The following is a 72,089-nucleotide window of genomic DNA, read 5'->3' on the forward strand; positions in this document are numbered from 1 at the left end:
CACTCCTCTGCACCACGGATGTGCAGAGGGCCACAAAATGTCTTCACACAGAATTGTCAACTCGTTATACTTAATTTCCATCTTCAGTCTGACATTGACTCCACTGTGACCGATTTCCGAAGGGGGATTCAATTTTCCGTAACCAATCACTAGAGACTAATGCATCCACCTAAAAGTAAAGTCGACACTAATACGTAGCCATGCCATTGCAAAAATATCTCCCCTTTGAATAAAGGCCATCAAAGCATAATGTTGTTCAGATTTCAAAGTAACGTAATGAGCACTGCACATTGGTAATTTTCCAGCTGAGAAATGCTGTTTCATGTCATGATGCCAGACCAGAATCTGTTGACTCGGATACACAGGTTTGGACCTAGGCAAATAAATACAGTATTTTGGGATGTTGTATCAGGTGGTTTATTACGTTTGGTATTAAATGATTGTGTCTTTCTCCCTCCTCGCATGACTGAAGCTGAGCAGTCATTGCAAATTACAGTAGTTTTCACTTTCAGAGATTTGAAATAATTCAACACACTCGAGACATTGTTTCCCTGTGTAGGTAGGTCAAAGCAAGCCATTTCTCCAACAACGCATCAATGTGGTTGGCACATAGTTAATGCTCATCATATCAGGATACCTTTTGATATTCGTCCAATGACGACATGATGACTAATTAATCAATTAAGAGACTGATTTTTATCCGACGATTTTGTAACTCATTTCTCACCCAGTGGCAGTGCCAAGTGCCTAAAGCTGTAATCTTGGGCTCGGCTCTCCCTCTGACAACCTGGTGAGGCCCCCGAAATGAGCTCATGCTTCCTTCAGTGCATGAGGAGTGAGCAAGAGATGAGAGGGCTTGAGATGCGGACTGGATCTTATTAACCTAGTTTCAGGTCGGCTGCTCCCCCTCCATTTGCTTAGATAATCTGAATATTTCATAGGACTTTCTACTGGTACAGTTTACTTGCATTTTCTTTTCTCAGGGTGAGTGAGTGAGTGAGTGAGTGAGTGAGTGAGTGAGTGAGTGAGTGAGTGAGTGAGTGAGATTTTTAAGCTGATCCTTTGTCAACTCAGAATAGAATAGGACGTGTAATTTAATAATAGTGATGGTTATGAGGATGAATCGATTTTAACTGAGTGTAAAAATGTACCCTCTACACTATCAGGCCAGGGTTAGATTTAATATACAATGTCTTGAATACCAGTTGTATACAAGTGTCTGAGCCACCACAATTATGTGATTATGCGTAGTGATTGGAGACCTTAAGTTAATTACTAGGGAGAGGTCAATATCCTGTCTGTCTCGCTACTCGTCAACTCCCTCCCTCCCCCCCCCCCCCCCCCCCATCTCCTTACCACTTCACCCTCCTACTCTATCCTTTCTCCCTCCTTTTCCATCAGTGCTTCTAAGTAGAGGAAAGTGGCTGGGAAGGAAGGCAACATATAAGTTAGGAGTGATCACGGAGGGAGGCGTCCTCACACGTCAGAGGTCAGAGGAGAGACATTGCTCTCCTGACCGGCAATCTATTATGCCCTCAAGCAATTTTCCTTGCCACCGTGCCCAAATTAAATTTCAAGTATTGGGATTTTTTTCTTCTTCTTTTTATACATCAGCACAGTCCATGTGGGGATGCTGGGGTTCCACTGATTGCCTGGCTCTGGCTGTGATTGAATGGGGATGCCACATGCCTCTCGAGCCAACATGGGGCTACAGAGTGAATACCAAATGGCACTGCATGCACTTCTGTGTCGAGCAAGACGGTTCAAACCAGACGAGTGAGGCATCGCCACATCAGTGAGTGGGAGGCAGGGAAGCCCAGCATCACATGACATTGTATGCCACACAGTCCCATTTGTCACCCCAGCAGCACAATAGAAACAGCATCGGAGCTATGCAACATGCCTTATCAGAGGAGTTCACCTGCACAACCTTTGCTCTAATAATGCAGAGGTTTGTGTACAGCTAATTATATTTAAAAAATGTATGTAAGCGGCAAGATATGCCATTTTGTTCTGCTGTTATAGCCGTTATGTCCGGAACCCTTGTCATCTTACACCCCAAAATGTATTGTATATTGCGATACAGTGGAATGTCCAGAGTAAACAGGATTTGTGTGGCCAACTGGGAGACTGCGTACACAGCCTCATTACATCAGTCTGGCACCATCAGCGCATCAGCGATGCACCATGGTTGTCATGCTGCATGCATGCACGAATGCATGCAAGTGCATGCACATGCACACACGCACACTCATACCAACACACGCACAAACACACACATTTCCCATCCAATTCACTCCTACGGGGTCTTGGAGAGACTGACCTCTAATTCGCTGTGACTGCAGTCCCCAGGGCTTCTCTCTGCTGTGATAAATGGGCTCTCTGCTTGGCTGTATTGCAGAGAATTCAGGGAATCCCCAGTTTCTCTTCGCCCTTTTCCTGCTCCTTTATTTCCTTTGTAGATTATATAATGGTTTAGTTACATCCTTTGTAATCATAATCAATGTATCTATTTTTCTTTGGCCAATCAGGGACATGCTGTTGTGGCAAATGTAAATGTGTATAATTAAAATTATAAAATCAATATGAAATAGGGGAGTCCGTGCCTCAAACCAATGTCCCCTGCTTACCCACAACAATGCTTGACATTATTAAGAGACAGTTGCCTGTGCCAGTCACTCACTGAATACTAGCTGCATTGGTAGGAAGCTAACCGGCATCAAACATTGACAGCAAAGACATCAAAGTGGTCAATGAAATTCTGGATACATAAGCCAAAAATACTTTCGCATGAGGTAAAGGACAATGCATTGACCAGAGGAATAAACTGTCCCATGGCATGAGCTCTATCGGTATCTGTATAATCTATTAAAAATTGCCACTACAACTGGACGCGCACACGCACACTCTTCTGGCACCAATGTTACAGGTTCATTCGTGCTTCCTTGGACCTACGAAATTAATCTATTTAAGTCAACCCACAAACCATAGCTACCATGACAGACAGATGAAATAAGAAATAATCAAAAATATCATTTTGAACTAAATGAAGAATTTATCAGCCATCTTCAGTTCTTTCTCACTTATCAGATAACCACTGTGACTACGCCTACTGCAATTACACAGTAATAACCAATGATCAACTGATATATGCTGGCCTAATAAGACTGAAACAATAATATCATAGACAGCTGTCATCCTTTAGCCTTGGTCAAACAAGACTGAAACAATAATATCATAGACAGCTGTCATCCTTTAGCCTTGGTTAAACAATACGTTATTAGAGTTCTATTAGCTCACCGCCATAGAATAGACCTACTTTTCACTGCTCTTTGTAAATTACATGAGCTTAATAATACCATATATCGATATCAACACATCAAGAACCCGCCTGTTGTGTCCGACTTAAAAGGCTATTATAATGTATAATACTAAAACGTAGAGTTGGTTCAGCTATGAAAGGGGTGGTGTCTTTCTCTTGGACTCTGTTTGGTGGGACATTAGTTATAACTTAATGAATGCATCAGCGATTAAAAAAAATTACTTGAGGAGTTGACAGCACCAGGTTAGGAAAACCGCCAAACTATACAGCGTATAGCCAATGCTACACCTAATTGTATTTGCTGCATTGCACCTGCAGACGCGCCTAACTTTGGATAGAAAGTGGGCTAATTCCCCTCCGCAATCGTGTGTAGCCCATCATCTTCAGTGACGTGATGGTGGGAAAAGACAAACAGAAACAGAAATAGCCAGAAACAGTCAAATTGGCCTATCTTTACGCGTAAGAAATAGTCTCTCATTCAAAAAGAACAGATCGTTATTCCCAGGTGACCACCAGCGCTGTCAAACACGTTTGGCTCACACATTTGCATTGAATCTTTTTTTTAAGATTAAAGTATAATGCACATGTAGGCTACTAAAGATCACTGGTCTCACCTGGTGGTCCCAGCCAGTGGTGAAGTGTCGGTGGGGTAAAAGGTGAACGGAGATCATAGCAGGTTGTAGTAGTAGTTGCGGATGTCGGTGCGTCTCGGGCACCGTCTGATCGCAGCAATCCTCCCGCACCGTCTGTCAGGGGTGTTCCCGGGAGGAGGGGGCGTGGTGTAGGAAGAGGGAGAAACACTGTGTGTGTGTGTGTGTGTGTGTGTGTGTGTGTGTGTGTGTGTGTGTGTGTGTGTGTGTGTGTGTGTGTGTGTGTGTGTGTGTGTGTGTGTGTGTGTGTGTGTGTGTGTGTGTGTGCGTGCGTGCGCGCGCGCGCGCGCGCGTAAAAGTAGCTACAAAAAATATTGCAGAGAGAGAGAGAGAGAGAGAGAGAGAGAGAGAGAGAGAGAGAGAGAGAGAGCGTATGTGAGCGACCCTGACGAATATGCTCATGTTTTTATGCTCCTGTTCAATAATATATAATGTGCCTGGCTATAATCTCACTGTTCTCACATAATCACTCGTGCAAACAACATCGTCTTGTCCCTGTCTTGTGCCACCGGTCCGGTCCGTGCGCGTGGACAGTCTGCAACTCTGCATATCCCCAAAATTACGTCATCCTATTCTTCTTCATCTTCAACTTGTTCCATCCTCCATGGTCATGATAGAAGACCAATGGTTCTGTGGACTGGTTGTGTTTCCTTTAAGTAATAAGGGTAATAATAATAATAATAATAATAATAAGGGTAATAATAATATGGTAATATGCTAAAAAATAAAAAATAACAACAACAGTAAATAATGTATTGTTATTACGCAATAATAATAGACCTAATATTAATTATTATGATTATTATGATTATTATAGTTGTTAAAGCTAAAGTTTCCTTATAGTGCAGTGGTTCTCAACCAGTGGTCTGGGCCGGAGCGGGGACCACCAGTGGTCCTTTAGCATGTTCCAGCCAGGTGGTCCCCACCCAGCTAAATGATGGAGAGTTGTAACCAAATGGATTTAGTTTCATTTGACGCTCTCAAGAGTTAAATTATTGTAGAATATCTGCATTACCTATGGTGCCATGATCCCCACCCCCTTAAAATTATGTTTTTATGTGACCACACCCACCAGTTCATTAAGTAGGCCTATGTCTGGTTGTCAGGTGGGTGGTGAGGTGACCCAGCTGAAGTTAACCACAGTGTTGGGTGTATGATAAGTGTCATTAACTCAGTGTTTTTCACTTTGGCCTTTTGACTCTGAGGCTTTCAGTTTTCAGGAAGTAACCAAAAATACACAAGGAAGGCAAATTTGCACATTATAACCCCACCAGGTGGTCTATAAAGAGTAATGTTAATTCCATAGACACATACAAAACAGAAAAAGTACAAAACATGGCACCACCTCTTTAATTTACAAGAAGTCTGCAGTCTGCTGCCTGTTATATAGAGCTCATGATGATACAGCATGGAATTGCGGACAGAATCTTATCCAACACGATAACAAAATATTGTAAGTTCTGGGTCTGAGAGGCTACATCTCATCAAATGGTGGTCCGTGGCTCAATGCTGAATAAATAATGGCCCTTGATGTGAAAAAGGTTGAAAACCACTGTCATAGTGTATTTAGGTCAGGACATGCTGCTGCAACTCTGCCACAGTCCAAGTGTGTTGTCTTTTGAGCTCTCAGCACACTCACTCAGTTTAGGCATTCTAGTCATGACATGTTCATGTATGATCTCTATATCAATGGGCATATTTTATAAAGCATACAGATGATTGTACACTGACTTCTGAGGGGTGTTTAGGCCTACTCCCACTCCCAACTCCCAATGGTCAATATGAGAGCATGAAAATAAAATACAAAATCAACTTACAATTTGAATTAACACCTAAACATATAATTATGTATTTCTGATTCATTCAATTTCATGATCAAAATGATCTTTACTGTCTGAATTGCTATAGGCCTACATTGCAATGGATTTCTAGGATGTCTGGGTACGTGTAGTAACAAGATCGCACCACAGGGTGTCAGCAAATAATCTGCTTTTCACATAATCTGCTTTTCACAAGTCTTTTATTTGCACTCGTTGTCTTCGGACAGGAACAGTAACAGACATTTCTGGTCTGGAGCTGAATTGTGTCAGTGGTAACAATGGAAGAATATAACTCCGGGGATGAGGTAACGCTTAATGTGATAATATAACATGATATGTGTTGTAGGCTAGCAGCTAGATCATCTATGTATAGGCTATAATCATCGTTTTGTTAAAATTACAAGCCCGTGACGCTAACGCAGTTACATTTGGCTATTAAGCTCAGCTAACTCTTATCCCGGGGGTGTGGTGACTGTGGTCAGTTGCTGTGTTGTCTGTTATTGATGAAGTATGAATGGAATCTATGTTTCAACTGTCAGAGTCTCTCTCAGGGATCACCAGAGTACATTCTGCGATGCATTTTTGTCTGCATTCACAGAATACTGTTAAATAAATTGTGGGAATGATGACACAGTAAGGGCTGGGCGAGATGGACAAAATCAAATATATTTTTGGCCAAATACCTCTGTATAGTTAGTTATTATGATGATATTGTGGGCAGTGGGTATCACTATTTGTGCTTTTATAAATAAAAAGAATACACAGATTTCTGATCATATTGATAACCAGACTCCCCGATGATATTTAGTCTTAATCACAATATTCATTGGCAGTTATATCAATACATTGCATAGCCCTAGAAGGATAGCCCCTGACCACGATTAAATAATTATCTGTAAATCATTTAATGATGATATTTCAGTTTCTTGCTAAAAAGTGTGTCCTTGTTTTTTTTACATGTGGTATACACAACAGTGAGTAATGATTGACCCTTTGGCCTGTGGTAGATGGTAGAGGTTTAATATGAATTGTAACTTTGATGATCAAAGAATAATAAAAGTATTTGTTGTACAGTCAGTACAGAAAGTACTTTATTATTTGATATCCTATTGAGATCAATATAAACAAAAGTATGCGTAAAAAAGAAAAAAGGCGTGGTTCTAGTATCCAGGTCGTACTAATGAATTTTTCATCATATTGTAGGTGATCTTCAATGCTGATGAGGCCAATGTCTCAGTTAAGGAGGTAGATTTTGAATTATTTACAACAAACTCTTACCCTTTTTAAACTGTGAAGACAATTTTTGATGTTATGTGTGGGTTCATAACTAACTGTCTTTGTGCCAGTGCATTGAAGGTGTGATTGGTGGAACAGACTATAACCAGAACAAAGTGAACCTGTGGACTGCCACCATAGTGGAGCATTCTCTCACTCAGCTGGTCAAACAAGGGAGACCATTCAAGTACATAGGTACTGTTATACGCTACTGCAGGGTTCCCCAATTAGTTTTCCCCAAGGGCCAAATTATGTCTAGGGTACCAAGCCGAGGGCCACAACATTGCAGGGGGCGACGGTGGCGTTCCCGCTACTCCAGTGACAGTTCGGATATCGTCGTTGTCGGGTGAAAATCTTGTATGTCCAAAACCGTTTGTTTTGCATTTATCATTTTAAAAATGATTTAAACTAGTGAAAACAGCCGATCTACAAGCACACAACGCCTCGCACCGCGAGGCGTTGTGTGCTTGTAGATCTGCTGTTTTCACTACTTTTGTGCGACAGCCTTGTTTGATGAAGCAGGGCTTTACCTTGTGAAAGAACGTACACATTTTGAGATACAAGGTTTCCACCCGACAATGACGATATACTAGTGTTGTTGCCAGTGGTGCAGTGGTGATTCAATGTTTGGGGGGTCGCGAACGTCGCTCGACACCTACTATACAGGTCTATTGATATGCAAATCGGCTAGTTTCTTTGTTAAACGGTTGTCGAGGTGTGAACTTCGGTGGGTGCGAGACCCCGGCTCAAAAAAGATATGGGTCGTCGGGGGCGCGCGACCCAAGACCACTGCAACACTGGTTGTTGCTGCTCTTATACCACCATTATTACTGGGGTTGGTGGGGGCCAGACAGTAGCCCCCCACGGGCCGCAAATGGCCCGCGGGCCGCCTATTGGGGAACCCTGCGCTACTGTGTGTGTGTGTTGTGGGGATGTGTTCTCAGTAAAGATAAACATTGTGATTTGTGAGTGATGTGACTTCTGCCTCGTATCGTCTTCGCAGTGAACTGTGCCATCATGCAGAAGAGTGGTGCTGGTCTCCACACAGCTAATTCCTGCTACTGGGACACTGCCACTGATGGTGAGGGGCAAATTTCACTGCTCATTAACAATGTATTACCAAGATGCGCCAACTGTGGCTGCAACTTTCTTAGCGATTACTCTATAGATTTTTTTTTTTTAAATAAATTCATTCAACAAATCAATGCAAAAATCCCAAGGTTTTGATTTCCAACTAAACCCTTTGCAGCACTATTAACTGTATTCAAGACCTGTTTTATTTGGTGATGTAGTGTATTTTTGGGTTTGAATTCATATTTTGCTCTACAAGTGAATGTTGGTTGTGATTTTCTCCTAGGAAGCTGCACAGTCAGGTGGGAGAACCGCACCATGTACTGCGTGGTCAGTGTCTTTGCTGTTGCCGTGTAAACGACACAAACATGCTCTACATATTACTGTATATTTTGTTTGCACAATAGCTAGCTGCTCTTTCAAAAGGCGTACACACAAGCCCGGAAGATCCTATGCCGAGTACTTATGACTGGAAGTTTTGCAAGAGTAACTACACAGTAAAATCCTGTTATTCACTTACCGTAAGCCATATACAGCAGGGGTCTTCAACAGGGGGTACGGGACCCCTAGGGGGTCCTCAGAGTTACTACAGGGGGGCCGCCAAATCCTTGTGTGATAGGATAATTATTTTAAATGAACAACTTGAACCCTCGCATCCCTATACTCTGAGGACAACTTTAGACAAAAATAGCAGATCTACAAGCTCTGAACTACAAGCTTGTAGTTCAGCTATTTATGACAAATAGGTTTGGTGTAGAGGTAAAAAAAAGAGCAGTACATCAGTACAGAGTGAAAGGTCAAGTTTACCTAAGTATCAACAATTTAAGATTTTAAGTGGTTAAGTGTCAAACAAATCTATCTATGAAATCGATGAGAATCTCCATCACATTTATACAATATGTAGGGGGGGGGGGGGGGGGGGGCTGCTTCATCTCCCTCTCAGCTAAGGGGTCCTTGGCCTGAAAACGTTGAAGACCCCTGATATACAGTATACTCACTTGACCAGGACCCCCAGAGCTCAATTATAGGTCCTCACATTTTTTCTCCTCAACACTAAAGTTAACGTGGTTAATTTAACTCGACATGTGCACAAAATGTAACCAAATGGACTGCAAGGGACCTTGAGGTTGTTACATTTTGTACACTCTGAGTTGCAAATGGTTAAATTAACATCAACATAAATGAATTTAAAGGACGACTTCACCAATTTTCAATCTATCTTTATATAATTGGTCATTACTCATGCTCATTATAATATGGTAGCATTTGTCTCACTCTGTGTCTCGGAGGAGGGCTGCGGACAATTCAGAAACCTGCCTACCAGTGACATCATCTATGGGGAATCCACGCAAATTCCTGGAAAGTTAGCATGCTATATTGGAAGCCATTGTTCTCACATTAGACACATCTGAAACATTGTTTGTAAAAAAGAAAACAGATAATGTTACTGGTAGGCAGGTTTCTGAAGTGTCCACTCACAACCCTCCTATGAGACACAAGCAGAGTAGATACTGTATATATATGATTTACCATTTTATCATGAGCATTAGTGACTGAGGACCAATAATATGAAGATAGGTTGAAAATGGGTGACATCATCCTTTAACATTCAGGTTTTTCTGTGTAATCTCTCCCCACAGTTGTATCTTAAGCTTGGGATAAGAACTGATTTTCATCAGTTGATAGCCTATATATGATCTCTGTGAGAGTGAGAAGATTTAATAACTGCAATTCCAACAGCCAAAATGGTATCAACTTTCCATAATACATGATCTGGTTCATTACATTCCAAAATAAGGTAGGACACCTTCTAGGTAGGTTAATTCATGACTGAAGTACTATTTAAGAAATACTGTGTAATATATATTTAAGAAAAGCTTTGAATTGATAGTATTTGTCATGATTGATGAGCTGCAGCCAACTTGTTACTTGTATAAAATATTTGTACCAACTGGACCACAAATTGACATTTTAATGTTTTGTATTGATCTGGGTAAAGGTCTACGAAGATTTGTGTTTATGGATTTGTGTATGTGATGTTCCTGGCCCCAGGCCAACACTACAACATGCTCAATGTCCAATCCTTTAGGGAAGAATATTCCTCTGGACTTTTTTAGATGATAGAAAACTGCATTTGGAGTTCTGTTTGCCTGAACAAATTAATTGGGTTTAATTGTTTAAACATTAAATGTATTTAAGGAAGCACATCTTTGTCTTCAAATGAATGATGAAAATGCCCAAATCTGCACACTTAAAAAAGGGGGGGGGGAAGAAATAAGTCATGATGCAAGAGTTTTGTGAATCATTTATTACATTAAGGCAAATGTTGAAATGGATGTCTGATGTTTAGGTCCGTTCATCGGTTTTTATAAAAAGGGCTTGTACAGTATCTGTTTCCAATGCTCAAGCCCTTCAGGTACACAATATTGAGCCGCCTAATATATACTTTGCTTTATGGCTGTAGGTTTCCCTGAAAATAACAGGTTTTTAGCTAAAAAAACAAATAACAGGTTTTCAGCTAAAAAACATCAGTTATTATAAGCAAGTGAAAACAGTCTTACAAAGTATACATTAGTAAGAATGAGTTGTTACCACCATAGCCCACAGGAGGTCAGCATAACTGCATGGAATGCTTCTATAGTTGTGTTCAAAATAAAACTACTCAGACAAAATCACAGTATAAATATAAATGTACTTGGAACTTCATTTTTAAAATATTTGTGTGTAATATTCATGAGCTGGATCATGTGTACATTATGCTATGTTATTTTTTTACATTTAGTTTGGCTTCAATTTCAAAGGTTGTCTTTGTACAGACAATAAGAGCTTTCGCATGATACTCAAGGTGAAACCTCCCTCTGCACTTGCATTACAAGAAGGATTTAGTGCAAAACAGACAAAAACGAACATTCAAAACACAATTAAAGATTGAAACTTGGTAAAGACACTTCATTCCAATTGATGGCCCTCCCCACCCACATAGATATTATCTAAAAAAGATGTCCACTTAGAATAAAAATAAATAATGAAACACACACACGTGACCAAAATGCAGACCTCACAATAACACAATGTATATGGCACACCATGAATTAGCGAAAGCCATATACATCCAAACAAAGCATCTCACATTGACAATAGCTATTGTGCTGCTCAAGAGTTGAATGGAAACTACAAAAATCATTTGTAAACATGCAAATGAATGATGCACAGAGAGAGCCCGTGCATATTCAGTACTGTGATTAAGGATAGAAATGGCTGTATACCGCACAGAAGTGCGTGGAGATTTACATCTCACTTTAAGCACAAATACACCACAGAAGCAGCAGCACATCTTATGATAAAGCTTTTGTCGAGTTGTAATTAAAGCAGTGTTGGTTGCAGCCATAAGTAGAGGGTTAGGAAAAATACAAAACACTCTCACCCCAGCAGATTAACGCAGTGCCCACATTTGACGCTCTTTACATGCACATGCCAAAATGAAAAACCTCTGAATACAATCAGTCCAAGCACATGGCTCCATGTGATCAGTATTGCAGCATTTCATATAGGTGGATGTCGCCAACTAGACCCTTTCCAAACCTTTCCAAAAAAAGAAAATAAGTTTGTTTACATTGAAGGCTGCAGTATTAATAGCAAGGACAACGTCTTTGTTCTAAAGAGGCTGATGAATGCCACTTCTACAATATATTTGATTGTACATTGCCTACTGTACCTATATCATGTTAAAATCCCACCAGTGATTTGAACACAGATTTCACATTTCGGTATTTCAAGTTATGCATACTTGTATAATTTCCTTAAGGATAGTAGACATCTCTCATGGACTGGTCAAGAACATACTGGAGCCTCATGGTGGATATCTGACACAAGATCATAGCGCTCCAATTGTGACAAAAAAAGTAACAGACAGCGTAGAATTCACATCAGCAGCGGGCTTCCGCACTCTGAGAAAGCAGTGAGGTTCATTGTATTGTCTATAGCGAGGAGCGACTACACCCCCACTGGCAGCAGCCAGCAAAAGGTGGAGAAGCAAACTAGAAAAAAGTTCAACTTTGCCGCTGCCACAAAGCGGCAAGATAGAGCAGCTTCCAACCTGAAGCATGCTATGGACTGAAATGCAGTAGACATGGACTAGGCGTTCAAACAAAGGTGACATGGGGGATTCAGATATTTTGTAAACCCTCATTTAGCAGAAAAACACAGTAAAATAGCTGCCACTGCTGGTGTGAATTCAGCGTTACAGGAGAAGAATGAAGTATCAGAGGTGCTGTGTGCCATCAGGGTTCTCTTTAAAAGGTATGTAGACTAGAGCGTAAATGATATTTTTTGGTTACAACTTCATGTTTGTTTGTTAAAAGGTTCATTAAGAAGATAGTAATCACTGCGATAGTGATTGTTCAGCAACAGGAGACGCCCCATCTCTCCAGCTAGTAAAATTAGTAAACTGAGCATAAAATTAGTGAATAGAAGTTTCAGGTGGGTTCACCAATTTCATCCAATCAGGAGTGACCAGTCCAACCAGTTTAAATTGTGTGTGCTCATTTCTTTGTGCTACCGCTTCCAATTTCACTTGTTTACCCTGTATACGTCCTTTCTCCTGATTGGTTAGAATATCCTGACCTGAAAATACATTTTCTGTTAAGTGCTGGAGGGACAGAGAGGGAATCCTTGTCACGGAAAACTATAAGATTATAGAGCTATTTAACACTTATTTTATGTTAACCAAAAAATATCACTTACTGCAAGCATTACAGGATACACTGTGCTCCAACATCACCATTCCTTTGACCATCTATACTTTCACCCATGTCGTTGGACATGCTCAGTGACTCCACATAGGTAGAGTCATTCAGCATGTCACAAGTTGTGTCATCTGGCATGTCATACGTTGTGTCATTGGGTGTTTCACGCACTTTGTCATTAGCTGGCTCTTTGAGTGGAGTGGGGCCGGCTGACTCCGGGGCCGCCTTGTCTAATGGTCGAGTCTCAGATGAATTAGCAGTGCAGAGCAAACAGAGGAGGGAGGAGCAGTCCCAAAAGCCCTGGGACATGCTGGAAGAGAAGAGCCTTCGGCAGGGATGACAGAACCGATAGAACACCAGCATGAAGAAAATGCCAATGGCATAGGCCACTAGCAGCTGCAGCACAAGCAGCGGGGCACAGATGAACTTGTAGAAGTCTGTCTTGTAGATATACCACAACAGCAGCAGCGAGGCATTCTCTGCAAAGCGCAGTATGTAGTACACCGCCATACGATACCAGTTCTGGGACTTGTTGATCAGGTCTGGGTCACTGAGTTTCAGCTGCACAGCTGACCAGCAGAACATGTTAATGCCAGCGTAGAGGAAAGTGAGCAGGCAGAGCACAATGGTGGTTCCTACCCGTGTCAGTGTCTTTTCTATGTTGTCAGGGAATGGAGAGTGGCTGTGCCAAAACAAAACCCAGGGGTAGAGGAAGAAAACCAGGAAGTTGGCAAGAACCACCGGCAGGATCCAGAGCTGCAGCACCGAGCTGAACAGGACCAGGACCGCCATGCGCGTGGCGATCTCAAAGCTCCGCCACAGGAAGATGCAGACATAGGCCATGGGCCGTATATCTACTTCATAGTCATCATATTTTATCTTGATGGCCAGGATGTTGCAGCGCAGCGCACCGTACACAATGGACAGCAGGGAGATCACCATGAGAGTGCCTGACGTGGAGGGTGAGAGAGAAATAGGAAGGCATTATCAACCAAGGGTCTTGAGGGTACGAGCATAGCAAATGAAAGCGCAGTTTACCTCTGTGTTGACCTTTACTACAGAATCTCTCAGGAATAGAGATAATCTTTAAAACTCAAACAAATACATTATTTTATTTTTATTTGTTTTGCCGTTTTTCTTGTTGCTGCAATGTCAAGGAGACAAAACCCAATAATTTGACTCTCTTAATATGCTTGTATAAAGTGAATCTTGAATATACATGTAGCGTGCACTAAACAAACACCTTTACATACAGTTACATAATACCAGTTTGACTCATGAAAACAACAGAAGCTTATGTCCAATATGGCACTTAGCTAATCAGCCCACGTCACAGTGGAGCTGTGTTCTTGAATCTTGAACGGGGGACAGACTGCTCACTCAGTGGAGAGGGACCACAAACAACTCCCTGTGGAGGGAACTAGCTAATAATTCAGACGCTAAGCCAGCTACAGTAGCAGGATCTCTGTGTCTGCAGTATTCTAATAATGAATGTACCCATAGCAGAGATGTATGACTTAACTCCAGGACTTGGACTTGAGTCACATTAATTCTAGATTTGACAGTCTTGGAAGGCAATGACTCAGACTCTGGCATGATGACTTGAGACTCGGGTCAGATTTGACCACACAATAGTGTATCTACGTTTGTATTTATATTCATGCATTAGAGAAACTTGATTAGCTGTGTGTTGCCTTGTGGGTTCCGGGAGGAGTATTTAATTGGAATAAAACAAAAATAAATTGATTTGGAGCAAATTATTGACAAATCCTGGTACTTTCAGTGAGGTAATATGATACTTTGAGACTGGCACTCCAGCACTGCTGTGAGGAGAACAGACTGAGGGCCCTTATCTTGTGCCTAAACTTATCAGCAATATTTAACTATTTTAAAAAACACTTTAAAATAGTTAAACTAGCCTACATACATACGTTGTGAGCTTGTAGATCAGCTATTTGAATTGAAAGGCAGCACACAAGATAGGGCCCTTAATGTCCATTGTCCACTGACCTATGGGGCCATTAAGGGTAGCCCAAGGTCTAGGTGGCTAGGTGAGGTATTTCAATCAACATACTGTATATGAGGTCCATTATGGATGCATAGGGGGTTTTATTGTTTGTGGTGTGTACCAAACAGAGCACTCCTCCTTTCCCTTTCCTGTCTTGTCAAGGTGCTGTGAAATCACATCCAGCCTATGCTTGTTCAAGGTCATCTTCTCTGAGAACTCCTATTGAACAAAGGCCCGTCTCATCACTTTCTGGTCTCACCCTCGTAAAGGTTATTTTGAGAATTTGAGCCAGAGATCATATTGAGATTTCCTGATTTCAGACTTGACTTGGACTTGAAAGGTGAGTCGACTTCAGCTCTGTACAGTATGTATTGAAAAAGACTGGTCAGACAGACTGATGTACACACATTAGGGATGGGATGGGTGTAATACACACTGAAGAAGGCTGGATAACAATGAGAAACGTTTGTTTCTCATTGTAAGATGCAATAAAGCAAAAGAAAAGCAACTCTTCAATTATGCCAATGTTGCAATCCTTTACCTATACAATGTAATACACAAAAGAAATAACAATCTGTTTAGGTCTAATGAACAAAGCATCTAAAATAATTGATACAAATAACTAGTTTAAATATGATATATTTGTACAAGACTCGCTCATTTTCAAATAAACAAAAGACTTTGATCTGAAACTGTAACTGATAGAGACATCAGGAAACCACATGGCAGGGTAGAAGACGTCTGCAGGAAGACAGATACTGTAAGTGCTTAACTTTATTTAGACACTGTTCACCTCTACTGAGGCGGTTCACTGCCTTCAAGTAGGCTACTGTCAGCTGCGACATCATGACACTGTTGCTGTGTCCAAGGCTTCTTAGGCTTGTGAATTGTGATGTGTGCTGCAATCTTTATTTGTAGAAATATGATATATGAAATCACACCAGTTTAACCGCTGAGCATGCCAAGTGTACGTTAACAAAATAAATGCCCAAATGCCCATCCCTAACTGACAGATTGTTCCATTGTTAACGTCAAGTCATCCATAAAGAGATGGCTGAATAGCAGGTGGACTTATAACCATCAATTAGTTGAGTTGTAACAGGTTCCATTTACAGTACCCATGTTGTTGTTGTTTTTTGCCATTTCTGTTGTCTAGTATGTTGAAATTGTATGAATGTACAAAGAGGGAAAACAAACGGCACTCAGTTTACTCATTTGCCCTCACAGGACCCCAATGGTAATAATCTCTTAATCTTTTTTGTGTTATCCTTTTAACAGATATGTACAAATACTGTATATGTTAATATTTGACGTTTTGATTGACAAAAATGCATGCAAACACTAGCCTGGTTACAGACCCTGAATGTCGAGGCTATGCAAACACAATAATAAACCAATCAAAAAAGACAGACCCATTCATACCCCTCACCTCTCCCAATGGACACCCCTTGCTGTAGAACACATATGTAGAGCTGCAGGGTGAGCTGTGGGGCCGAGCCCAGGAAGGCCTGAATGACAGAGGTGCGGGCGAAGGCTGCCCTGTGTGTGAACAGTTTGCCCTCCGCCTGCCCCACCTGCCGCTCCACCTCCTCAGACTGACCCCTGCGAGGTATCTGCTTCTTCCTGGTGATGCTGACATAGGGCTCCTCCACGCGACCCACGCTGCCATAGATGCAGAATGCCTCCAGACACCTAACAACCGAAGGAACATGGAAATAGCATAGTTGGTAACATATTGTTTTTGTGGCAGAAGTACTGCAGATAACACAAACAAGTATACACACAAATTACAGTACATCTACACATCCATACCTATTCTACACCAAAATGCACACACAGGCACCATCTTGACTGCTATCAAACCATCAATGAGGAGCGGGAAGCTAATTAATGAAGTCACCATCATAAACAGCTTTCAAATCAGAGATGAATTTCTAATCATCTAATTTCTAAAATAATTTGTACATGTTTGGCCTACATCATAAAACAAGTACCCAAAGCAACCCATATTCCACACAACATATAGGCTACTATGACAGTTTATGTCTCTACATTATGAACCCTCATATCTGAAGATGTCTATATCATCTGCCAAGAAGTATAGTCCCTGGCTGTCACAGCCAACTGTTTGGTCTGCCAACCACATGTCTCCGGCTACGATACACATGGAGTCACCAGGCTCCACTTCCGTTCACCTGACAGTGAGGAGATTCACTGGCTTCCCACCCACGAACATGACCAATTGTGTTATTTGGAACGTCTGGCCAAGCTGGAGGCACCGCGGAGGAATCAGACCCCAGTCTTCCTGATGACCCACACATTATTTTGTTAGGTTCAAGTGTTTTACATATCCACTTTGGCATGCACGGGAAGAAGTAACCCGAGATGAGATGAATACAGTATACTATTACGATCACCAACTGGCACTTAGAGTAGGAAGGGAATGACCTAATTAAAAGGAAACAGAGCTGTGTTTGTGGTGGAGATAATGCAATAGGATTTCAGAGCCTATGTGATATGCGCCTGGACCACTAGCCCAGCGGAGATAGTGCCTGTACTGGCTATAGGGCAGGGACGGACATCCCCTTCTCAAGTTGTGTTTTTAAAGATAAGAACCCAACAGCATGCTATTCTTGGCTATCCTCTTCACTGGGGCAAAGAGTGGGGGAGGCTCATCAACTAATCATTACATTGTACACTCAAGGGGAAAAGGTCAGGTCTACAGAAGCCCTGGTAGGTAAATAAAAAGTGTGCATGCTGTGACAGACTGTTTAACTGGTCTACAAAACAACTAGAGACAGTCATTTTCACATAAAAAAACATTATATATGACTGACACTTATGTAAACAACCCAGGGACACAAAACCAGAAAGATTAAAACTTAAATCAACAGTGTCAGAGGGATGTCACTCAGACACTTACTGAAACATAATACCATACATCTTGCTCTGAATGAGACTGGGACTGGTAAAGCCATGGCCTGGTGGCCATCTGCCCTTCAATCTGTAGGAATCTGAACCTAATCCCACATCGAGGAAATGGCACAGACCAGACTGCTATTCAATATGGAAAGTGCTATGCATGAGTTAAACCCCGCCCCCCACACACACACACACCCTATGGGGCGGCATAGCTCAGGGGTAGAGAAACTGGTATTAGAGCACGAAGGGTATAAATCCCGAAGGGTTCCCAGTTCGAATCCGGGCTCCCCCTGAGTTAATGTCGAAGGGTGCTTGGGCAAGACTCTGAACCCCTAATTGCCTTCGGTGAGTAGGTTGGTGCCTTGCATGGCTTCCTCCGCCACCGGTGTATGAATGTGTGTGTGAATGGGTGAATGTAATGCACAATCTATGTAAAGCGCTTTGGATTAAAAGCGCTATATAAATGCACCATTTACCATTTTACCATTTACCCTATCAAAATACACAACAAAATATCAAATACCTCAGATTGTGATACCGACCGTATTGCTTATGAATATTGAAACTCGCTCTGCTCTATCAGCAGTATCCATTTAAATATAGAAGCTTTACCATACTCGAGTTGAGCCTTATGGTGGATAAGCTATAGGGCCTATTTTCATCCGATAAAGCTCTTGTGTAGAAATGATTGTTGATTGACTGATAATATGGATGACAATAAAAACGACCAAATTGAGGGGGGCTTTCTTGACATCTGTAGGCTGCTGTTTATATCATAGCCTATGCAGATCTTTATAGGTAGACTACGGATTTCGGTGGCGCTTGCAGACAGGCTGGCGGGTGGCTGGTGGTGGTTAGTCTACTGCGGCAGCCATGACCGCTTCAACCTCGATCAGGCTTAAACAATCAATTATGGGCGATAGGCGCATTGATCAGTGTTGCGTTTATTTCCTCACTAAATGGGTCAGACTCGCTCAGACATACATCATAGCCTGTGTGGCGTGCATGCAGCCTGGGGACACGCGTAACCGCGTATGCGTAATAATGCACTCATCAAACATTCTGGGCACAGTATAGACACGAAATCGCCACAACGACACATGTTCAGGAGGCGTTTACGCGTTCTCCTTGGTTGTTTAATTGACATCAGTGTGGGGGGGTCTCTCTATTAGAGCACATGTTGTTTGGGTTCTGTTGCATGTTGCTGACTGGCAGACAGTCAGAGCACCGAGGTAAACAAGAGACAGTGAACAAAAGCAGCCCACTAACCTGACGATGGGTCCCAGTTGCAGAATGTGCAACAGAAGCACCAACGGCCGGTCTCTGCTGAGGTCCCTGTGAATGAACGTGAGCGTCAGCTGTACGAACACAGACGCTACAAATGTAAAGAGGAGCGTGAGCCCTTGCCAGATTTGGTCTCCTGCGGAGCTGTACGTGGAGCTGAGGTACAGAGCCGCCGTGGTCTCGGCCGTGAAAAGGGACACCGACACAAATATGGAACTGGGGAGTCGCATCCTCACTCACTACCGCCATCGGGGAAAGCTGTGCGGCGCGGCTTTCCACAACAAGGTCCACAGGTCCATAGGTCTAATGTTAGAGACGAGATTGTGTCGTTGGTATTCCGGGGGCGCACTTGACTCTAGCTGCTGCTCATCTATTTTGTTTCCCCAACCGATGGTGTCATCCCGCAGCGGGACAGTGGGGGGCGCACAGTAGCCTACCCAAAGTGTTCCACTGCGCCCTGATGAGAAATAGCAGTATTTGAACCTAAATGTATAAGCTAAATTGAGAAAACAGCATTATGTGAACTTAGATTTATAAGCTAAATTGAGAAAACAGCATTATGTGAACTAAGATTTATACGCTAAATTGAGGAACCCCTGTCCCCAAAAAGCCCCAAAAGTGCATCCAAGGTTTATGGAAAGTCGAGTATTTTGCACAGGCAGGGGAATTTTAAAACATAAGTTCACGTAGATTCCAGCAATAAAAGGTGATTTCCGCAGCATAATGTAAACGAAACTGGTTTAAAAGAGTGATGTCAGGCACTTAAAATTTCCTAGCTCCTTTCGGAACCCCTAAACAAATCCGTAAAATTTAAAATATCATTATGACAGTTGTTATTTTCAGTTCACTTCTACAGACAAAGAGAAATCAGAATATAACGGCGATGTATCATCAATTTGACTTAAGCTGTCAAAACGAAACTAGACCGAGGTCATGAAACCACCCACGAATCGCGATATTACTGCACTTTGTTCTGCTTGAGTTGTTTTAATCACTTGCGGTAAATCAAAGTTGTCAACACCCTGTCATGGACGCGTGATTATGGATCCCACTGGGAAAGATGGATGGAAACGGCATAGAGCGCTCGTTTTCACAGTTATTGTCCACGACACTGCAAGCGGCGCGAAGGCCAGCGGACCTTGCGCGGAGCGCCGCGCGAGTTACGAAGCCGTGGTGAATGCAATCGTTCTATTTGGCACGATAAACGCAATGATAATTGGGGTTTGGTGCACCTCGCGCGGTCCAAGAGACTACAACGGAGCGCTCCCTACGTCCGGTTCAGCCAATCACAAGCTTCAAAATGAGTCCGGGGCGTGGTTATCCATCTTTCCCAGTGGGATCCATAATCACGCGTCATGGACCGTCCCAAATTACCTGAAGATCACCCCACTACGAGAATCGACTCATCAACCCCTTTGATCTAAATTGTATAAAAAGCTCTGTAGTTAGGAACTCGGTGTGCAGACTTCATGAACTGACACACTGAGTTTACTCTATGTGCTAGTTAAGTTTGGACCCAGAGCTCTGTATTGCTGTATTGCCATTGCTGTGTTGCTGACCAATATTGTATCATTCTTTTCTTGCATTCATTCATTTACATTAGCATAGGTTCATCAATAATTGTACACTTAGCGAATAGGAAATAAATAATTTGGAATATTGGATTATAACTCTGCCTGGACATTGTTTTATTTGGGTCCCTCTGTGTTCCTCAAATAACAGGTTCAACGAACACTTGGGTTTTATATTGTATTAACAGTTGTTATTATCAGTCTGATATCCATGACATAAGGTGAACCTGACTCAAAACCCTATCAGCCCCAACAGCACGTGTGTGTAGAATGACATTCGATTCGAGTATGTGTGTGAAAAGAATGCCAACCATGCGGTGAGATGCACTTAATTAAGAAAATATATATCATCATGGCTTTAAAAATGTCATCGCAACCCTTTATTATCCAATATCCATTAATATCATCTCAGCTGTTCACATTATTATTTGTAGCAAATGTATTTGGTATTTCACAGTCTTCATTTCTACGTAATGTGTCAATGAAAATAAGCCGCAAGGCTTACCTGAGTTTCGGCCTCCGCCTCACTGTAGCATTTAGCACATCAGAGTAAAGGGCTGTACATACTTCAACCGACATATATAAAAAAAAATGTCCCTCTGGACTTCTGAAAAACATTAACCCCTGTCCATACTTCGACCGAAACGAATATTTCGGTCAGGTTCTTTTTGACCATAAAATGATATCCCTCGCGACTTCTGAAAAGCATTGGACTGAATGAGAGTTTGGAAATTTGCACGTCGGTAAACACAACTCACTGAACAGAACAAGTATAGACAGGCCTTTAGACCGAATGAGAGTTCGGAAATTTGCACGTCGGAAAACACAACTCACCGAACATTTCGGTCGAAGTATAGACAGGCCTTTAGGAGAGAAAAAAAAAAAACATTGGTTGTGATTGTGCTGGGAGTGTTAGTATGAACCGAAACCGAAGATTTCGGTCAAAAGGTCCTTTTCGACCATAAAATGATGTCCCTTGCGCCTTCTGAAAAACATTAGATCGAACTAGAGTTCGGAAATGTGCTTGTCTGAAAGTCCAACTCACCGAACATTTCGGAGATACTATGGACCTTTACTGTGCCAAAATGCAGTTTTCTATGCATTTCAGGGAGTTTGGGGGGTTTGACCTCCCCTAAAGATTTTTGGCCCTGGATATAAAGTATGGATATAGGTTTCCGCACCTGGATGACGTAGCCTATTTCTGCTTTTATGTAGATCAGGGGTCTTCAAAGTTTTTCTGGCTAAGGACCCCTTAGCTGAGAGATGAAGCAGGGACCCCATACTTGTATATACTTATTTCTTAGAATGCTTTCCATTCTGTGATACGGAAAACGTGAATGGTGCTTGCATTGTAGCATAGAACCTTAACATTCTGTGCAGCTCACAACCCAGACATCGTCATTGTCAGCCAGCTCTGTGCAGTTAATTTGGAGAAGTAAAAATTCCTGACTAGACACACAACTTAAAAATGCGTGACAATGTGAAACCCACCAAACCTCAGAATAGTGAAGAAGAGAGTGTGTTCTTTACAGGTTCTTCACAGCTTTCATGACATATGACAATTCAGCACAAATTTCTTTGGTGATGACTGACTTCCTAGTCCCTGTGTAGCATGCAGTTTAACACGTGAACTGTGTAGCATGCAGTTTAACATGTGACCTGTGTAGCTTGCAGTTTAACGTGACCTGTGTAGCATACATTGCCTCCATCAGGTGCACATAATGGTAGGAGCCAACCAGTGCTCGAGCACCTGCCTTTTTGCTTTCCTAGGAGAAATTGCCCTTGTTTATTGTTTATTTAATGGATCCCCATTAGCTGACACCGGAGCGACAGCTAATCTTCCCAGAGTCCATATAAGATACATATAAATAGCCTATAAAAACATAATACATAATTACAATGCATAATAAAAATGCAATATCTGTCTTGCTGAACCAGTTGCTCTCCACTCTGCTCTCATTCAATACAATGTCTAGGTACCTTTGTTTTCCCATACTGATAAGTCTGAAACCATTTTAGTTGAGCATGGCAGTCTCCATTTTTCTTGTTAAAACCAGAGTATAAAAGGCACAAAAATATCAAATTAAGTTGTCAGCACTCGCTATGCAACACTTTTATTTTAAACATGCAGCAGAAGAAGTAAACGTTTCTCAGACATATTTGGGTGTGAAGTGTGGTTTAGATAGATATTATGCAAGTTAAAGTAACACTCAAAAGTGTGAACTTGCTACTGTAGGTTCTGTTGACAGGCTTTTTAACAGATGATAGATCAACTATCAAAATTATTAGGGCTTATCTGTGAATCATGATCATACATTTTTCTATTTCATGATTTGTATTCAGCCACGATCAAGAGGTGTCCCTGATTTTCATCTCTGGGAGTTCCGGCAAGAACTTCAAGCCACTTTCACCCCTGGTATTGGGATGAAATTTGCTCTACAAATGGTAAATGTTATTCTCATAACCAATCACAACTAAGACATTTTAAACTCTATCAAACATCTAATTTCGACTAGATACAGACAATACAACTGTGCTAAAGCTATGTTTAACCCCACTATCACATGTTTATGTCAAATTTGACCTTAGCCCCACCCCCTTATCTCCCCTACCCTGTACATACACTGTTTTGTATAACTGTGATGATGTTTGTATGTTTTTTGTTATTTGTATAACCATGAGTTGAATACCTAGGACTTGCGACGTAGACTATACTTGTTATGTTCTCCACTTTTGTCTAATAAAATAATCAATCCAAAAAAAAAACTCTGTTTATCCAGTTCTAATTTAAGAATGTGAAAACCTTTTTCTACCACTTTTTGTGGTCACATGTTCAGATACTGGATTCTGATTGGCTTAAAACAGTGGTAAATCAGTCAACAACCTTGAGCTGGCTCATGGACCCCGCCCACTGTTGTGTTGCAGTTGTAACATTTCCAAGATCTTGCAAGTGTGTTTTCTTTCATTTATATGGCAAGTGGTATAAAAGCAATTTACCATTCGAGGGTCGTGGGTTCAGGGTTGTTTGGCACTCGAAACAGTGGTAAATCAGCCAACAACCCACTCCCTCTCATGGTAAATGGCTTACGTCTACAATCTCCTAAGGACTACAGCTGAGTAAGACCTAAATTGAGCTGGTGAAGCAAGGGCTAGATATTTTCTTAAGGCATTACCGCATTAGGTGAAAGGTTTATTCACTTTTGCATGAATTGGCTATGATTATCATCAATTTCAAACATGTGTAGCCTATCTGGCTTGAGAACAGCATCAAGGCAGAGCGTGCTGCGATTTCAGTCACCATAGCTGCTGTACCACTGTAATAAAGCTTTTAAAGCTGAACACCCACTTCATAAATGACACAAAACAATATTCTTTCAGCTTTCTATCAGCTTGGAATAAATGTTTTTGAATGCCTGAACAGGTATCATCCATCCCTCCTCTTTCTCTGTGATCACAGAGAAAGAACCTAGGTTTTAAATGACAATGCTCAGTGTAGTTTACTTGGTTTTTACTTATAGGACAGCAAATTATACGCAGTAAACTCTCAATGGTATACTTAATTTCTAACTCATCGAGTGTACAAATGCAACACTTGTGTGAATCCATGTGTACACTCTCAGAGTAATTTTCTTTTACTGTGTACCTGTTAAGGTCATGTATTCAGACAGAACAACAATAAAAATAGGTAAATACCTTAAAAACTCTTCTGTAAACAGGAACTCTGCAAACCTTTGAAGAAAAGAAAGGCAATGTAAACAAAGATAATTACTAAGATTTACATGGTAAGCTGATGTTTAAATGAATGAACTGCACCTGTGTGTGGGGGAAATTGAAGGAGGGAGCCTGGACCCCCCATCCAGGAGGCAAAATGGGGAATAACATCACCACCATCATCATCCATAGCCTCTAATGTCCTCAAAGCCAGTGCAGTGTCACGTTTGATTACCTCATTAACAGATAACATGACCTGTGTATGAACGCTTAGTGTGTTGAAGTAAGTATGTACATTTTATCTTTATGGCACTCCTCACATAGAGAACTCACAAAGTTCTTTACATACAACAGAAATAAAGACACAGCACAAAGCATTAAAATTATTAAAAACAACAAAAACACATAAAAAAATAAAGATCTAAGACATTCCACATTTGTAAGTGTTTCTTTTTGTTTTTACATTTTTTCGGCCCGCAGAGGCGAGAGCAGTTAAGGGTTAAGTGTCTTGCTCAGGGACATTTCAAACACTTAAGCCCTATTTAGAAATGTGTTAAAATAAGAAGATCTACAAGCTAACAACGCATCACAGTTAAGCTTGTAGAACTGCTGTCTTCACTATTATTTATACTTTATTTACATTTCTGAAAAGTTTTTAAAAGTGTCATTTTAATACATTGAAGTACTTTTGAATACTTTAGCATTTTTAAAAGCACCTACTCCAATACTTGAACTGGAAACGAACTTGACTGAGGAACTTTAATTTGTAGTGTTTCACCGGGAGTGTCTATACTTTGACTCAAGTACTGGGGTAGAGTACTTTGGTCCACCAGGGCTGCGAGTAGAGCCTCACTTTGGAGCATATAGTGATGTCCAGGACCCCTCACAGACCTGCTGCAACGATACATGCCCAACAGGATCCTATGGTCCTAACCAGGGTCTATTGGTCATTCCTCGTACCAGGTTGGGCGGCAATAGCTGAATGGTTAGTGAGCCTGCCTGGGAAGCCTAAGGTTTCAAGTGTCCCTGAGCAAGATACTTAACCCCCGACTGCTCCTAAAAACAGGTCTTGAGAACTGCATTTTAAGAACCACTTTAAAACACTACTGTTAACACAAGGATTTAAATGATTGGAATGCTGTCCTTATTTCTGTTGTATGTAAAGCACTTTGTGAGTTCTCTATGTGAGAAGTGCCATACAAATGAAATGTACTTACTTACTTAATCACGCTACACATAAGAGTTGCACTTGCCCTATGCTTGGCAACTTTGCAGGCTTATGCAAAGGCTAAAATGTAATTTAGATAGCATGAAGACGAATGCCAGGTTCATTTGTGATGAACAGATTATTGATATATATTTTTTTATATTATACTGTTTCGACTGATTATAGGTTATTGGTTTACCTATGATCCTAGACTAGTAAGATGCCTCAGGGCGACAAGTGACCTCGCCCTAAAGGGCCATGTCTAGGCCGTCTGGCCAGTGATGCATATCGGACCAGTTACCCATGGAGATCCATATGTATGAACGCGTATATGGAGATATGCTGTGAGACCCCAAACATGCTTACTCAGTTATTCGTTACGTGAAAATCCTATGACGTCTATCACATCTGGCATCATACATACAATCCCTTTTATGCCCATACATGGAGATCCCTGTCTGAACCAGCCACTCAAATATGGGCTGTCTTTCTCCATATATGGGCATTCCCATATGAAGTCCTGTTAGATATGGACTTAATATGGATGACATCAGGGATCTCCAAATATGGGCATGCTCTGAGTATCGGTCATCACTGTGATGTCACCTGTGATGTCACAGTGAATGCTGTTGGAACAACAAAAGTTCAGGAGCATATAGACCACACCGGAGAACTATCTCCCCACTATGTTATTGCCTTCAATCTGGCTGACTTCCACTCCTCCCAAGCTCACCTGCTTGTGATCCCACTGATTACAACTCCTCCCCTATCTCCTCCCTCAAACCAACCAAGAGTTGTATTTATACACGACCACCTCCACCTACTACCCTCCGATCCGTTCTCGCATGGACACACACAAGCTCAGGCTCACCAACGCGTCCCTGGGTCAACCGAACCGATTAAATAATATTAACTACAAACTTAGGCCTACAATTCCTCCTCCTACAACCCACAACAGATGCCAGCTCGTACTACTACAGCGATGCCATCACTTCTATCCAGCACCAGCTAGCGAGATCAAACACCAACCTCACAGTCCTGTTTTCATTCCGTGGCCACTAACTTTAACATGTTTCGCCAGCGGCCCGGTTCCACACGCCGTCTCGAGGCAGTCCCGGTTCGGCACATCACAACACCACACCAGTCCTATCCTCACACAACCAGTCAGTCCAGTCCCGACCGCCACGGTGTTCAAGACACCTCCGCGGCTAGCGAAATAGCCTATTTCTCCCACGCCGCCATTCAAAGCCGGCTCGCTCCACGGGACGCGAGTTTCTAAATTCTAGGAGAGCTAAGGCAAGGAGCGCTCGTTTTCAACCACGGGACCTCCGCTACAACTCACAGCGATGACGTCACTCCCAGATCCAGAGTTGCTCAGCCCTGCCTATGATTTTCTGTCCAACACTCAAAGCTAAGTATCTTTCCACACACCCGACTCCCATACCCACAGCATATCCTCACCTACCCATTCGTCAACCTCCACCATTCTACATTGATTCACCGAATACTATCAGTCCCAACAACAATACAGGCTAGAGCAATGGTACTTTACAATGATCATTTCTACCAGAGCTAGATCATTTCCTTGCAGCCCTACATTCACTGTAATCCAACAAAGCGGCTGAACCATATTCATCCATTCATCTATCTGTCCATAGTCACCACTCCTCCCCCATCGTCCTCACCAGCCCACCATCTTGTTCTACATCTAAACGGTGCTTAAAAGCTAACACCGTATGATCCTAAACAGCCTACCTAATCATCCGTACATCCACCCATCCCTTCGGGTTATTAACCACTTCCCACACTATGCTCCCATCAGCGTCCCATTGCTCTATTGATTAAAACGTGACGTTTTACCTCAAGGCATGGAACATCATCCATTTGCAAAGCAACCCTCACCTCCCCACATTCTCCACCACCTAACCTTCATGCATCCATTTGTATGCATGGCTCTGCCACCTCCACGTGTTAATTGTCTTGCAAACGTAGGTCACAGTTAACTATGAAAACTGTCACACCTTGTCCACATGCATGTCTGAGTGAGTAATGCCTCAATGTCTATAGCTGATAACCCGTCATGACATCCATTGTCGTGACATCTCATTGTGACACCATATTCTGCCTGTGTCCCTTGCATGCCCTTGTATGCTATACCGCATGTCTAGAGCTGACCCATGACATCACATTGTTGCGACATCACACCATTGTGGAATTATTCTGCTAATGTCCCTCGTATGCCCATTGAATGCTATGCCGCATGTCTATAGCTGACCCATGACAACACATTGTTGTGACATCTCATTGTGACATCACATTCTGCCTGCGTCCCTCGTATGCCCTCGTATGCTATTAGAGGTTCGCGGCCTTTCGGGCCGCTCACATCTAGAGATCGCGCCGGCGATCCACATCCATCCATCCACATCCATCCATCCATCCCAACACATTGTCGCGACATCACATCGTCGCATTACATTCTGTCCCTATCCTCGTATGTCCAGGCAGAATTCCACAGTAACCATTGCACCATTTAAGGCAAGCTCAGCATTTATTCCAAACTACATCTACCAACATTGCATCCATAGCTGGTCTAGGCCTCTAGCCACAGCCAGCGATTGCCCGCCTGGCTTCCAGTGCTAACCATTACAACATCCCCCTCTAGCCATTCCTCCACGTCTGCTTCAGCCCAGTAACCATAGCCAGCGACTGCCTACTTGGCTTCGAGTGCTAAACCATTATAACTAGTCACTTACCATTCACTCCAGTATTCACTCCCGTATCCATTCCATAATTCACTCCAGTATTCATTCATTCCAGTATTCATTCATCCGTTAATCACGGCTCTTTTGGGGTCTCGGTCCAGGCCCAGCCAATCGAGGGCCAGAGCCACACAACCCAGGGCTCATGCCCCGAGCACCCTGCCTCCCCCCCCTCCTCCCCGCTCTGTGCAGCACCACCCTCCCAGACCCTCCAGGGCCCGTGCGCCAGGCACCCCACTCCCCCTCCCCCCCCCCCCCGCTCCATTCACTGCCGCCCCCCTACTCCCCGCCATATACCGGCACTAATGTCCCTCCGGTTCCCTTACCCTCCTCCCACGTCACGCCCTCCCACGCCACACCGACGCCGCCGTCGTGGCTCCCGCCGTCCCCACCCTTACCTGCCACCCCACCTGTCATCCATCTCCATCCCCGTACGGCCTCCATCCTACTACACCTCCCACCCAACGTCCGTCCCCGTCGTCCCCGTTAAACTCCCCCATCACTAACATTTTCTCCCCCTGCTAACCAAGCCAGTCACTTACCATTCACTCCAGTATTCACTCCCGCATCCATTCCATAATTCACTCCAGTATTCATTCACTCCAGTATTCACCCCTACTCCCACTTCAGTCCTCATTCCATTATTCACTTCACTATCCATCCGCCTCCTAAGGCACAGCCTTCAGTCACCAAGGCACTGCCCCCTCTCCCAATGCATTCCATGCCACAACGTTTTCTCTGCCACAACGTTCAATAAATGCAACTGCTATACCACTACAACATCCCCTCCTAGCCTTTACTATCACGGCTGCCTTTAAGCCTAGCAGCCATAGCCTGCAACTGCCTACCTGGCTTCCAGTGCTAAACCATTACAACATCCCCTCCCACCCACAGCTGCCTTCAGTCCAGCAGCGATACAGCCAGTGACAGCTACTCGGCTTCCAGTGCTAACCACATTCACAACTGTTCCCTTGTTTGTTTTGTCATACAATTTCCAGGTATGAAGTGCCTCCTCCTCCCTCCGACCGGCACAGCGTGCCTCCCCCAACCGGCACAGCGTGCCTCCTCCAACCGGCACAGCGTGCCTCCTCCTCCCTCCGACCAGTCCTCCCTCCGACCAGCACAGCGTGCCTCCTCCTCCCTCTGACCGGCACAGCGTGCCTCCTCCTCCCTCCGACCGGCACAGCGTGCCTCCTCCAACCGGCACAGCGTGCCCTCCTCCAACCGGCACAGCGTGCCTCCTCCAACCGGCACAGCGTGCCCTCCTGCAACCGGCACAGCATGCCTCCTCCTCCCTCCGACCAGTCCTCCTCTGACCGGCACAGCGTGCCTCCTCCAACCGGCACAGCGTGCCTCCTCCAACCGGCACAGCGTGCCTCCTCCAACCGGCACAGCGTGCCCTCCTCCAACCGGCACAGCGTGCCTCCTCCAACCGGCACAGCGTGCCTCCTCTAACCGGCACAGCGTGCCTCCTCCCCCCTCCTCCCTCACCAGCACGCTGGCAGGTGTGGCAAGAACACCCCGCCCAACCCCGCACACCCTCAGCAACCAGCTCGCTGCCACCCTCCCGTCTCATCTCCCCTCAGGTCGCCACGTAGGCGAATGTCCCCCTGCTCCTCATCCTCATCCCCTTCGCCTCAGCGCCAAGTACGGCGCAGGGTCCGTGACGCCCCTCCCCCGACTGCTCAGGCAGCTTCGTCCCAGCGACGCACACGTCGCCGGGACCACAACATTTCCCCCTCCCCTTTACCCTGCTTGTGCAGTATCTCCCCGGCGCCAAGCGCAGCACAGGGACCACCACGTCCCTCCTCCTTCCCCACCACCTGCTCCAGCAGGTCCCCTCCAGCCACCGGCACACCGCTGCCCGCCCCCCCCCCCCCCCAGTCTCCATCATCCTCCAAGTCGCCTCGTCGGCGCTCGCCCCCTTCTCATCCTCGACCACCTGCTCTAGCAGGTCCCCCCCCAGCGACCGTTACGTCGCTGCCCACCCCCTCAGTCTCCATCACCCTCCAAGTCGCCTCGTCGGCACTAGCCCCCCAACCCCTCGTCTCCTTCCCCCGCCCGCCGCCAAGCTCGGCACAGGGACCATCGCACTCCTCCCCCACCCCCACCACCTGCTCACGCAGTTCCGTCCCCGCTAACCGCCCGTCCCCGTCAACCGCCCCCATTTCTAACCTACATTCCCCCCGTCAACCCACGCCGGTTAACTCCAGCATTCACTCCAGCATTCACTCCAGCATTCACTCCAGTATTCACTCCAGTATTCACTCCAGTATTCACTCCAGTATTCATTCCAACACCTGGTCCGTCGCACCCGTGCCATCCGAGATCCACCAGATCTCGCCGCGGCTTCTTTTGGGCCCCTGTACCGTCCAGCCGCTACTTCCTCATACACCCGTACAACCAAGAGAGAGATGAAGATTTGGAGTTCTTGCCCATACAAGCAACCCCAGTACAGAACTCCACCCACGTGCCTGTTCGCCACGACGACTCCACCCACGTGCCTGTTCGCCACGACGACTCCACCCGCGTGACAGTTCGCCACGACGACTCCACCTACGTGCCTGTTCGCCACGACGACTCCACCTGCGTGACAGTTCGCCACGACGACTCCACCTACGTGCCTGTTCGCCACGACGACTCCACCTGCGTGGCAGTTCGCCACGACGACTCCACCTACGTGCCTGTTCGCCACGACGACTCCACCCACGTGCCTGTTCGCCACGACGACTCCACCCACGTGCCAGCTCGCCACGACGACTCCACCTACGTGCCTGTTCGCCACGACGACTCCACCTACGTGCCTGTTCACCACGACGACTCCACCTACGTGCCCGTTCGCCACGACGACTCCACCCACGTGCCTGTTCGCCACGACGACTCCACCTACGTGACAGTTCGCCACGACGACTCCACCTGCGTGACAGTTCGCCACGACGACTCCACCCACGTGCCTGTTCGCCACGACGACTCCACCTGCGTGACAGTTCGCCACGACGACTCCACCTACGTGCCGGCTCGCCACGACGACTCCACCTACGTGCCAGCTCGCCACTGGGACACCACCTGCCTGCCTGCTCTCCACTGGGACACCACCTACCCGCCTGCTCTCCACGGGGACACCACCTACCCGCCTGCTCTCCACGGGGACACCACCTACCCGCCTGCTCTCCACGGGGACATCACACACAAACCTGTTCAGCGTGATGACGTCACCCATCAGCAAAGTCACCAGGACCACATCCGTTCCAGTGGTCCAACCCTGCCCATGCCATGTGTTCGTGACAAAGCAAGCACCACTTTTGGGGCCTTAAAGCGGAAATCGGCACCACTCCAGATCCATGGACCTCGGTGCCACTCCAGGTCCATGGACCACGGCGCCACTCCAGATCCGAGGACCCCAAAGCCAAACACCCAGGGTTCATCGCCCCCTGGAACCACTAACTGCTACCTGCTAGCACTCAGATCAACAAGCACCCATGCCTCTTCAACCCATCTACACCACACAACTCATCTACACCACACCATCCTCAGTACATCCCTCAATCAGTCTTCATCCATACACACCGTATCCATTCAATAAATACAACTCAACTGGTTATCTGTTTGATGGTGTGGTCTTTGCTAGTGAAATGCTGTTGGAACAACAAAAGTTCAGGAGCATATAGACCACACCGGAGAACTATCTCCCCACTATGTTATTGCCTTCAATCTGGCTGACTTCCACTCCTCCCAAGCTCACCTGCTTGTGATCCCACTGATTACAACTCCTCCCCTATCTCCTCCCTCAAACCAACCAAGAGTTGTATTTATACACGACCACCTCCACCTACTACCCTCCGATCCGTTCTCGCATCCCTCCACCACCCCAATCTCCACACTTTTCTCATGCGCTCCACTAACATTTCCTCATCCTTTCCTTCAGGTTCCAGGGGGGGCCTTAAAGCGGAAATCGGCACCACTCCAGATCCATGGACCTCGGTGCCACTCCAGGTCCATGGACCACGGCGCCACTCCAGATCCGAGGACCCCAAAGCCAAACACCCAGGGTTCATCGCCCCCTGGAACCACTAACTGCTACCTGCTAGCACTCAGATCAACAAGCACCCATGCCTCTTCAACCCATCTACACCACACAACTCATCTACACCACACCATCCTCAGTACATCCCTCAATCAGTCTTCATCCATACACACCGTATCCATTCAATAAATACAACTCAACTGGTTATCTGTTTGATGGTGTGGTCTTTGCTAGTGAATGTGTCAGGGGAACCACAGTGTCAGGCGTTATCCCTGCTCTCAGTATCTGACATCACTGTGATGTCACCTGTGATGTCACCTGTGATGTCACAGTGATGTGTCAGGGGAACCACAGTGTCAGGTGTTACCCGTATACGGACAAGCTGTGCCGGTTCTGACAGTAAACTGCGACCTGCGGTCGCAATAACATTTTCTATGCATTTGATGTATTACCTCGTGTTTACCTTGATTACTGCACATTGTTCTGGATTAAGAGAGTCTGCTAAATGCCTGAATTGTAAATTGTCATCATGTAATTTGTTAATGAATTAATAAAATGTGCCACTGCACTGGCTTTAATGACATTAAAGACTATGGATGATGATGGTGCTGTTGTTCCCAAAATAGAAGGAAGGTTTTAAGCCTGCTCTGGGATGTCTGCCTCCTGGTTCCACAGGAGAGTATAGCCTGAAAGTTTAAAGCTCCCTCTTGGAGATTGTAGGAGCCACAAGACTTCAAACTTTAAACTTAGGTTAGTCAACAAGCCTGAGGTTGTAAAGAACTGCTTTAATATGCTTCAGTACATCTTCTATTTTTGGACGTTTTCCATCACCGACGAAAAGATGACTAGGCCCACTCAAGTAATATAGGATAACAGGTTTTATTATCTTTATTACTACAGGAGACTCATCCAATCATGCGGACGAGTACGGATCGAAGGTATCAAAAGTGAATATTCAAGGTAAACTAATCCTGCTTAAAATGTGATTGATCTACGTAGCCTTATAGAGTACAAAGTGTGATAGTTTGTTTCCCAATTAAATTTCCATTAATTAATTGCACACCTAATCGGATAATGAATTATATTTTCAGCAAAGACATCATCACTACCGACAGATGGCAGTGGGGGCATACTAATTTCCAACACAACATGCCCATTGAAGGAGCACTGTCCATGGTGCTGATGATGCTGTAGCTTAGTGGAAAAAAGCAGTTGTCAGTCACAACATTCTCTGTCTCAGTCAGCATCCTCTATCTGCAGTGCGGAGGTGTTACTTAGCCTATAAACGAAAGTGACTACGTACTTTACTTCCCATATAACCCATACATTATATGGGTTATATGAAGTCAAAGAGAGGTCTTAGGAGAGATGATAACCCTTTGATTTGAAATGCTGTCTCTTTCCTTACATTTGAAAACAAGAGACACTGTTTCCCCTAAGACTTGAATGGAAGCAATGGCATTTACTGTAGAAATAACTTCACAACCTCCTTTAAAGTTAATTTAAAAAGACAAAATACCATATACTGTACTTCCTATTCACTTAACTAAAGGGGCTTATTATGGGCGAATTACACATTTGGGACAGAATCAAGCCACAAAATAGGCTACTTTGGAGCAATGGGTTTCTTGAGGGGATCTTGGGCTATTAAAGGTTCAGTCCTTTGCCATTTACCACTTCATGCATCAGCACATTATCAACTGAATTCCTTCTGGCAAACACTGTGCTTCATGTGCATGAACAACAGGTTTCTTCATAGTTTGTTTCAACTTGCCTATTACTTTAAATTTTAAATAAATCACATTAAATTAAAAATAATTAAGTAACCTAACTGTTACTTGATCATTTTATATCAGATGTCCTTGCCATCCCTGTCTGTAAATGATCTCCTTCCTTATATTAGCAAAGTATAGCAAACATTCAATCTTTTTAATTTGATTGTGCAAATGTCCTATTGAGAAATCTAGGTTAATTATTTATTTATTTTGTTCTTTCAATCATATATTTATATCGTGTCATGTCATGTCAGTCAACCATTGATTCAAATTAATTTAAATTAAATCTAGGACATTCTATTCTATTCAGTTCTAAGATGACTTCAGTGAAGTTCATTTAAAATGAATTTGGGATTACTTTTGTAATCAAACAGCCCAAAACATAAAGGTACTGGTGAGTCATTTTGGCAATTTAGCAGTGTCATCCATGCATTGGTACTGCTAATGTCAGTTTGCATTTTTATTATTTGGACCATTTGTACCACCTGCATGCTGAACATAATTTCTTAATGTTTTCACTTTCTTATGTGTTCTCGTAAACATAGCTTATTTAATTAAATACACAAATAAATACACTAATACACTAATAAACTTTGCAACAGCCTTTTGCACATTTTGACAGAGATTGGTGATGTTGATAATCATACGCACACCATCAAAAGCGAATAGGCTGTAGCGGCTTTAGCCTGTAGTGTAGACTATGAATTTAGAAGAAGCCGGAATTCAAGTGCATTACCAGGTTCAATAGCAGGTCAGCCGAATCAAAAAGAAACGAGTGACCCACCCATTCCAATCTTACATTCGCGTTCGTCCTGCACGCATTATAGGTTCAGCTCAGGTAAAGTGACGCACGCATCAGCAAGCATGGGCTAGCGCACCAGTCTTCCTTGAACGTTTCAGACGAGTAAATGCATTTAGGCTGGCTAGCTACTAGGACTACAATCACCTTTTAACTTGAGGGAAGTTGAGGCTACAATGTCCATGGATGATTCGCTCATTTTAAACACAGAGGAGAACATATCAAAATTATCCTGGAACAATACAGAGTCAGACTTAAAGGAATACTTCATTTGGCTTCCTGGTATTGGAATCGCTGTTGCCTATGCTGTTATCATTATCATTGGACTTATAGGGAATGTAACTCTAATGAAGATATGTATCTGCGTGAGGTCCATGAGAACAGTGCCCAACCTATTAATGTCAAGCCTCGCACTTGGTGACCTGCTGCTGCTTGTTACCTGCGCTCCGGTGGATGCCAGTCGGTATCTCGTGGCCGAGTGGCTGTTCGGCCGAGTTGGATGCAAACTCATCCCATTCATCCAGCTCACCTCAGTGGGGGTCTCCGTTTTCACGCTCACAGCTCTATCCTTTGACCGGTAGGCCTATACAATTAATAATAGACCCAAATATGGACCGTATAACGGATTAGGATTAGGCTACTGTGTTGCCTAAACTGGCCAATTGTCCAAATGTTTTCTCAGTTATAACTTATGCAGTGTTAAATTAATTAGCCTTTAGACAATCCATGCAGGCCTAGCAGGCAAGTGAGGCAACATTTTTTAATCTTTAATCTCTGGGACATCCATTGGCAATGTTTTCTAGATTAGCTAGATTTACTATTAGGCCTACTATGGCAGTCAGAAAAGTTATCAATGGTTATCAGTTATCTATTTTTGATCGAAGCAAATACGCACAGTCGCACATATTTAACACCATATCGATTCGTGGAGCCATACGCCATATGCCAGTGAACCATTCACTGACGACGACTGGCGCCGATACGCCTGTTATTTATTACATGGAAAATTATCCTACCGTGAAGAATAAAGAGCTTTTTCCATTATCTTTATTTACTATTTTGAAACTATGTTTACTTGTGCGCACGTGATCACTTTTGTCTTCTTTGGTGTGGAGAGTGGACTGTGGTTCTAATAGCGTGGAAAAATTAATTCATTTCATATTCAGTATATCAGCTAGAAACAGCGAGACAAGTTGTTAGCCTACATCAGGGTGGTTTTCCGAGAATGTGTCGAGAGTTGAAATTTGTCATATGCTGCCTTTGGGGACCAGTCTGAATCACTGAATCTGAATGTTTATTAAAACAATGACATGCAGTACATACAAAAATGTATTTTCTTGCCATTAAAAGGGGTTATTTTCCTATAAAGTCCAAAGAGGTAAAGGGAGGTGGAGCAATTTGGTGCGTAAATGCCCACATGTCGCTGTCCGAGGTGCTGAAGGACCGCTCCAGCCAATTTCAGCCCTATACCTTCAAATAACCCCAGACCACAATGATTCATTAGGGTGTTTATGCAAATGTGCTCAACGTTAAAGGCATTGAGAGACCATCACTGGTACTAAATAATTCAATAGAGTTATTGCCTTAATACCTACAGCAAAGTGAGGCCAATAAATCTCTCCATGGCAGTTCCTTGACATGTTGTCACTGGACATTTTGATAAATAGTCTGAGAGCTAGCCTAGTCCTCAGCTTACAGTTACTGTTATACAGTTTATTTTCCTAATATTCATGCAAATTGGCATTGGATATTCACCCATAATCAAGGGATTCACTAAATATAAGATTAGTAGTTTTGTGGAGATGTGGGTGATGCAGATGTTAACGCTCATAGTAGGCCTACAACTTTAGACTGAGAATGTGAAGCAGTTTATTAGCCTAGAAGACTTTTAACAGATGTATCTTTTGACAATTGCAGCGTTTATATTGACCTAATATATTTGGATATAACTTGCTCTTATTTAATTTCATGCAGGTTACATGCTCTTCTCTTCTTGGTTTAGGTACAAGGCTGTTGTCAAATCCATGGATATTCGGGGGTCACGTGTTACATTCAACATCTGTTTCCAAGCAGCTGCTATCTGGCTCCTCTCCATGACCCTGGCCATTCCTGAAGCCATCTTCTCTGACCTGCACACCTTCCACATCAGCCAAACCAATGAGACATTTGTGACCTGTGCTCCCTATCCCCATGCAGTGGAAATGCACCCAAAGATCCACTCTATGGCTTTCTTCATGGTCTTCTACGTCATCCCGCTCTTCATGATATCTGTGTACTACTGCTTCATCGCACGCAGTTTGATGAGAAGCACCGTGGACATACCCATCGCTGGACATTTGCATAGACAGGTCTGGTTTGTTAAAGGAGTAGTTCACCACTTTTCAACCTGTCTTCATATAATAGGTCCTAATGTTCATGATAAAATAGCACCATTTTTTTCTACTCAGTCCAAGTCTCCTAGGAGAGCTGTGGTAAGTTCAGAATCCATCGTCTTGTGACATCATCATTTTCCAAAAAAAGAAAAAAAATCAATATTTTTGAAAAAAATATTTAGATTTTTATTATCGCAAGAACAATGGCCTCCACTTTAAAATTGCAACTTTTCAGGAATAGAAAGCCTGCATTTTCTATAAGCTGGATTGGCAATCGATGATGTCACAAGACTATGGGTTTCTGACCTGCCCACAGCCCTCCTGAGGAAAAAAAAGAAAAAGAAAAAAAGAAAAGCTATTTTTGAGTGAGGACCAATTATATGAACATAGGTTGAAAAGTGGTGGAGTGCCCCTTTAAGTGTTAAATAGCTTAATATTCTGAAAGCAATTATTGCTATTGAGTGTTTGTTCAGTAACAGGGGTCCTTGTCTCTCCAGCACTTTAGAAAACAGAAAATGCATTTTCAGGTCAGGATACCAATGTTATCCAATCAGAGAGAGAACTCGTACAGGTTAAGCAAGTGAATTTGCAAGTGATAACACAAAGCAGATACATTTGGTAATTATAAATTGAAGCTGATAAGGAATTGGCAACCAATCTGGAAATTCTGTTTATTTAAGAGTTGGAGAGATGATTTTATCATAATATAGAGCTTTAACTTTTTAACTAAAACACCTTTGATTTCACCATTTTGGCAAGCAGATGTTGATGACTGCCCTCTCTGTCCCTTCAGTTTGATTCCCGGAGGCGTCTTTCAAAGACTGTGCTGGTGTTTGTCGGGTTATTTACCATCTGCTGGCTCCCTACACATGTGATCTACCTCTACCGCTCCTACCACTATGGCCAGGTGGACACATCAATGGGCCACTTCGTTGCCAGTGTGTGTGCCCGTATCCTGGCTTTCACCAACTCCTGCGTGAACCCTTTTGCTCTATACTTGATGAGCAAGAGCTTCCACAAGCAGTTCAAAAGACAGCTCTTGTGCTCGTGCCATACAAGTAAATTAACCAGTCAAAGTGCTGGAAACACACAGATAAGCTCAGTCTAAAGCTACACTCTGTGGGCATAGCTTTGACCAGTGGTTTTCAACCCTTTTCATTTCAAGGTCCATTATTTATTCTGCATTTGAGCCAAGGACCACCATTTGATGAGATTTAGCCTCTCAGACCCAAAACGTACAATATTTTGTTATTGTTGGATATGTTTTTTTCTTTGTCCACAATCCCATGCTGTATTGATGTATACCAATGGGAGAGATATTAACAGGCAAAACGTCAATCAAAACGTCAATTTTCTTTTTGGAAACTGAGGAAACATTTGGACAATTGGCCAGTTTAGGCAACACAGTAGCCTAATCCTAATTGTTTATAGCCTAATCCTAATTGTTTAGACTTCTTGTAAATTAAGTAATGCAGTAATGTTTAGCAAACCATTTGGTCTAAAGAGTTAAAGATATATAATGGTCAATTTGGTTAACAATTCCCCATCATTTATCTGGGGACCACCTGGAACCCCCTAAAGGACCACTGGTGGTCCCCGGACTGGTTGATTACCACTGCTTTAGACTGTTCAGTGCAGATGTACAAGTTTTAGAAGGACTCTTAGAAGGAGGTTGTAGGTATTAGTTGCATATTCATCTCCCAACGCTGATTTAATTTATTCCATCTGTTTTGTTGTATCGCTTGTGAAAAATAGGAGCATTGGTGTGATTAGATTAATAGCCTACAGTAAATGTTGACATCTATTATGCATTAGACATTATGCATTATATGCATATTATATTCCGTCTGGTTTTGATTTCAACAAAACGGATGTGAAATTACATTCATCCTAATGTATCTGTTTTATAATGTCACTGCAGTTATTGATATACATAAAAGAGAACAAGATTGTTCATGACATGCTGCTTGAAATATTTCTGTTCGGTTTCTGTAGAATTCCTATGGTTGATTGCAATGTTTGTGGTGGTCATAGCTGGGTGGTTAGTGAGTCAGACTGGGGAGCCAGAGCCCCTGGATGTCCCAAGTACGATTCCAGCTATGTGTCGACGCGTGTCTGTGAGCAAGACTCTAAACCCCTGATTGCTCCTCGAGCAAATGGCAGCTCACTGCTCCTAGTTCTTATAGGATGGGTAAATGTCAGAGGACGGATTTCAGTGACAATGACATAAAACACCCCAAGGAAGGAGTGGGGACTCTTCTATATATATACAGTGATATATTTGCAGTGCAACACTGTAGTCACTTGGCATGAAGGTACTATAAATAGGACGACTGCGGCATGATGGGTGATTCTCACCCTCAGTGTAGACCGTTTTGTCTGCATATTCATTACGAGCAGTTTTACGGTTCTCTAAATGTAGAGCAGTGTCTTCTAACTGTGCACAAAAACGTAACGACTAACTAAGGCAGATGTAATTTTATTTCTGACTAAAATGTATTGAGTGCATTTTATATTGGCAGAAATGGCAGGGTCATATTTTGCGCAAGAGGCAGAAGACAGGGGTCTGTTATGTTTCACACTTCATTACGCACACACTATTACATTACTAATCCTGTTCTACTGCTTGTTGGTGATTGGACAGGATGTTTGTTCTTCCTGCCCCCAACACCCATGGATGTCACAACACACTAGAATCTTCTCCCTCCTCACCTTTTCAAACCCCACCTCACCCGCTAGCACTCCTTTTTCCTCATAAGTTGTCAATTTAGTATTTACATAGATCGTATGTTTTTTTTTCTTGGCACTAGGTATCCACACTATTTACCACACTCTATTTTCAAAAACAGACAAAAATATAGCACATCTAGATCTGCAATTTCTGCAATTTTCAAAACCTTTTCCTTATAAAGACATGCCCAAAAAAGGGAAACCTGGTTGAATGGGGTTAATTGACCACTTAATCCCATTGTTCTTTGGCTGGGGTTCATGACATTTACTTTGATCTAGTACTTTGCCACTATAAGCATTAACGTTACCTTGAATGTCCTTGCCGCGTTTACCAGCCTTTTCTCCCCCCCCCCTCCCCCCACACATACTTAAACTCAATGGACCACAATGCAAATAAGCTTTCGAGGTTTATTGTGTTTTATCCTTTTGACAAATATGTACAAAATGTGTTTATGCATATTATGCATTTTGATAATAAAGAAGTCATCAATCAATTGTTATTAACAGTTACTAACAACTAAATGTAAAAAAGAGGTGGTTATTGTTTCCAAGCTGGTTATTGTTTCTAAGGACCCATGGATAACCTAAATGTAAGATACAATGTATGTTATATTTAGGTTTTCCACGGATCCATAAAAATATACATGATAATACATAACATACATTCTACAGCATGGAGGGGTGTCACTGGTAGAGAAGGAAGTCATTCATGCTGTGAGGAAGGAGGAGCCCAGATGTTCTGTGGAGGCGGCTCCAGCCCAGACTTCGCCGTATATGGAACCGACATACTTCAGACAGCAAATACGGGCCTGGAGAGTAACACGGCAGAGAGAACAGACTTATTATTTGGTTGTGTCCATAATCAGGGCTGTCACAAGGGGGGGGGGGGGGAAGTGGGACTGAGTTACTAGGGTCCACGTTGGAGGGACCTTCATTATTTTATACTTTAGCTATTGAGAAATAGCAGATGTACAAGCTTGCTATTTTTGAAAAGTCATGAAAATGTGTGCAAAATCTTTGAATATGTGTATTTTTTAAGCAAACATTTGTAACTCAAATTTTGCTTCTGGAGACTGGAGGGGTCCCTGGAACTAAATATTTTGAGATGGGGGTCCCTGGCCAAATACATATAATTTTGGGTGTCCTTCACATGAAAAGGTTTGAGCACCACTGACATAGAAACATAGGTTTTTCAAAAAACCTTAGAAGGATTTGAAATATTCAAAGACTTTTGACGATAAAAAACAATAGCAGATCTACAAGCTCGCAGCGCGGCATTCGGTGCCGTCATACTCAATGACGTACCTTTCTTCTGCAGTGCACTTCTCACTGTGCTGTTTGGTGGGGCCAGGTCCAGAGGGGTCTTTCCCTCTGCGTTCCTCCAAGTCCCATCAGCCCCGTAGTCCATCAGCAACTCCACCACACTGACTCTGCCTCCTCTAACTGCTGCATGTAAAGGGCTGTCCTGCTCACAGCCTATCTGGGCATCTGCTCCTGCATGTACCAAATTGAAAACAGATTTCAATTGTTATTACTCTAATCCGTCATTGACAAAGGAACAAACTAAAACCCAGTAAAATTTCACCACACAGCAGCTGCTGCACTGGAACTGACAATTATGTTTACACTGACATGTCTACTGCGAAATTATGTCTCACCTGCATGTGAGACTATTTCTGCTGTTTTATTGCTATTGTGCTCTAAAACTATGAATAACGTTTTTTTTCCTATTTTAACTGCACCTTATGCACAGATTTAGTCAGTCATATTAGGAACATTTGACAATTCCTTGTTGTTTCTTTCTTTCTTGAAAACTGCAAATGAGGAGACCTTGTAGTATGTCAAGCACCCATTATTATTGTTAACACCTGGCTGTAAATGTGATATGACAAAGCTGAAATATGCCATCAGAGCAAACGCTTTTTTTCACACACTACAAACAGTTTAGAATCTAACCTGAGTGTAACAGCCTCTTTACACAGTCTGTGGTCTCGGCCATGCAGGCAGAATACAACGGTGTCCCGATCACTGGCAGCTCCAGGTCAATGTGAACTCCATAGGAAAGCAACAGCTCCAGGCACTCACTGTGGCCTGAAGAAGAGAAAAGAGGGTTTTCATTCATCATTATAGTCAGTATAGTGTATGAACTACACCCTTTGTCTCTCTGCCCACATCCCAAGTACTTGTGTGCAGTCATTTGAGTATACAGTATATGCATCTTTAAGACTTTCACTCCACTAAATTTCACTTTTGACACATTTTTATAAAAACACCCCAAGACTCAAACGTACAAATACACAATGCATTAACCACTTAATAATAATATAGTAGGCTATGTGTTGTGAGCGTGTAGATCTGCTGGTTGATTTTAATTTGAAAATATCTATACCTCAAATCAATACAGCAATGCATACATTTAAAGTACATGTAATGAGTAGACTACTTTTGAATATTTGACCAGGAGTATCTTTGACTCAAGTATTTTGTAACCATTGATTCCCCAAAACATCTCTCTCACACACACACACACGCACACGCACACACGCACACACACACACACACACACACACACACACACACACACACACACACACACACACACACACACACACACACACCTGTCTTTGCAGCCACGTGGATGGGAGATACCAGGTGGGGTGACGTGTAGATAGAGGGCCGGTATTGTAAGAGGAGTCTAACACAAGCAGCACTGCCGTTGCTGCAAGCATTGGAGAGGGGTGTGGCCCCATCAGCTGATACTGCCTCTACCTGTTGAGAAACACATGTGCAAAACAGCTTGATGGTTTGTCTATCGTGTGGGCCGAATAAATGTAACCGTAAAGAATTCATAGCTAAATAATATATTCACATATACATTGATCTCTCTAATTCTACATAAAAAAGACAACTCCTTTGAGTGGAAAATGAAAATGTCCTATTTACCGCTGCACCGTTTTCCAGGAGAATCTTCGCACATGCATAATGGCCACCCAGGCAAGCTTCATGGAGAGGAGAAACTTTGTCGGTGGTCAACATGTTTACATCCCAGCCCTGGAAAAGACAAGATGATGGGCAATGAGAAATGGATGAGACTTGCAGTCGCAGCCATAGTTCACTAGTGGTGATTAGTCTATAATCTGGACTTATTATTAAACAAGATGTAAAGCATGCTGTGTATTTTAACTAGTGAGACATACCTGTGAGACAAGGGTTCTCACGTTCAGGGGTCTGCCCTGATATGCTGCATCATGGAGAACAGTCCGGTCCGACCAGGAATCTGGGAAACACAAATATCAAAATAGATATCACATTTGCCAAGCAGATACAGCATCTGAACAGACAAGGACTCATTTGCTTCCTATTTTGTTTGTTAGCATATTTGTCTGGTTTCAGTGTCTTGAAAAAAATAAGAAACCTAGAATGAAATGAGGAATGCTCTGTGCCTTGCTTTCTTTAGAAGCCCAATAATATCAGTCTATCTTAGTTGATAGCATGTGTTCTCACCTATGTTCTGTTTCACAAGTTCTGTTTGTAGAAAACAGTAGATATATTATATTAAAGTCACAGGAGTCAGGACCTCTAAGAGAAATAGTGAAGTATTAATTGACCTGAACAAAGATACACAAGAGAAAGTTGATCTTACCCGCCATGAGTGCGTTGTATGTTAGCCCCCCATACAAGTGGAGGGAACTCTGCCAACCACTGTGTGAGTAGATGAAACTTTCTATTTGAGCGGCAGCCATAGTACATCCAAACAGCAGAGCAGACTCCTCTACAGCTGATTAACAGTAATTCTGTTTGACTGAATGTGAGTCTGTGACAAAACCTGGCCTTCTTATATCTGTGGCAAATGTACTGTACCCCACCCTATGACAGCCCATCTGCCTTTGTCACAGCATGGGTGCATTGACTGTATGCATGACAATAGATATTCACGCCATGACCACTATGCTCTTACTTCTCATGCGTCATGGGTGATACCATGGTTTACACAGAAAGAACATTCAAGCATGCCCACAATCTGGTATGTTTTGTGTCACCGAAAATCAATTCTACATTAAACAATCATTCATAGTCCATAACACAACAAAATGGTCACACTAGCCCAGGCAAACTAATAGCTTTTGTTATCATTAGGAATAAAAAAGTAAATAATACATTAAAAATGTATGGAACATTAAATGTACCGGTATATAATTTATTTCTCTCCCGATATCCACAGAAGCTCTACAGTAGTTGAAAGCCTTTTAACTGATATAAACCATTTTAGAAGATTTAAGGTTATAAAAGCATAACCACATAAAAAGCATACGCCGTATAAAAGCGGGATAAATGAAGAATATGGGATTTAAATAAATACACAGGAACAAGGTATGAATATATATTTCTTTGCATAGCCACGCCTTCCCCATGGCATCATGTCTTCTGTTTGCATGTATAAGGAAAACAACAAAACAAGGAGGCCCAATGCCTGGTTTATACTTGATTGTGCATGTGCACCATGTGTTGCAAACCGACAACTTTAGGGTGACCAGACGTCCCAGTTTGGCCGGGATTGTCCCGGTTTCAAGCTGGGTGTCCCATGTCCCGACAAATGTCTCTAAAACATGAATATGTCTTGGTTTTAAACATTGACTTCGAAATTGTCCCGCCAGATTCCAAATCTTCGCCAGAATTTAATTAATAGTCGTTTTCAGTGAACACGACATGCTTGTGCTACAGTATATCAGAAAACAAAAGTAATGTGTGTCTGAATTCAACACTGCTGTTGCTTGTCAATCCGTTGGTCAATCCGTCATTGCCGGTATGCAACACCTATGGTGTGCATTTGCATGTGCGTGTGCATGAATGTCCACACACACACACACACACACACACATTGCCGGTTTGAGAGGCTGATACAAGCTCACAGCACGTCTGGCTGTGCACAACCAAGTTAAATCACCCTTATGGATCATAGTCATGGCATGTTCATTCATAGTTCATGGCAGCCATTTTGCTTAATTCATCGAATATATGACATAAGAACAAAATAGTTGCCATGTGAATATGGTTAATAAAGCTCAAATGAGTGTTCTACAGTAGTTTACCCAGTTCAGTGGTTTATAACATTTGAAGTTTAAATAGCTGATCAAATGTCTGTTAGTCCCCTTTATATTAAATGTAAACATGAATAAAACTCAAATCAATTCATTGTGCTTTGGCTGGTCAAGTTCTACACTTGATCGTCTTTAACATCAGTGCATGGGGGGAGTCAACATCACGAACAGCAGGTAGAGAAGCAAAGTCCTTGGATTTATCGCTGTAGCTTGGTGATGGTTGATAATGACAGTGCAGCGGCTGGCTTCATGGCACTTTGTTTGGGACATTTCTTACTGCCCAGTCCTGGTCTCCAGAGTCCATGAGGGCCAGTGGCATCCACGGCAATGTCCATGACCTGATCTGGGATGAGCCACTGCAGGAGGAGCAGGAACAGGAAGTCTAGGACAGCCACAAAGGCAAATATGGATCCAGCCACTGGGCCACAGTGAGCCCTCAGCCTGAGCAAACGTCTGTTCAAGGGGAGCACCTCCTCTCCAGCCACCCTGTCGTAAACCTGAAAGACACGTTGCTTACTTGCAGTGGTAGAAAAAGTACTCAAATGTAAGTAAACGTATCAATACTGTAATGTAGAAATCCTCTGTTACAAGTAAGAGTCCGGAATTCCAAATTTACTTGAAAGTCTGGAATTCCAAATTTACTTGAGTAAAAGTACTAAAGTATTGGTATACAAATGTACTTAAAAGTATCAAAAGTAGAATGTACTCATTATGCAGAATGTCCTATTTCACAAGTTTTCAAATGTATAAAATGTATAAAAATCTTTTGAAAATAGACGGTCTACAAGCTCAAAATGTGTCGCGATTTCAGGCCACAGACCCCCATTTGTACACAGACCTGAAGGGTCCATTTGGTTCTTAACTATCAATTATTTAGCTGGGGACCTCTTGGAACCCCCTCAAGGACCCCTGGGGTGCCTTTGAGCAAGAGAGGGGACTTCCCGCTTCAATCCCAGCTCCTCACAACAGTCTCCTTGACTGTGTTGCTGTTCACCCACTGCTAACTGGATATCATTTGTGTCAATTGTTCAACTGACGCAGATGAATAGATAACTTTTAAATCTTCAAAAATGTAAAAATCCACTCATTACACTTGGTAATGTTCAAAGGATGAACAATGTTGATCAATCACTTTGATACCATTATTCCGTTGTACTGGACCCCAGCATCACGATGAGCAACATTTACACTGCCTGATAGTCCTTTTTAAACTGAATTGGACCAGAGAAATAGGGCATAGTGTAATAGAAAGACACAAGATAAAATTATAATGAGTCAAATCATTTCACTAATATACAGGAGTGCACTCCATGCGACACCACAGTGTTCTGCAATTTTTTTGGGCAGGATCACGCACATGCATGGATGTGCCCAGGCACGCACACTAGAACACGTTCCCCCGCGATTCATGAGCCAAGTACCCAAATGGCTACTTTGCATAACAGGTTGTGCAAATGCATTCTCACATACATTTTGGCTACAGTATATATCTGCAGGCAACTAGAATGCCTCAGCCGCAGTCGAAGAGGAGAAAGGTAATAGTTCAAAGCAAACTTTTAAGTTTTGCTACTGCAATGTGTGCGCAAAGTAAAAAAAAAAAAATAAATAAAAAGAAGAAAAAAAAAAATCATCATTACAACCCTGCTAAAATAACCATTACTTTGAAAACTCAAAGTATGGAGTCTGTAGTGTAGAATGTGAAAAGAAAGTGAGGCCAGCCCTTTCCTGGGCTGGCGTGAGCACCACCCAGTGCCAGACAGTGAAAAGTACACACAGGCTACACACCCCATTGATATGCAGCCAGAGCCATTAATGTTAATTTGCACTGTGACTGCGCCACACCCGTATGATTCGAAGGTTACTGTTTCCCATTCAAATCACCAAGCCTAAGTGTTTGTTTTTGTTGGTTGGTGTGAATGGTAATTTTCCAGTGGTTCGCAAACATTTTCCCTTGGAGCCCCCCCTTCTTACATCTGACAAAAGCTGTGCGTGGGCACACTCACAGCCCACACACACAAACACACTTTACAATTTAGCAGACGCTCTAATTAATCCTTTGCATAAAACTGCCTGGTCAAGGTCATCAATGCCTGGTGCTATGGCAAGTGTTGCGGTATGGAGAGGGGAGTCTTCAGATTACGGTGGAAAATTGGGAAACTGAACTTTTCGTCAGAAAGATCCGGTTCAACAACAAAATGATGTCACTCGGAACTTCCTGAATTAGAGTTCGGAAAGCTGCACGTCGGGAAGTCGGAACTCTCAGACGAAAAGTTGGGTTTCGGAGAGAGTATGGACTGGCCTCGAGTCTGCAGTTCTAGCTGCAATGGGGAGTTTGCTCCAGTTTGGGAGCCAGAAGGGAGAAGAAGAGTCTGGAACATATGGGCGTTGTCCTGGATGTTTTAGGTTGTACATTTGTGTGTTGTGTTCTTGTTCTTGTTTGTGTTCTGTACATTTTTCTGTTCTTGCATTTTGCATTTTAACAGTGATTTTGTATGTAACTGTTTATAATTTGTTGTACGGCGACCTTGAGTGCCTTGAAAGGCGCCTAATAAATAAAATGTATTACCAGTAAGACTCCCTAATCGGGAGATAAGCGACCGTCACATCGCATACACAAACTTTTAAAGGCAATTGTAGCCAATCAGGAGGGAATATGGTACATGGGACAGATCCACGTTGATATCATGACTTTAGAGATACTGTGTACCGCTTTGTATGATTTTAGGCCAAAATCTGTAGGAGCAGTGTCCAAAAATGTGTTTTGCAAAAATCGGCCTGATGGTGGCACTAGAAGAGGGCCATGTGAGAAATCAGGGGCGGAGGTTGTGATTTGCGGGAGTCGCTCTCCATTCCGACATGTCGCCACTCCGAAATTGACTTCTAATTGTCGGAGTGGCGACACTCCCATAGGGGTTAAGTTTAGGGTTCGGGTTAGAGATAGGGTTAGTGTCGGAATGGAGACATGGCGGAAAGGAGACATGTCGGAGTGGCGGGATGCACCCGTGATTTGCCAGCCAAGGAGTGTGTGTGCAAAGTTTGGCATGGATAGGGCCAACAGTGCCAGAGATAAGAGTAACGTGATAAAAGTGTGACGTGACAGACATACTGACAGAGTCAGACTGACAGACAGCCGGTGGAGCTTTTCATATTATTATGGTAGGTTCTGACAGCGATCCGAGTGAGTGGGAGGGGTTGTAGGGTTGTATCAGGCTTTGAAGATATGGAGGTGCCATACCTTTGCCACGTGTTTTTTCTGGCATGTTACTACCCTCTTAAGCCCTACTTCTCGTATAACCAGTAAGACTCCCTAATCGGGAGATAAGCGACCGTCAGGTCGCATGTAAAGATCGGCCTGATGGTGGCTAAATGGGACAGATCCATGTTGATGACATGACTCTAAACATAATGAATAGCAAAACGAACTACCTCATCTGCTTGCAACGCATAGTATTAGTGACTTACCGTATAGATCTTGTACATATATATATATTATTTTTTTTAAACTTTGGGCAAACAAATGTAAATATATTAACTATTAACTTCTTTAACTATGAATGTTAATTGTGTTTGTGAAACCTGCCTTTTCGGTCCTCTCTGCCACATTTCTCCAGGTGTATAGGTTTTGCACACGGGCGTGGATAGAGGTGGGGGAGGGGACAGACCCTGCTCGTTGTCTTGCAATGACTGTTTCCAGGCCAGCACACAAAGACCGCACAGTAGGCTCACAAAGGGTGATCAGGTCCTCTGGCAAAACCTCAGGAATGCCCCCTACACGAGTGCTGACCACCTACAGGAAAATATTTTAAAAGCATACATACACATGTCAATCACACACTAAACAAATCAGTCCAGTAAAGCAGGATTGGTGCTGAGTTCTGAATAGGTTTCAAATGTGTTCTGAGGCTTCTGAACGCCCTTCTGAAGTGATGGGGGAATGCAGAATAGATCGGAAGTCAATTTCGATGAAATTAGTACAAAGGACCCCAATGGAAACAAGCCATAGGCTTTCTTGGGGTTAAAATCCTTGTTTTTCTTTTCTTTTTTGCAAACGGCTAATAAAGTAATCAATCACTCACTCTCTTAGAACCAAAATGACGGAATATGCCATCCACTTCTGCAGCAAATTTCTCTTTGAAGCTGTTCTCAAAACGTTACAGCTGTAGATTGCTTTGGGTCTTTGTTAGATATCTGTAGTTTGATAAATAGATACAGTAAATAGATAGACCCAGGATTTCGGTGTCTGACAAATTCGACAATAAGGACTGCCCGATTGCCCGTCGGCATTTTAGAAAAACCAACAGGCATGCAAAACCTGCCAAGACATTCCCACTTGCCCAGGTGGTCATGTATGCCATGTTTTGTTTGGTTTCTGTTCTTGATTTCTCCTATCAGTCAGTCGCAGGCTGCAGCTGCCTGCCTGCCTATTCTGAATCTCTCTGCTTGGACAGAGCTGCTACCTTTAAACACATTTGAAATCTGAGGCTTTTTTGTATACTATTTACTATTATATCTTACTGAGAAAAAGAAATGCTGCTATTTGTTAGACACTGTGACATAGCTCTGTTCACACAATGCTGTACCCCCTCCAACTGTATTATGTTCCCCATTTTCAAGTGTTTTTATTATATTTTGACACTTGCTTTGACAATGTAAAGATGTTTTCTCATGCCATAAAGCTCCTGTGAATTTAAATTGAATTGAACAGGGCTCTAGACTGCCACCAAAATGAGAGTGCAAGCAAGATGCCCAGTGAAATTTTGGTTGGACTGATTAAATACAAGGACATGGACCAATATTTAAAATGTGTGCCCAATTTTGTGGTAATGATTAATCTTGAATTGGTTTGAAATTCAATAAGTGACTAAATATTTGACGAGATCTTGCATTTATTCTCAATGATGTTGAAGTGGAAGGCCAAGATCTTACCTGGGGCTGTGAAAAAATGGATTTGTATTGCAAAACTGACATTATGCCACCTTAAGCAGTTACATTCATCCAGTGGCCTCTACTCTGTCTACTTTTTATGTGTATGTGTTTTTTTTTAGTTTACTTCAATTAATTTGAATAACTGATAAAAGTGAAAACTGTATGCTTCAGTGGGGTTTCAATTATTGTCTCCGCTATACTTCCACCTTCTGTTGGGATATGTAATAGTTGGGTAAGATTATCTTTGGCTGAGCAGCTTATACTGTATGCTAGCCTTCACGACTGCTGGGGAGAGAGAGAGAGAGAGAGTAGTCAACCTGCACTGGACCAGTTACTTTCCATCTTTCCAAAATCCCAATGTTAGGGATGCAATGCACTCAACTTAATCACTAGGGAACTATTGCAGGTATTTATTTTATTTCTTGTAATTCTGATACAGCACACAGTCATATATACGTTTTGAAGACATTCATGCTATCTAGTCAGTACAAAATGAGTGAGAGCAAACCTGCAGTCCACAGCTGGCTCCCTCCACTATGGCCATGCAGAAGGCCTCTGTCAGAGAAGTGTTTAGGAAGATGTGACCTTGAACCAGAACACCACGTACATCTTTATGCTCAAGAGCCCCAAGGAGTCTGACCCTGAAGAGAAGAGATTTAAAACAAGATGTATCTTTTAATATTACACATCTAAACATTTCCTTACACACACAAACAGACACGTACGCACGCACGCACGCACGCACGCACGCACGCACACACACTACCTGTCATGTAGCTGGTATTTCTCCCTCACTTCCTCCAGTACAATTCTCTTGGGCCCTTCTCCACCAATTAGAAAATGAAGGTCTGGATGTTTGAAGCAGAGCTCTGGGATTATTCCACCAAGAAGATCGATACCTAAATACAAATAATGACAACATTCATAATTACACCCTGGAGTCTTTTGCACTAATTACTGTTATATAAAAAAAATCGTTTTATATTAATTGTATGACATTTAAGTACAATCATGGCGGCAAACATAGCTTAGTAGCTTGCCAGAGTATTGAGCAGTGTACATGCCAAACGGGGAACCGTTACGTTTACTGGTTTGCTGGGAATAGCCTTTCATGGCCTCCATGGCCTCGCTCACAAATAATATTATAAAGATATATACACTCTACCATTACTGTTCATGCAACTATTGATCTGTGCCCATTGCATGCTGTCAATCTGACTACTACTAATGTTAGGAAAATAATGATCTCCTTGAGGATGAACCATCTACATTAATTGTTGACAGACTGTACTATAATATACTGTATATTTATTCTAGTTCGAAGGTCGCAGTTTAGTATGTGAAACCGAAACGGCAAATCATGTCTACGTCTGGACGCGTACACTTTTTTACGGTCTATGGGTTTGCTGCTCTGACATCACGCTTTGACATCCCTGTGATGTCAGGGGAACCACACTAAAAGAATCCCTTTTATGCCTATATATGGAGTTCCCTGATATCATAAATTTTAAGCCCATATCAGAGTGACTTGAGAGAGAGAGGTGCCATTAAGGGGTCAGAAAAAGAACCGGTCACGTGACCCATGTTTCAGCTCGAGAGTGACAAGAGTGTGATTTAAATAACATTGGTTTCAATAGTAGCATAGCAAATATCAGCATTCTTTGGTAAATATACAACATGACAACTGTTTTAAAGTATTGCACAGTGACAACTAAAGTCTCTGTAATATTTAATTTATACTATTGCCTAAAAACTATGTAAAATAAGTGGATTTGTCCGCTGTTGCCTTGTGACTGGCTCACTGCGTCTTCATAAAGTTGATAACATGCACAATAGCACCACCGAGTGGCAGGTGAAAGTAAGGCAATGAAAGGCATGTACTTACTTACTCTGTCTCTGTTATCTGAGACTGTCAGTTATTAACAGCTTGCTGCTAACCAATTCTCGCGATACTGCAGACTCAAAAACTATTGTTTTGCTCTTTCGGGACGTCAATATACTGTAATTATCGTTTGCAAATCAGAAAACAAGATATCCGGAAATAACCTTTGATATGTTTTCTTTCATTTGTCATTCTTTTTTTTTTTGGAGCTGTGTGCAGCTCCCTATACGTGGCTGTGTGGGTCTGTGTGTGTGTGTGTCTGTCTGTCTGTCTGTGTGTCTGTGTGTATGTAGCCTGACTTCGGCGCGTAACTAGTGCCGCACCATTTACGCTACTCGCGCAATATATACATCAAAATGTGCGGCTCGGCCGGGAATGGTGTTCTATTACCTTTCGTTCCGATCCGCCTTACCATGCAGACGTAATCGGCAAAAAACGACGCTTAATTGTCCCCATTGACTTATAATGGGACAATGCAAGAAATCACTTTCAAGTATTTTTCTCTCGTAAACCATAGGAGCTACAGTTTCAAACCTCGGAGAGGAGATTCATAATGATTTTAAGAATGAATCGAAAAATAATTACATCACTCGGCCTCATGGTGGCGCTATAACGGCCCACTTTACGTTTTGCCCCGTAACTCTTGAACCGTAGATCGGAAAATTAAAATTCTTTTTTCCCTGGATTCCTTGGGTCAAGACGCATCTCCCCATATAGGCCACGCCCATTTGCGCCAGGATAGATTTTCCGCCATCTTGAATTTTCTCCAAAACACACTTTTTGCTCCTTTTCCTACATATTTTCTTCAAATGTCACAAAAATCGGTACACATGATCTACACACACACACACACACACACACACACACACACACACAGCTCCACTTCACACGGGTGTGATTTTTTAAGTTTGTTCAAACTTAAGCAGCTGCTCTGCTTCGTTCATTTTGTAAACTTCCGGTTCAGAGATTTGTCACTTTAGAAGCTCCTCCTGAGCCGCCATTGGACTCGACCCATGAAGTGAACGTAGGTGGCAGAACTCTCCGTTCTAGGGCTCTGGCCCATATCTAACAGGACTTCATATGGGAATGGCCATATATGGAGGCCACATCGGCCACATACCACACTTTGGGGCGGCATAGCTGAATGGTCCGCCTAGGGAACCAGAGTCCCTCGTTGTCCCAGGTTAGATTCCAAGCCAAGTGTGTCCCTGAGCAAGACTCTTAACCCCTAATTGCTCACGCGCTCCTTGTGGGCAGCGAATCAGCTGGGCTGAAAATACTGAATGTCCCTCACGGTAGGAAATAGGTATCTATTAACAGAATCCATATATGGCCAAGACAGCCCATATCTGTGTGGCTGGTTCAACAGACAGGGATCTCCATGTATGGGTATAAAAGGGATTGTATGTATGATGTCAGATGTCACAGACGTCATAGGACTTTCACATAACGAATAACTGAGTAAACATGTTTGGACTCTCACAGCATATCTCCATATACAGTACATGGATCTCCATATATGGGTACCAGGGGTCTCCATTATGGGTAACTGCCTGGTCTGATATACATCACCTTGCTTGTCGCCCTGAGGCGTCTTACTACTAGTACTGTATAGCATAGAGTAGACTGTACATCCAGAGACCCAGTGCAGATATTCAGAGATAGAATCTTAGATATCTTATTTACCTTGTTTAGACTTTCTTTTTAACCTTATTTCACCTGAATTTCACTCTGTTGATCAACAAAAGTCCAAGTACCTTTCCGGTAGACGAGTCGGCTGACCACCACAATAGTAATTCTTCCGTCGTGGCGCAGAGACGGATCAGGAGTGAAATCTGTGGGGTCCACAGCATTGGGAATGACGGACACTATCTCTGGGTTCAGCGCTGCCCGCAGCACCGTGTTCTCCTTACTGGTGTATGACACACACACGATATGGTTGGTGTCACAGAGGGACACAGTCAGAAGCTTATTGGTCAGCACTGAGCTCAGGTCTGCAAAGCCGAAGAGCGAGTGGTCGGTAAACACCTGGAAATGATAAGAAATGTATTAACTTCAAAGATGACTACAAAATAGCAGATATACAAGCTCACAGCGAACTTGCACATCTGTGTGTGTGTGTGTGTGTGTGTGTGTGTGTGGGGGCCTGGCACAAAGCATTTTAAGATGGAGGTCCGCAGCCAAATACATATAATTTTGGGGGTACATAGCACGAAAAGGTTTGAGAACTACTAATGATTTTTAGAAGGCATTTGTAGAATCGTCCCAAGGTCTTAATGGGCTACTAACTTAAATATACACAGAAGAAATGACTAACAACTTCCTGGTACCTGATAATCAAAATAAACGGATTAGTTACACACCGTGTTAAGGCCCATGGTCTTAGCGTGAAACAGTGCATCGTGGGCCATGGCAGAGAAGGAGCTGTGTGCGTGGACCACGGTGATGCGTTCCCTGAAAAACACGCAGCGCAACAGCGGCAGGCTGTGAAAGCAAGTGGTGGCCGTGGACTGGTTGTACATGACCTGCAGGGGCAGGTAGTAGACCTTCAGTCCGTTGGTCAGGTAGCGGACCCCCTTCCTCCTGCCATAGGCGTGAGTGGCTATCACCACCTTGTGACCCTTCTCGATCAGGCACTGAGACAGCTGGTATATGTGACTTTCCACTCCTCCCATGTTTGGGTAGAAAAAGTCAGACACCATGCAGATGTTATGCTTCTTGCCACCAGTGGCTTGTTGGGATACAGCTGGGGGGGAGCCATCAGACCTCTTGGAGGAGAGAGGACCCCGGAGAGCTGGGTCCCTCCTCCTTTGGCCCATTGTGCAGGGCAACTTCCAATGATCATAAATGTGCCTGTAAGAGAATGCAGCAAATGCAATTTGAGCCACCCTTTTCACAAACAAAAATCTTCCATATTTTGTACACTATGTCAACATGACGACGTCGTTAAACTTAAGTATATGTATACAGAGGAAATGGTAATAAACCAATGTGCTCCAATGTATTGTACACAAATAGCTTGTAGAAACAATGTCCCCATCGCATGATTATTACGGTAGTTTGACGTTTCGTAGACTACATTATAGCCCCATATAGAACCTACCTCACCCTCCGCTGCATATGGAGGGTGAGGTTCTATATGGGGCTAAGACTACATAAGCATTTATAGCAGCATAGCAGTTAGCTATAATAACTAACGTTAGCTAGTCACACTGACTCAAATTCAACAAGGCAGTTGATTTTATAACAGAACTTTGTTACAGCTGGCTTACCATGTACTTGAAATGGTGGTTCAACTTTTACAACCTAACTTGTTGAAACAAATGTGACAATTGACAAATAAGCCGGGCAGACACCGGCTAACAACAACACTGGCTGGCAGTCACTTCCTGGTCTACCTACGTCATGATTTGATAGTTGGAAATGACACCCGAGCTCCAGGCGGAGCGCGCTCGATTGTCGCGTCAGCGTCAGCGTCAGTCAGCCAGACAGACAGACAGACACTAAAGCCTGGTGAGGCGACACACACACACACACACACACACACACACACACACACACACACACACACACACACACACACACACACACACACACACACACACACACACATTTGCACTCAACTTTTTAATCCCTTGCTTTGACAGATGCACAAATATATGGACATAGGCTATGCATGTTCTTTCAATAAAACCATATGAAACTAGCTCACAACAACCATGAAATTGTCCTTTTAAAAAGTGATATTGTCAAAAGTAGTATTCTGACTGTGTAGTGAACCATGAATTCCCTGATGGGGCCCCTCAAACCTGCTGATGAAGCATTCCACCTATGAGTTATCTGCATAGATTATCTGTCCAAAATATTATAGCTTAACATTATTTAGCCAACAGATGGCAATACAGGGCCTTATGTCGAAGAAAACAAATAGGCCTACTGATGTCATCTTGATCTTGTGGTAGTGACAGTGTCACATGGTTAGACCCACTGAGACGTATTTAGACAGTGTCACAAAGACCCACTGAGACTGTTGTATTTAGATCTTTAGAGTGGTCCAATCTGGAAAATATTTTGAAAAACTGACACAAAATCTGCAAAATCAGTCCGCTTTTGGATTGCAAGCATATGGATTAAAAATATCATGATAATCCTGATAATTCCAGATCCAAACCTTTGAGAAACTGGATGGTGATTGTCCACCACTGCTTCAGATTCACCTGCCTCTGGCAGGCTGAGCAGGTAATTCAACCTTGCCAAACATGACAGTTAAACCCAAGTCGTTACACAACACCCTCACTTGTGGGAAGTGCAAGCACGTTTCAGCTCTCATTGCCAAGTAGTCGATACCAGATAGGTATCATGGAAAGTTGGGACTTTCCCCACTAACCGTTTTATATATCCCATTAATATTCTGCAAATTTTAATGGGACCAGTCTGTGAAGAGATTGATCACATCTTGACAGAAAGCTTGCCTCAGTAGCGCTGGCCATTTTTCAGAGCCTTAAGTGTAAATAGTCATAGCCCAAAGCTTATCGTCCTCAGAAACTAGATTCAATACCCTGTTATAAAATAGACCATGAGTTATGTTTACCAAAGGTCATGGCATTGTGAAAAGGCATTGAGAAATGTTTGTTCATTGGTTTTAATTCAGCTTGCATGTAGAACGTTGAAAGGTCAATACATTGATACAATGTAATGAACAATATGAACCTTTGACAAAGTAGGCTACAAGCCAACTTTTTATACATCAGTGATAGTAACACAATCCAAAGTGTCAAATTACAACTCGGACTAGCTGTCGGGCAGATGTTTTCCTAAAGGGTTAAGGCAGCAATCCAATACACAAACAACTCAAGAGATTCATCATGTGTGTTTATTAAAAAAATAAAAATAAAAAAGTAGTAGTAACATAATTATGCATCCTATATATATAAACAAATACACAATTGAAAGCTAACAATAAATGCAAAGTGCATCATTGAACAGTTGTGTTAAAAATGCACTCAAGTCTACTACATTCTCCAAAAAGCTTTATCAAATTATGTTTAGCACAACTAGCTTTATTCACTCTTGGAAAACATTTGACAACTGAACTGTAACTGTTTTCCTTTACTGAATTCCCTTTCCGATAAGGTAACATAATTACAACACAACATGGTACATTCATGCCAATGAAAATAAGTCGAATTGTATGTTATTCCACAAAACACGTTTTACAGAACATTTATAAATGCAAAAAAGGACAAATAAAATATTTGAACGATAATCAATTTTACACAGAATTCATTGTGGCAAATCTGTTTTGTCTGCTATAGGAGAGAAAGGGTAACACAAAAAAACCTTTATATATCTAGGAAATAGACCAACATTTACCTGACCTGACTTGCACACTTTACTAACCATACAAAATCGCAAAATGTGCAAAATTACAGTTACAATTACAAATGTCTGGAATTAATAGTTTTATTTATGCTATTACAATTCTCACATTGATGGGATTCTTATATTAATGCAAAGCTTCAATATCAACCATAACACATTACACAAACCAACTTCTCTATGTATGATTGCATTTTTGGACAGCTAATATTCTGAAAGAAAGATACTTCTGAGTCATTAGTTTTCACAGTGTTTTTAGATATCTACTCAAAACATTTTCCTCAGGGTTATCACATGCATGGGGTCGCACGCAGGTGTAGGCACGCACACACGCACGCACCGTGACGCACGCACCGTGACGCACGCATGCACACAATATATACAGTATAATGTATGTCAAAGTTAGTTACTAGTTACTAACATGCAGTCACTAACAAGTTAATAACAAAATCTTAAAATGTGTCTGCTGCCATGCATGCATAGATCTCTGTGGTCAATTTGATTTAACATGTCAAGCAGGAAGAACACCACCTTTACAACTTTCTTGTATTAACTGCTTCAGAGGTTTGACAATACCTGCTACAACTGACACCATTTTACTATTGTTTAACATTTCACAACAACATTTGAGTGTCAATTTAACTCTCAGTTTTGATCAAGTTCTTGGATGCACGTCTTGAAACTCTAACCTCATTCTCTTAACAGTTCCTCAAAATCGCGTAGATGCAAGTCTCATTCCTCTTTGACATTTCAATCAAAACAGATTTCCAGGATTCCAATACATTGCTTCTACATAGAAATGCCCAGTAACTATTAGACCCGCCATTTCCAAGCTGCCATTCCTATCAAAGGTCCCCGAAAACGACATCCTCAATCAATTACTGTCCTACCCCAGAATAACATTATGGAAATATTTCAGTCAGGTTTTAAGGCGTATCATTGTACTCGGTCTGCCTTGCTGTAGGTGCACAATAATGACCTGCTCCTCTCTTCTGACTCCAGTGACTGTGCCATCCTATTGCTTTGGACCTGAAGTGCAGACTGTGATGTCATTTAATTCCACTGTTATGCCACTGACACATATCTCACTGTGAGACCAAATGGGTGCCCAACTTTGCCAGCCTCAGGAGCTGCCTTGAGGACATAAAATGTTGGAATGCCCAAAACTTTCTACAGCTAAACAAAAACACGACCAAAGGTACCATTTCCTGTGGTACTATTACGAACGCTGAGGAAGTTCTATTTCCTCAGCGCTCCTCAGCGTTTCTTCAGCATTGAAAAGTGTCTGTTGACCGTTGCTCTGTTTGGGAGAGGTAAATAAAACTATGTGAAAAGGATATTTATTGAGTGCTCGTATTATTGTTGGGCCAGGCACATTGAGACTTTTGTTTAATCTGGAGTGTTGCGGGCATTCTGCTTTGCATTGCTTTCTCTTTATGAGAAATACTCTGACCTGTCAGTTTGAGGATTGCACTTTTGGGAATGAGGTCAGAGAGTTTCTGCTAAATGCAAGGAAACCATGAAAAACAGAAAAATGTGCTCCTCGGAGTACAGGTCTCCGCCAGGGCAGGGGACCGCCAGGGCAGGTATAGCTTATTGTGGGCCAGCACTGTTTCACGGCAATCAAACGCTGTGATCATGATTTGAGGCATTTTGTTCAAAACAGGCCACTCCGGCAAACTTTGGATTGGAAGCCAGTCTTGGGCAATCAGGATGTAATATGAATAATCGGACAGATCTGTCTTGATCACATGAATAGAATAATGTGTACCTATTGGCTTCACTAGGATTAAAAAATGTGCCTCCTGGTGGTGCTATGTGAAACGTTTGAGGCAAAGGTTCTCCAGGGAGTGTGCTTGCACAGTTTCATGCCAATTGGCAACGGTGCAGGAGATTATCTACTCAAAGGCAGTGACGGACATGCACACGGACAGGGGTGGAGACAACAGTCAGAGTTAAATTAATAACTCTTTTCACAGCGTGCATAGTTTTCTGTGTATTTTTTCTTCCTTTTAGTTTTAGGCATGTGGTAAAGATCTGCCAAAAAACTAAGTGACAGGTGTCATCATTGCTAAACGGTACTCTGCATCAAACTGTCGCTGTTGATATGCTCTGATGCACTTTGCTCAATCAGTGTTGAGTCATTCTCTCCTCTTCTCTCACGTCTCCTCTTATCTTTATCTCTCTGGAACAAGGAACATTAAAAAAAACAAAGAAGGTTTCAGGGTGATGAATGGTGTGCATGGCATATTTGGCAAGATCAACCTGCTTCCATACAGGTGGTAGCAGATTTTAAATAGAAGTACTTACCATAGCTCTTGGGCGATACAGGACCAGATACAAAGCAAGTAGAAACAATACAATGATGATGATGACGACGACGACAGAGGAGCTGATAGCAATCACTGACTCACTTATTTGTTTCCTGATAACTTCTGAAAAGCAAACATAGAAATAAGAAAATATGGCACTTCAAAAGACCAAACTCCCTTCACAGTTGTGAACTTTTCACACATTTTATATGGAAACTTAGGTGAATTGTGAGGTTTTCATTTTCAAAGCCAGGTCCAGAAACATATCACTCTGGAAAGATCTCGAAATATAATGGCTACATGTGCAGTGGTGTAAAGTAACCAAGTATCTTTTACTTACAGTTTTGAGGTATTTGTAATTTACTTGAGTATTTCCAAATTCCAATACTTTTACTTCTACTCCACTACATCTGGGATCCAAACATTTAATTGAAAACTATAGTTACAAGTTTACTTTGCTGATATAAATTATACTATGTAAAATATACATAAACCACTTTAGCCCTATTTTATACCTTGGCTATTTGAAAATAGCCGATCTACAAGCTCACAACGCGTCGCGATGCGACACGTTGTGAGCTTGTAGATCGGCTATTTTCAAACATTTTATACTTTTACTTTTAGTACTTTTGTACATTTTGATGCCAATACTTTTGTACTTTTACTCAAGTAAATTTGGAATTCAGGACTTCTACAATGCAATATGGATATTTTTTACTAAAGTAGAAAATGTGAATACTTTTTCCACCACTGTACATGTGTCAACTGCCAAATGTCCCAATTATGCACATGTATAGCTTTGTTGTTTGCATTTAATTTTCAGCACGATTTTGCAGCAAGATTTATATGTCACACACTGTTCTTGGGCCCTATTTGATTATTTGGTGTTTTGGAATCAGCATTGTCTTTAGCTTCTGCTTCTTCCAGTGTTAAATACATTTTAGACAATTTATCTTTCTTGTGAGTGACGAAGACACGAGTGATGAGTCAGGTGCTTGACCTATGAAAGCAATCATTCTAAGACCATGCTCCTTCAAAATTAAGAAATACAAAATAAAATATCAAATAATCACCTTACCAAGGCAGGTGTTGTTGGTAAGATATATTTTTTCCGGTAGGAAATTTGTGTGCTCAACAACACAGAGAGGTTCTGATGTCCCGTTCAGTTCTATTGTCAACTTGCTGCTCAGATGGTAGAATCCATTAGCAACATTCTGAGAGGTTATGGAAGGTGTTGACAGACGTTCCCCATACAACTTCCAGTGGACCAGGGCTCCTGGGGTTCTCCCGGTGACATCACACTGAAAGGTCCTCACTCTCTCACTGGTGCCTTCCATGACCGGGAGAGCCCTCTGACACACCGTGTAGCTCACTGGAGATGGAAGGATAGATAGATTAAGCTGCATATATAGAACAAAATTGTGTGTGTGTGTGTGTGTGTGTGTGTGTGTGTGTGTGTGTGTGTGTGTGTGTGTGTGTGTGTGTGTGTGCGTGTGTGCGTGTGTGTGTGTGTGTGTGCGTGTGCGTGTGTGAGTGAGTGAGTGAGCAATGGTGAAAGTAACTAAGTACATTTACTCAAGTACTGTACTGAAGCACAATTTTGAGGTATTTATACAGTATTTATTCAGTATATCCAGTTTCCAATACTTTTACTTCTACAACACTACATCTCGGATCCAAATAATGTACTTTTACGCCACTACAATTATTTGAAAACTTTAGTTACTACTGCAGTTACTTTGCAGATATAAATTATAATATTATAAAACCACTTTAGCCCTATTTTATACCGTTGCTATTTGAAAATAGCCACTTTTGGTACTTTAAGTACATTTTGATACCAACACTTTCATACTTTTACTCAAGTACATTTGGCTTTTACTTGTAACAGAATATTTCTATATTGCAGTATTGGTACTTTTACTTAAAGGAGTCTTAAGAATGCGACAAAAAATAAGTCTCCATGGCGTATAAAAAAAGCCATTTTGGGGGTGAACTACTCTTTTAAGTAAAATATGTGAGTACTTTTTCCACTACTGTGAGTGAGTGAGTGAGTGAGTGAGTGAGTGAGTGAGTGAAAGAGTGAGTGAAAGAGTGAGTGAGTGAGTGAGTGAAAGAGTGAGTGAGTGAGTGAGTGAGTGAGACTCACCAAAAACCATTAGGTTAAACTCAGTATAGTTGTACCGTGGGTTGTAGAAATTGCACTTGTATTCCCCCTGATCATCTTTTGTGATGTTTGTCAGGAAAAGAGAGCAGTTGTTGCTATCCTTTGTCAGGAAGATTTGGGCCCTGTCCTTGTATCCTTCACTGAGCTTTGTGATGTTTGCCTTGTTGTAGCTGAGGATGTTCTTGGTCTTGGTTTGCCAACTAACATCCCTGGTCACGTCTCTCTTCAAGCAAGGGCATGACAGGAGAATGCTGTCTTCCAAGGCCACTTGGATATCCACTTTTTTGTTGCCTAGAAAGGTCAAAGGAAACATGCATGGTCATGTCTTTTATTAACGTCTCATCAAAGTATTTTAACTAGGGTTGGGATGCGATTAAAAATTTTAATCTAATTAATTACAGGCTCTGTGATTAATTAATCGCAATTAATCGCATTTTAATCGCACATCGATATCTGCCCTGAGAAGCATTTTTTTTCAAGTAAAACACATTTTGTTTTACGAGTGAATCAACGATTGAGTTTTTTTTTATCTAAATTTCGCATCCACTGGGCCAAGCAAAGCGCTCTGATCGGCTACTTCTGCCTTTGCGTTTGTTGTCTCTTCTTGGTTGGTGCATCGCTATGATCGGTATGCCCGAAACTGAAGGTTCTGTGGTGCAAAAACTAAGTGCGATTAAAATGCGTTAATTTTTTTAATCACGTTAATTTTCTGTAATTAATTAATCGCAATTAATCAGTTAAAGTCCCAGCCTTAATTTTAACATTTCCTTGAGGATCGGTTACGGTCATGTTTGTTTTGTTTCCCCTTTGGCTTTAAGTAAACTCACCCACACAATTTCTCTTTCCTTTTTTCACCGCTCTTGCACATAGTTATGCAGTGTCACATTAACTTCTGCTTTTATGTACAAGACATCCTATTCTTTCAGATGACGCACATCATATAACAAATCGGATATATTTTCATCAGGGGAAAAAAAAGAGGAATTCGAAACAAAGAGGGGTCATTTCATTCAGACAAGGTCAAGAAAGAGAATGATTAATACAAAGCAGTCTCTATAGCACTTTGCTCTCCTAGTAGTACCCAATGTGTCACCTTTCTTTCAAATGATGCAGACATTCTGATATGCAGACATATAATATTGGTCATTTGTTCCCATGTTTTTGCTTCGTAGATTTGTTTTGCTCAACCACTAATATTAATAATGTGTTTTAAGAAGTTAATCTATAAGTTCCTTTATAATAGGTTCATTAGGCCCTCTATTCATGTCATTATTTACAATAAGTTGCTTACTACAGTTCATGCTTACTCTGCCACACACACACACACACACACACACACACACACACACACACACACACACACACACACACACACACACACACACACACACACACACACACACACACACACCTTTTTTTAATATAGCACCGCTAACTTTTTATATTTTTTCCAGTAAATTAAGGCCCTATTTCATCATACAAGAGTGTGACACCAAAGTAGTGAAAGCGTTTTAGTGGTGCGTTGTGAGCTATTTACCTATCAATTTTGGACATGTTTTACTCTTAGTAGGCTACACAATGTGTTACAATAAAGAACCTTGAACCTTGAATCGTTGTGAGGAGGTGGGAAGGTGGGGAGGTGGGTCAGTCTTTGAGGATTGTTTAAAATAAGCCAGTGGTCCAAAGTTCAAACATTTGAGAACCAACAGAGATTCCCATATGATTATGAGCCAAACAAAAGTGTGTACTATTTAGCACAATTTTTATGTGTGTATAGCTAATTTCCCGATATGTGATCTATCCCTGACTGTGAGGTCACAGATGGGACTAGCCGCACAAAAACACAATGTGAAAGCATGTTGCCAACCCTCCTGAATCTGGCAGGAGTCTCCTGAATTTTGACCCCATCTCCTGCGGTGCTCCTGAATTGTCAGTTCTCCTGAATTTCTCCTGGATTTGATCAAACTCCCCAAATTCACCAGAACACTGGAAATTACATCTACTATGTTAAAAGGTTTCTGGGGTAGGCTACATGCACGCACGCACGCACGCACGCACGCACGCACGCACGCACGCACGCACGCACAAACGCACGCACGCACAAACGCACGCACGCACGCACGCACACACCCACACACACACACACACACACACACACACACACACACACACACACACACACCTTTTTTTAATACAGCACCGCTAACTTTTTATATTTTTTCCAGTAAATTAAGGCCCTATTTCATCATACAAGAGTGTGACACCAAAGTAGTGAAAGCGTTTTAGTGGTGCGTTGTGAGCTATTTACCTATCAATTTTGGACATGTTTTACTCTTAGTAGGCTACACAATGTGTTACAATAAAGAACCTTGAACCTTGAATCGTTGTGAGGAGGTGGGAAGGTGGGGAGGTGGGTCAGTCTTTGAGGATTGTTTAAAATAAGCCAGTGGTCCAAAGTTCAAACATTTGAGAACCAACAGAGATTCCCATATGATTATGAGCCAAACAAAAGTGTGTACTATTTAGCACAATTTTTATGTGTGTATAGCTAATTTCCCGATATGTGATCTATCCCTGACTGTGAGGTCACAGATGGGCCTAGCCGCACAAAAACACAATGTGAAAGCATGTTGCCAACCCTCCTGAATCTGGCAGGAGTCTCCTGAATTTTGACCCCATCTCCTGCGGTGCTCCTGAATTGTCAGTTCTCCTGAATTTCTCCTGGATTTGATCAAACTCCCCAAATTCACCAGAACACTGGAAATTACATCTACTATGTTAAAAGGTTTCTGGGGTAGGCTACATGCACGCACGCACGCACGCACGCACGCACGCACGCACGCACAAACGCACGCACGCACAAACGCACGCACGCACGCACGCACACACCCACACACACACACACACACACACACACACACACACACACACACACACACACACACACACACACACACACACACACACCTTTTTTTAATACAGCACCGCTAACTTTTTATATTTTTTCCAGTAAATTAAGGCCCTATTTCATCATACAAGAGTGTGACACCAAAGTAGTGAAAGCGTTTTAGTGGTGCGTTGTGAGCTATTTACCTATCAATTTTGGACATGTTTTACTCTTAGTAGGCTACACAATGTGTTACAATAAAGAACCTTGAACCTTGAATCGTTGTGAGGAGGTGGGAAGGTGGGGAGGTGGGTCAGTCTTTGAGGATTGTTTAAAATAAGCCAGTGGTCCAAAGTTCAAACATTTGAGAACCAACAGAGATTCCCATATGATTATGAGCCAAACAAAAGTGTGTACTATTTAGCACAATTTTTATGTGTGTATAGCTAATTTCCCGATATGTGATCTATCCCTGACTGTGAGGTCACAGATGGGCCTAGCCGCACAAAAACACAATGTGAAAGCATGTTGCCAACCCTCCTGAATCTGGCAGGAGTCTCCTGAATTTTGACCCCATCTCCTGCGGTGCTCCTGAATTGTCAGTTCTCCTGAATTTCTCCTGGATTTGATCAAACTCCCCAAATTCACCAGAACACTGGAAATTACATCTACTATGTTAAAAGGTTTCTGGGGTAGGCTACATGCACGCACGCACGCACGCACAAACGCACGCACGCACAAACGCACGCACGCACGCACGCACACACCCACACACACACACACACACACACACACACATCTCCTGTAGTCTAATGTTGGCAGCCTTGGCTTTCACATTGTTTTGTTTTTGTTTTTTTCCCAAAGCAACCAGAGCTACATAACCTTAAAAAAGAGGATATCATTTCATCAGAGAGAGAGAGAGAGAGAGAGAGAGAGAGAGAGAGAGAGAGAGAGAGAGAGAGAGAGAGAGAGAGAGAGGCTACATAGTACATACCATACCTGTATATCCTAGGTATGTTGTGTCTGTGCATGTCATAGATACTTAGTCTGGTAGGAAGATATGCCTCCCACGCACCGAAAGATATATTTTTCTAACCTACCTTTTTAGGTGTGTAGTTAATGAATTTTGATGTTCCCAGATCCAATTATTGTCCCATATATGTTTTTTTTTAACCATATGTTGTGTCCGTCCTGGATTTTCGGCTGTGAAAACTAAAACTTTAAATCAACATAGCTCCTGAACTATACATCCGACAGAAACTATTCACCCCATTTTATGTTTGTCTTTGCAAGATGAATTGATTGAAGATTTGCCATGGTTCCATCATGTTTAGTGCATTAAAACCCAAATAAACACAAAAAAAGTTAAACATTGCCTAAACTGGATCACAACAACTCCTCCCCCATGCACCCTATTGATATATTTTTTCTAACATTTGCATTTTTACAATCTTCAAGATGTGTAGTAAACAAATGTTGATGTTCCACACTTGAAATATTGACACATGTATGTTTATTCTGGCATAGTGTTTGCTATAGTAAATTTTCGCAAATGCAAAAAAGAGAATCTACATAAGGTGTTAACTATACATTATTCTGAGACAAATGTCCAATTTGTCTGTTTCATTTTGGCATGAGGCATTGAGGGAGATGGCTAGTGACATAATATGTACATTTATGGATCATCAATACTCAAATAAATGCTAAAATGCAGACAATTTAATTGGCGGAATTGGGCCAGAGGACATTTACCAATACAAATGAAAGTTTTATTTTTTTTATTTTTTATGTTTTTGTTCCTATGAATGCTTTAGGTGCTTGATACACACATCCCATCCCCAATTCAAAATATAGTGCCAGGTTTAAATTTTGCCTACAGTCTTGGATATCTGCAAACAATATCAAATATATGTGATGTTTTAATTAAATGATATGCATAGACAAATTACCCTATCTTGTTTTATTTTGGCATGACATGTCATGCCAAAATACCATTTTATGCCAAGATTTGATTCTAGACAACCTCAGGTTTCCAATGGAACCAACCTTGTCATGCTACCTTGTCTGGCAGGGGGGGCAAATGCCTAATGATTCAAAGATAGACAACATTTTGGCAAGGGATAAACGGCCATCACCAATTTCCAAATGGACTAGTGAGCTTTCACCTCGATGTATGTGAATGGAAATGCGTGAAAGCCTCCCCTGTACAGACATGCCAAATTTAGGACAATCTCATGCAGTGTTGGGTAAGAACCATGTTGTTTTTTGTATCCAGTACAAATATGTAAAAATGTTACATACTGTACATTAACTAATGTAGTGTCTTTATGTCATGTTAAAAGTGCTTTTAATTGTGTTGAGATGCAGTGCAGTGGTCTATATAGATAGATACCTATGGCCTGTAATCGAACCTGGGACAACCAGGGGCTCTGGTTCTCCAGGCAGGCTCCCTAACCATTCAGCTATGCCACCCGTATAAAGTATAGTAGTTAATATATAAACTTTATTACAGGCTCAGGGCCCACAGGGTAGAGACAACACATTACAAAGATAAAAAAAAAAAAAAGAGTACATTCACCAAGCCCACACCGGAGCTACAAGAGGCACTCATATTGTCAATGTTCACCGAGCCCCACTGGGGCTAAAGAGGCACTCATGCCAGTGTCCTCTAATGGAGGACGTGTACCTGACTGAGCTACGTCCAGGGTCTGTCATCTGTCCAATTAATCCATTCAAGGAGCGATCCAGTCTGCAAGTGAACTTGTAAGTCAGGTTCCTCAACAGAGCCATGAAGGTGGTGAGACCCAATGAAACAAAGAGCGCACTGGCTCTTGTGCTCCTAGGTTTCTTCAACAGTATACGAAGGCAGTCATTGTAGGCTACTTGCAGCTTCCGTAAGCTCTCTCTCTTGTACTTCACCCACAGAGGGGCTGTATATAGAGGGGTGCAGTACGCTCTAAACAGGTTTACTTTAACCTCTGTAGTACAATGGTGAAATTTACGAACCAACATGTTTGCTTGTACATAAAGCATTCTCCTCTGTCTTGACATATCCTCATCATCCTCTAGGGTGTCTGAAATAATATGCCCAAGATATTTTGTACTTTTTGACACACACATTGTTTGGCCAGACAGGTAAAAGGCAGGAAACTTGATTTCTAAGTCATCCTTAGTTCTACAGATCAGGACCATGCTCTTCTTAGCATTATACTTAATATCAAAGTCAATCCCATAATTAGTACAGATATTGAGCAGCTGTTGGAACCCACTGCTACTCGGGGAAAGTATAGTTAGGTCGTCAGCATACATAAAATGATTTATAAGGGTTTCACCGATCAAACAACCTGTACTGCACCCTCTCAGCTGTTTAGACAGGTCGTCCATATACAAGTTAAAGAGGGCGGGGCTTAAAATCCCCCCCTGACGGACTCCATTACCCACCTGAAAGGGGGTGGATAAGGTGCTTCCCCATTTGACTTGCATTTTCTGGTGAGAATACCAATACACTAGAATACGTATTAAGCAGCTAGGCACACCCCTAAGCTTGAGCTTATTAAAAAGCTTATAGTGATGGATACAATCAAAAGCTCTGGATGCGTCAATAAACCCAACAAGCATTGTAGAGCCCTGCCTTCTATAGGTCTCCACTGCTTCTTTCTAGTGCATAAATGCATAAGTCTGTACTATGCTTAGGCTTAAAGCCAAACTGATTGTCAGTCGTAGTTATGTAAACACTTAATCTGTCCAGGAGTAGTTTTTCCAAAACTTTGGACAGTATACTAGCTAAAGCTATGGGTCTGTAGTTGTCTTTACTTCCTACTTTCCCAGCCTTGTCTTTTATTACTGGAACCAGAACTACACTCAGCATGGAGTCAGGTAGAGTACCATGAGTCAACATCCCTGAGAAACAGAGAGACAGCAACACTGCCAACCTGGGGCCTGCTAACTTTAAGTGTTCAGCTGTGATCTTATCCAGACCACTGGCTTTTCTGTCAGAAAGTTGCTCTATGACATTACAAACCTCATGTATATTAAAAACAATGTTTTCTTCCTCAATTATGCCTACATGGAAAGGCTCTCCTTTAACACTATTAAACAGCACTTCATAATGCCGTCTCCAGAGGTCAGCGATGCCAACTGGATCTGTTACCCCCTCTATATTACATGGGAGAGCTGATTTTGCCCTGTTAAGGGACTTTACCTCATTCCAAAAATTAGTGATATCATTATTAAGCAGATTGTCAGCCATAGAGTGTGCACTCAGAGCCTGCTCTTGCTTGCTTATGTACCGTAATGCATATTTGTACTTGGCATTAGTTTTCTTTTTATACTCAAGGACAGGTCCCTGTCTGGGTCTACCAGCTATTACCCAGGCCTTATGGGCCTCATTGGCCTCTGCATGGTGGCAAGCAACCCATTTATTCCACCCAGGCTTGATGTTCTTAGCCTTCCTAGGGCGGGTGAAAAAAGACCTGCTAGCCTCATGAAGGGCTCTCACAATATCATTATACAGAAGACATAAGCTTTCACCGTGTGAAGAGTCCTCACAGTTTACATTGGTGCAACAAATGGCATTCATAGGCAAATTTACATTACACAATAGTTCATTAGAATAAGAGCAATATTTGAGGACAGCTTCTTCAGATAGTTTACCCCAATTAATTTTAACCTCTGAGTTTTCTTCATTTTTAACGAGCGAGGGTACATTATCCACATTTATGTGGTCTTAAACAGATAAGCATTTTTACAATATACGTAAATTACATATTTGTACTGGATACGTAAAACGGCATGGTTCTTCTTACCCAACACTGCATGAGATTGTCCTAAATTTGCCATGTCTGTACAGGGAGGCTTTCACGCATTTCCATTCACATAAATAAAGGTGAAAGCTCAATGGTCCATTTGGAAATTGGTGATGTCCGTTTATCCCTTGCCAAAATGTTGTCTATCTTTGAATCATTAGGCATTTACCCCCCCTGCCAGACAAGGTAGCATGGCAAGGTTGGTTCCATTGGAAACCTGAGGTTGTCTAGAATCAAATCTTGGCATGAAATGGTATTTTGGCATGACATGTCAAAATAAAAACAAGACTGTAGGCAAAATTAAAACCTGGCACTATATTTTGAATTGGGGATGGGATGAGTGTATCAAGCACCTAAAGCATTCATATTAACAAAAGAATAAAATAAAATTAAAATAAACTCATTCCGCCTATTGCATTTATTTGAGTATTGATGATCCATAAATGTACATAATATGTCACTAGCCATCTCCCTCAATGCCAAAATGAAACAGACAAATTGGATATTTGTCTCAGAATAATGTATAGTTAAGACCTTATAGATTTCACATTCTCTTTTTTGCATTTGCGAAAATTCACTTATAGCAAACATATGCCAGAATAAACATACATGTGTCAATATTTCAAGTGGGGAACATCAACATTTGTCTACTACACATCTTGAAGATTGTAAAAGTGCAAATGTTAGAAAAGATATATCAATGAGGTGCATGGGGGAGGAGTTGTTGTGATCCAGTTTAGGCGATTTTTTGCTTTTTTGTTTTTGTTTTATTTTTTTGTTTATTTAGGTTTTAATGCACTAAACATGATGGAACCATGCAAATCTTCATATCGATCAATTCATCTTGCAAAGACGAACTGGGGTGAATGATTTCTGTGATGTATAGTTCAGGAGCTATATGTTGATTTAAAGTTTTTAGTTTTCACAGCCGAAAATCCAGGACAACACAACATATGGTTAAAAAACCATATGGACAATAATTGGATCTGGGAACATCAAAATTCATTAACTAGACACCTTAAGGATTCTAAAAAGGTAGGTTAGAAAAATATATCTATCGGGTGCGTGGGATGCTTACCTTCCTACCAGACTAACTGTACATAGTCTATAGGCTAGGCCTACACATACATGTAGGACAGACAGGCAGACATACAGTCAGGCAGACAGGCAGACAGGCAGGCAGGCAGGCAGGCAGGCAGGCAGGCAGGCAGACAGACAGACAGACAGACAGACAGACAGACAGACAGACAGACAGACAGACAGGTAGATATACAAGCAGGTAGGGGGGTATGCACATTTGCCCTGGCCAGGGTGCATCTCATGATCTCATAAACTTTTAAAGCCTTGCCTATAATTCTGAGTAGGCTACTATAGTTGCTTTTCATTGTGCGTTTGTTGTAGCCTACAGGCCCACGCCCCACACAGAAGTGCCTATATGCCATAGTAAGTCTGATAAGTGAATCACACACTGTGCCAATTTAAGAATGATTTTTACTTACCCGAGGCAGCAACTAAAACCAGCGATAATCCCAGAAAAATCAGCATTATTATCGCGTGTTGCGAATAGCACGATTCATTAATCAGCGAGATTTCTTAACATTAATTTCATAATCCTGTCGGGTTTAAATTACACCGGACCAGGGATTTTTGCGATCAATTTTACAATCCATTAGACAAAGAGTGATATGTTCCAACTTCCACCCAACCCCATTCACATCTCTTTATTAGAAAAGTGAAAGTAGAAATTGATAGCCGCGTGCATTCTTCAGTTCACACGACACTTCCAGAATTAAGTTCACCTCCCCTCCTAGTGGCTCATATTGTCAGTTTGCTGCTAGGTAAGAAGTCGGACTATGGCCTGATAGCCATCTGAAATCTAATCACATTTTTCACGCCTACAATATTGCCTCCGCTGCGCCGCACTCAAATGGTTGGTGGCTTGCTTAGGGCCCACTAGATGGCAGCACAGGTAGGCCTATCCTATTCCATATAGCCTACTACTATTACTGTAGCCTACTAGCCTCCCCTCAACCTGGTTTGGGAGCAGTTTAGTCAATTTACTACGTCCTACGTCTCGTTCAGATTAAAGTGCATAACAACAAACAAACACATTGAGATAAATAGTAGCCTACTGCTATGCCCACTCATCCTAGTGCCCAGTTATCTCCTCCCCTAAGTGCCCTTTCATCCAGGTGCCCATGTCCCCATAGTGCCCACAGATAGTTTTGGTGCCCACCTCTCCAGGTGCATGCCTTTATCTCCACCCCTTAGTGCCCACCCGTCCAGGACTCCACATGTCCCTATAGTGCCAGATGTGGTTTTGGTGCCCACCTTTTAGTGGGTGGGGTTTGTCAGCAGTAGCTCTCCACCAACGAGGATCGAGGGCTGGCAGTCTGGAGAGCCCCGGCAGTGTGTGGGAGTGGGACAAAAGTAAAGCATTATAAATTGATGACATTTTAAAATGTAGGCTATACCACGATCCATAATCTATAAAGTTAAATAGGCCTACTCCAACTTTGTTGTAGGCCTAATGCTTCAGTTAGCCTACTCACTGTAAAGTAAGAAACTTACTTACATATTATCTTGA

General features: G+C 42.4%; 5 protein-coding genes across 5 annotated transcripts; 2 read left to right on the forward strand and 3 right to left on the reverse strand.

Annotated features, from left to right (window-relative positions):
- Positions 1-6,028: 6,028 nt before the first annotated feature.
- On the forward strand, positions 6,029-10,803 carry LOC308308266 (dynein light chain Tctex-type 3-like). The gene is made up of 5 exons (XM_080753646.1): positions 6,029-6,097; positions 6,996-7,037; positions 7,139-7,262; positions 8,071-8,148; positions 8,425-10,803. The coding sequence occupies exons 1-5, from the start codon at positions 6,071-6,073 to the stop codon at positions 8,493-8,495; spliced, it is 342 nt and encodes a 113-aa protein (XP_080609772.1). The 5' UTR covers positions 6,029-6,070; the 3' UTR covers positions 8,496-10,803.
- Positions 10,804-12,889: 2,086 nt separating this feature from the next.
- xk (X-linked Kx blood group (McLeod syndrome)) lies at positions 12,890-19,327 on the reverse strand (the record flags this gene model as incomplete). The annotated part of the gene is made up of 3 exons (XM_080753567.1): positions 12,890-13,833; positions 16,321-16,583; positions 19,083-19,327. The coding sequence occupies 3 exons, from the start codon at positions 19,325-19,327 to the stop codon at positions 12,890-12,892; spliced, it is 1,452 nt and encodes a 483-aa protein (XP_080609693.1).
- A 16,014-nt stretch (positions 19,328-35,341) lies between these two features.
- LOC308308204 (gastrin-releasing peptide receptor-like) lies at positions 35,342-39,684 on the forward strand (the record flags this gene model as incomplete). The annotated part of the gene is made up of 4 exons (XM_080753568.1): positions 35,342-35,520; positions 36,946-37,291; positions 38,109-38,373; positions 39,680-39,684. The coding sequence occupies 4 exons, from the start codon at positions 35,342-35,344 to the stop codon at positions 39,682-39,684; spliced, it is 795 nt and encodes a 264-aa protein (XP_080609694.1).
- A 1,045-nt stretch (positions 39,685-40,729) lies between these two features.
- On the reverse strand, positions 40,730-43,779 carry asb11 (ankyrin repeat and SOCS box containing 11; the record flags this gene model as incomplete). Its single annotated transcript, XM_080753569.1, has 7 exons — positions 43,689-43,779; positions 43,243-43,322; positions 42,989-43,096; positions 42,664-42,814; positions 42,002-42,136; positions 41,351-41,539; positions 40,730-40,854 (listed from the first exon to the last, which is right to left on the reverse strand). Exons 1-7 carry the CDS (start codon positions 43,693-43,695, stop codon positions 40,730-40,732), a joined length of 795 nt encoding a protein of 264 aa, XP_080609695.1. The 5' UTR covers positions 43,696-43,779.
- Positions 43,780-45,188: 1,409 nt separating this feature from the next.
- On the reverse strand, positions 45,189-54,771 carry piga (phosphatidylinositol glycan anchor biosynthesis, class A; the record flags this gene model as incomplete). The annotated part of the gene is made up of 6 exons (XM_080753570.1): positions 45,189-45,641; positions 48,725-48,931; positions 50,579-50,711; positions 50,837-50,969; positions 53,710-53,980; positions 54,316-54,771. The coding sequence occupies 6 exons, from the start codon at positions 54,769-54,771 to the stop codon at positions 45,342-45,344; spliced, it is 1,500 nt and encodes a 499-aa protein (XP_080609696.1). The 3' UTR covers positions 45,189-45,341.
- Between the last annotated feature and the right edge of the window lie 17,318 nt (positions 54,772-72,089).

This window comes from Nannobrachium achirus (genome assembly GCF_963921795.1).
Source record: "Nannobrachium achirus genome assembly, chromosome: 22".
Taxonomy (NCBI): Eukaryota; Metazoa; Chordata; class Actinopteri; order Myctophiformes; family Myctophidae; genus Nannobrachium; species Nannobrachium achirus.

Bases quoted from the DNA above. Each gene is read 5' to 3' on its own strand.
- LOC308308266 (XM_080753646.1), top strand. From the start codon at position 6,071: ATGGAAGAATATAACTCCGGGGATGAG. The intron at 7,038-7,138 runs GTAGATTTTGAA...TCTTTGTGCCAG, and splicing joins CCAATGTCTCAGTTAAGGAG to TGCATTGAAGGTGTGATTGG. The intron at 7,263-8,070 runs GTACTGTTATAC...TCGTCTTCGCAG, and splicing joins GAGACCATTCAAGTACATAG to TGAACTGTGCCATCATGCAG.